This window comes from Sabethes cyaneus, chromosome 3 (assembly GCF_943734655.1).
Source record: "Sabethes cyaneus chromosome 3, idSabCyanKW18_F2, whole genome shotgun sequence".
Lineage (NCBI taxonomy): Eukaryota > Metazoa > Arthropoda > Insecta > Diptera > Culicidae > Sabethes > Sabethes cyaneus.
The window spans coordinates 239391742-239463830 of record NC_071355.1 but is presented as its reverse complement, the minus strand read 5'-3'; the positions used below and the strand labels follow the sequence as shown (position 1 = coordinate 239463830).

Here is a 72089-nt window from a genome sequence, read left to right as displayed (position 1 = left end):
CATCTGCCACGAATCCCTCTCAAACGGTTTCAATGTAATTATAAAATAATTAATTAAAAAACAGACTGAAACAATAGATTAGGCTGTATGAATAAAAGAGTTTGCTTTACTTCTTCAATAACCGTTACACAGGAATTGCAAATCAATTTGCGGGTTCTACACATTTGACCACTTTCATAGATTTTGCAAATTTCGTAAAAATTATAATTTTTTTCGTTTCAAATTTCGTAAAAATGGTAATTGTAATAGACGGATTAGATTTCATAAATAACGAAATATACGAATACGAAAAAGTCCAGGAATCATCAAATCAAATTAACAAAGAGTAGAGTACGCACGCATGACAAATGACTCCACTTTGTTGTGCTGCTCAGTCATATGTCAGCGCAGAAGCCCCCAATCTACCTCCACCCAATACGATCCAAGAGAGCAGAAGCGAGGAAGAGTGAAGCACAAAAGTCGCAATTTCGCCCGACGGCTGGACAGAAGAAAATAAATGATTGTATCGCTGGTAGCTGGTAGCTGGTAGCTAGTAGGTAGGTAACCGCTCACCTTCCGCAGGTCCCGGCCTTCGGCTAGGGATCCCCAACAAAGCACCTACCAACTCATGCACACGTACACAAACTCTGGTGGCCGGTTGAATATGGTTTCGGGATCTGACTAGGCTGGCTACCGACGAGTATTATTCGACGTCGACGACGAGAAGGATATTTTATATCATCACCATCGCACATCGCACATCGCAGCGATAAATGCCGATAATGTTATTAAAGCGTGTAGGGCTTCGTCGTCGGTTCCGTTGTCCATTTCGGAATCAGCTAGCAACCAAAGGGCAGTCAGTCAGTCAGTCGTTTGCTTGTCTCACTCACTCACTCACTCACTCACTCACTCACTAGCAAGCGAAAGCGTCAGCTGTGTTAGCTTAGCTGTGGCTGTCCGGATAGGATAACCGGGACGGGACGGAGTCTTCCGACTGCATGTATTTAGCGCACAGGACACCGTTGCGTTGTCGTCCTCGGGCGAAAGGGAATTTCCACTAAGTAGAGTACTTGGGTGAGGTTTGAATCCTCTCCGCTTGTTTACTTTACTCTTTCGACGGTTGCTATCGCTGCGGCCCGGTATCGAATTTACATCCGGGCATTCTGGCGCGGCGCGGGTGCTGGCCACGGCCAGCAGCAACTCGAACGAGGCTACTTAAATGTTATCATTATTCTCCTCCGAACACAGGATAAGGGGTTTCATTTGCGAAACCCAACTCCCAGCTCAAACTAGGGTCGCTCACGTACGTACAAGTGGATATTCTGTTACTCGATGTTCATCAAAGACGTGAGTTTATGTACTTGGTAGGAATATCGGTCGAACGGCCGACCGCCCGTTCGCAAGCTATGCTGATAATTATGCTTGCGAATTTATTTGCACACACAAATAAATCGATTTTAAGTGGCGTAAGGGAGGAGAAGATGTCCTTAGGATCATTATTTTGGCCGAATTTTTGCAATTGCTGAACTCTTCTAGCGATTATGCAACAAAGTTTCGACGATCCGTTGCGTTGGCTCTGAACAACAGTCAAGGTTCTGATGATGTCTCACACTTGTTTCGGCCGAGAGAAATTCGATATTCACCTTTCATGGGATCCATTTTTCAGAAACCAAACAAGCGAAACATGAACATATTCAAGCTTCCATTCCAGTGCACACACATCGACGACGTGGTCGGTGTTCTCCCCTTTTCTTGCTTGGAACCGTTGGGTGTGCCTGTGTATCCGGCCAGGCCGTTTCCAGTCCAGACGCTGGAGAGCGGTCAGCAGAAGGTTAGTGTCGAAATTTGAACTTTATGTCTATCGATCTCGCACGTACATAGATGTCCGTCCGACCGGCCGGACGACCGACGGCTGGAAGACTGGAACGGAACGGACAGAATAGAATAAGTCGATGTCGTGTTTCCGCATCATTTGCAACGCTACGGAGACGAAGTCGGAACCATCCATAGATCATAGAGCCCCGGTGGCCTTAATTGGACTGTCCGTCGCCGGAGGCGGAATGATTTTCTATTTGCTTGTTATTGACTTAGGCTTGCATTCTGCAGCAGCAGGAGAGGAGAGAGTTGCAACGAAAGCGGTTTTAATTGATTGTCAATTACCAGCAGAACGGGTCGGCATCTGGGATGGACCTTTTGCACGGTCCAATTAATTGATGGCGACGATGATGAGTGAGTTATTGGGAATTTATTCTCCCCACAAATTCGATTCGAATTAAATGCACTTTTCCCCTTGATAGAGAAATAACAACTAGAACACTTAAAGTCGTTTGTCACACTGTTAACGAAGTGAAAAATTTCTTGAGGGTTTCAATCTGATACTTGAATTACGGTGAAAGCTCATATGTTTATCGTCAGCTAACGTTGATTGCGAGAAAGAATGACAATAAGAGATTAGAAGCAAACGTATTTCTATCTCAGTCTGTTTCCCAGTAAGAGACGAAACCCTCTTGAGAACCCAATTAGTGCCGTTTCTCACTCTCGGCTCGACTGCACTGACAAAGGGATCATCGTTTCACTCTATCACAGATAAGCATGAAAGTAAAAACAGGCTGCTTAGATTGCTACTCATGTAAAATAGAAAACATGTAGAAATATGTTCTTCCACTTAACTGACGATGAGGACATGAGGATTTACAATGTTTTTGTACTCCTTGACTCCCATCAAACCTAAAAAGAAAATTTCGCTTCACACCCAGTCTTAATCGAGTCCATCATCGGTGGGAAAAGTGCATCCAACTTGAAGCATAAATCGATTTTCCACGTTAGCTGCGAAGCGACTTTCACTTCCGTCGACGGCGTCGTCGTCGTCTTATGTTTGAAAGATAACTCTTGCCTTAAGGCCCAGACACAATGCATACGGATTTTACTACGTTGCGGATATTTGACAGAAACCCCATGGAAAAACTGTCAAATTGCCGCAACGTAGTAAAATCCGTATGCATTGTGTCTGGGCCTTTAGTTCTTACTTTCTGCGTATGTTCTCAAGAATGAGTCCGTTTCCATTGCGAACAAACCACTATGCGCACACAAACAATCCCACCAAAACCAAACCAGCCAGCAGAAGTAAGAAAACATAATAAAAACAAAACGATAGAAGAATTAATTCCTCTGTCACTGCGAGTAAATTGCTCCCGGACTCGTTCATATTAAGCAATTCAATCAAGTAAAACAAATTGAATAACCATATCCCATCATCGTAAAAACCGAGCGCGACAGTCACAGTAATGTGGTTTCTTGAGAATAAGCATCTCCGAAGTCGAAAATCGAGCGGAGCAATTGGTTGAAGCAGAGTAGAGAGGTGCTAAGATGAAAAAGAAAGGAGAACCCATCCCATCCTATCAACCCACTCCCGGATTGCCTCCCCCCGCAACAACAGCGCGCGAGCGTTCAACAGCAGAGCACTCGATTTGGGTGCATAATATAAATACACACACATGAACCGCCACCCGTGCGACCCGTCGCCGAAACGCGGAACGCGTTGAGAACCGAGTGCGTGATGCGTTTGCTCCGTCGCGAGTTGCAGGCTACCACGAGTTGCTCTTGAAATTATTATTGTTTGATGATGATTCCATCAGAATGCGGCCCTTCCCGTCGCGTCGGTATGAAGTGGCTGGCCTGGCGCTGTATGATTTATGGCGACAGGAAATAATCGGGGCCTTTGTGACATTTACGACTGCTGCTGGTGATGCTGCACTGTCGTGGCTGGTGCTTCTGTGGGCAATCCGAGTGGAGCCTTTCTTCGGCTCTGTAGCGAGTACTTTCTGTCATGAGCTTATCGAGTGAAATTCAGCACTTTATGGCGTGATGTCTAACGAGAAACTAGCAGTCATTAACTTTTAGTCGGAAAGCCCATTTTCGGAAGCAGTTTTTCGGCCCAAAAACGGGATTCTGTTTATAAAAATGTAAATACTGCATTCTTCTTGTCAATCTGAACACAGCGAATATATTTTCATAAACAAAATTTTTGTTCCAAACAAAAAAACTGCTTTTGAAATTGGCAGAATCGATGACGACTAATTTCACCTTAAGTGATGGCAACTCCGTCTAAAATTCAGGCTGTTTTATGAACGATGAAAAATATTAGAGGAAGGACGTGTTTTCGTACACGCTGGTCTTTTAGAGCAGTATTTCTTATTGGCACCTATCGAGCTACAGCTAGCTATCGCGGATTGGTTTCTCAATTAAGAGGTGTAGGTAAGCCTTGAATACAGTAACAAATCACTATACCGCAAAATTTGTTGTAATTTTCGGGTAATTTTTCAAATAAACCTAAGTGACAATGAGAGATTCTCTTCGCGTCTCCTCTCTTCCGCGTTTCACGGCTACAGAAATGCATGGAAAAGAAAATTTTCAAAACATTTAGCTAACCAGTAACTCCGGCAACCGATTCATGCAAAGCTGATGTGTTAAAATGCATTAATATTGCCGTAAAAAACAGAAGATAGGAGACACGAAGAGAATCTCCCATTGTCCCGTAGGTCCATTTGAAAAATTACCCGAGAATTGATGCAGTAGACCAACAATGGATTTTCCTCCAAAAAAGGACAAAAAACTCCTCAACATTGGCGCGCCCAAATACAAACAGAAGCTGGGACACCTAACTGTTAATATGGACTTAAAATTAAAAGTTTTATTCTTAGGTTTAGGATTTAGGTTTTATCGGCTCATCCTATCACATCATCCTACTCACACTATCTGACTGACTGATGAGCCGATAAAACCTAAGTCTAAAAGATTATTTAATACAGTCGACAACCACGTCAATTATTGAAAATTTTATTGAATTTTAAGTTGGAAGTATATTGAATTTCAAATAGGACCTTACATACAACAATTTTACTTGAAATTAGACATGTAATTGGACTTGAAATTGAATGGGACTTAAATTCCACTTGAAATTGAATATGAAATTGGACCTGAATAAAGACTTATTTGGAATTGCTTTACTCCAAATTACACAGGAAACTTTACTTCATCTTTAAATAGTATTTAAAAATGAAGTTATAATAACAGTTGAAACAAGACTTCAAATGGGACTTGAATCGGGACATGTAATCGGACTATAAATTAGTCCTGTGCACTGCCGTCACCGACACTTTTGCACGCGCCGCCGCCGCCGATGATTTAGAACCGGCGCGCCGGCTAGGACCTTTTTCCCACGCCGCCGAAGCCATTTACCCACGCCGACGATATAGCCTAACATTGACAAAAATGCCGGTCAAAATGTTGACAGCACAGAGTGAACCTGGAATGTACCTTTAATTTAGATTCAATTAAACTGCCGTGTTGCTGTACCCTGAGTCTTACCATGCGTCCAACTGAGAGCGAATCGAAAACACCTAACGTAAACGAACTTCAGAATGACGTTTTCTGTCAAACTTCTGTTTGCTTCACGCTTTTCCTTTCCTTTTAAGGAGACATAAGCGACTAAATTTTTTAGAAAAGTCAAATTTTTTATTTCAGATTTTGATCCTGCAGTCTTTTTCCTTTATTTTGATATTAATTTTGTAATGATCCGACCACGGGAAGTGACCGAAAAACGATTGAACACATAAGCATTCTACTGCGGCGTGGAACAACCTCGCTGGAATAAAACGCCGCTCCTGTAAAAACACGACATTCAAGCTTTATGTACCTTTATCTCAGAAACTACACAACGTATTGAAACAATTTTTTTTGGTTTTATGAATGGTTTTATGGTAGAAGCTTGGCAAAGACTTTTATAACTTTTGAGTTTTGTAAACTAATCACAGCTTAAGAAAAAGAAGGAAAAAAGATGGCTGAAAAATAAAAATTTGTCTTCTTTTTCCTTAGACTAACCTACTGTTTTTGTCTTAACCTTGAAATGAGGTCAGGGATATATAATTAATATTTTTTGAAACCCAATTGACCAATTGAAGAAGGGGCGGTAGATGAAAGTAATGAAATTTTTTAGAGTAGAATTTTATAGCTTGATTCGACCCATGCACCTACCAGCATTGGACAAAAGGTAGGAGTCACAACGACTACTTGTTAAGGTGAAGGTCGTCAGAGGACAGTTGCTTTATTACTGATTTCAGTACTTGTTGCCACTATCGTTTTGTTGAGAATAGAGTTGCCAGTAGTAGGCAATAATATGTTATGAACAATTATGAAACGTAGAATCGCGTATCTATTTTTGCTGTTAAACTAAATGCGACAGTAATTCTATCACATAAAATGTTGTTTACGGTGAATTTTATTATCAGTGAATTTTATAAGTATACTAGCTGACCCGACAAACTTCGTATTGCCACAAATTAACCTGTGTTGTACATAAATCATGAATCTCGGATGATCTTTGTCACTTCTCGAGTTTTGCAAGCCCCCCAGTGGGCGGCGCTTCCGACGGCCGGTCACCGGCAACACTCGCGACCGGCTCGTCCTGAATGATCTAGTGTTACTATAGATAGTTTTTGTGGTCTTGTTATTGATTAATGTTTTATGGAAGAGTCTCGAATTTCTCGAGTTGGTTGAGTTTCGCAAAAATTTCTGTTTTATTTGTATGAGAGTCCATATCCCCCTACCACAGGGGTGAGAGGTCTCTAACTATCATAAAATAAATTCAAGACTCAAAAATCTCCTACATGCTAAATTTGGTTCCATTTGCTTGATTAGTTCTAAAGTTATGAGCAAATTTGTATTTCGTTTGAATGGGAGCCCCCCCCCCCTCCTAAAAAGGTAAGAAGTCCTAATTCATCATGGGAAAAATGGTTGCCTCCAAAAACACCCACATGCCAAATATGGTTCCATTTGCTTGATTAGTTCTCGAATTATGAGGAAATTTGTATTTCATTTGTGTAGAAGCCCCCCCTCTTGAAGTGTGGAAGGATCCTAATTCACCGTAGAAAATATTTTTGCCTCCAAAAACCTCCACATGCCGAATTTGGTTCTATTTGCTTGATTAGTTCTCGAGTTATGGGGAAATTTGTATTGCATTTGTATTGGAGCCCCCCTCCTAATGTGAGAAGAGGTCCTAATTCATCACAGAAAAAATTCTTGCCTCCAAAAACACCTACACGCCAAATTTGGTTCAATTCGCTTGATTAGTTCTCGAGTTATGAGGAAATTTGTATTTCATTTGTACAGGAGCCCCTCCTCTTAAAGTGGGGAGGGGTCCTAATTCACCATAGAAAATTTTCTTGCTCTCGAAAACCTTCACATGCCAAATTTGGTTGCATTTGCTTGATTAGTTCTCGAGTTATGAGGAAATTTGTAAGGAAGTCCCCCCTCTTAAAGGGGAGAGGAGTTATAATTCCTCTTATAAAGAGGGGAGGGATCTCAATTCACCATAGAATAAATTCTTGTCACCAAAAAAAACACCCACATGCCAAATGTTGTTCTATTTGCTTGATTAGTTCTCGAGTTAGGAGGAAATTTGTATTTCATTTGTACAGGAGCCCCCCCTCTTAGAGTGGGGAGGGGTCCTAATCCACCGTAGAAAATTTTCTTGCCCTCGAAAACCTTCACATGCCAACGTTGGTTCCATTTGCTTGATTAGTTCTCGAGTTATGAGGAAATTTGTATGGAAGCCCCCCCCTCTTAAAGGGGAGAGGAGTTACAATTCCCCTATATAGAGGGATATATAAAAAGGGAGGGGTCTTAATTTACCATAGAATAAATTCTTGTCACCGAAAACACCCACATGCCAAATTTTGTTCTATTTGCTTGATTAGTTGTCGAGTTATGCAGAAATTTGTGTTTCATTTGTATGGGAGCCCCCCCTCTTAGTGGGGGGAGGGGTTTCTAACCATCACTAAAACCTTTCCTGGCCCCAAAAAACCTCTACATGCATATTTTCATGCCGATTGGTTCAGTAGTTTTCGATTCTATAAGGAACATACGGACAGACAGACAGACAGACAGACAGAAATCCTTCTTTATAGGTATAGATTATCGACACTCTACGACCTTTAATTTAATAGTAAAATAATTGGTCAATTTCATGCACAAATGTTTACGTTGGCATCACTCCATATAAACGTCCGTTCCCTTGGCAACGTACAACAACGACGGTCGCGGTTTCGGAATTGCCATCGAAACGAAGTAAAGTTTTTCCTATCAATACACATCAATACAATATCAATACAAGTGAACAATTTGGGCAAAATGATTATAATATCTCTCTAAATAGCTGTTCGGGTGGTAAATTGAAGTTTTTTGTGCCTCAAGTTAAGTTTTGCGAGTGATTTGACGATTGAAACGGCTGAAAAACTTAATGAAAAACCGACGGCGAAAAAGTGAAAATATAGTGATGAATATTAATTGGTCACTAATCTCACTATTTAGTGCAATGCCTGACCGAAAAAGTAATAGAACTTATAGAATGCAATGTTTAGTGCTTCGAGTTGCAAGACCTTATTACGGCAAGCAGGTTAGTTGAACTAATTTTATATTTTTGTGATGGTTTCCCGAGTCTATGGGAGCATGTTGGTATACTGAAGAAGGGAAGGGAAGAGTGATATTCGGTGTCATGCTGACTCTGACGACCTTGTCCTTAAGCGAAGCTACTAACCTCTCTCTCTCTCTCTCACCGTTCCGCTCTTTCTCCTCACTCGAAAAATTTCATTACTTTCTTCTAGCGTCCCTTCATCAATTGTAAAAGAACTACCATTTCAAAATATATTCTTTTTCCTTATTCTCTGCCTGTGTTACGTTTACTGAGCTCAAAAGTTATAAAAGTCTTTGCCAAGCTTCTACCAATAAAACAAAAAAAGGTTTTTCCGACACGTTGTGTAGTTTCTGAGAAAAAGGTACATAAAGTTTGAAAATCGTGTTTTTACAGAAGCGGCGTTTTATTTCGTTGAAATTGTTCAACGCCGCACTGGATTGCTTAAGTGTTAGATCGTTTTACGACCACTTCTCGTGGTCAGATAATTGCAAAATTAGTATCAAAATAAGTGGAAAAGACTGCAGAATTGAAATTTGAAATAAAAAATCTTTGACTTTTTCAAACATTGTAGTCGTTTATGTCCCCTTAAAAGTCGCTTTTCGTTTGGGAGGCATAATTATTTTCCGCGGCAGTGTGGGTAAGACCGGTACCCTTTAATTTTACTAGATAGCATCAATTAATTGTGTTTTTAAACACTGAACATGTTAGTATTCATTATTTCAGATATCATGACCGATATGAATCGTCAAATATCGAAATATATAAAAAAATGCGAGTGCCGCCGATGCGCAACTAAATGTAATTACTCGCGAGTAGGTTTTAAGCTCTAATTGTCAGAAGGATACTTCAAAAGTATCCGAGACATGTTTAGATCTAGTCAATGTTATCCCAGCTAATATTGTAGATAGATGTCTATTCAACTAATTGTTGTATCTTGGTGTAACATGAGGTCGTATAACCCATAATGCGTCTTCAAGTCAAAGGACTGGCCACTTTGTCGGTGGATACGGAACTTACTCGGTCATTGAGGCTCAAGTACTTGATTTCACTTTCATTGTGCCTGTCTTTGAATTCTAGTGTGATTTGTAGTGTCACATAATACGTTTGGTTAATTTCAAATTGCGTCAATTTTCATATTCCGTATTTACTGAAAATTACTCTGGCCATATATTCGGAACTGATTGGCCGAATCCAACCATAATCAATAGCGACATATTGGATTGGTGCAAAAATTAGGTGCCGGTCTTACCCCCATGCTGATTTCCAGTGTTGCAAGCCCGCACTCGTGTGGTCTAATTTCCTCACTCGCACGTTCTAACGTGCTAGTTCTAACTAGTTCTAACGAACACGCCGGCATGAGTATCTCCTACGGACTCTTGCTCTTATTTTTTCATGCACTGCGACAAGTTTTTGCGAGTGTGTATTTAGCTATCTACCACAATCGCCGCTCTCGCTTGTCATTGCACTCCAAGCAGCTGACACCAATCACTCGCGAGGGTTCGCAGTCTTATCCGCGTGTGTAAGTGAGGGCGTAAGGTGATAAAAAAATGATAAAAAATGCAAAATAAGTATCCTTATATCCTAATATGCTGCTAGCCCACACGGGCTGTTGGCTTCTCACAAGTTGTTGGCTTTGTGAGCGGGCTGTGCAGAAAGACACTTCGAGGCTGTGCGCTCGCTTGTAAGTAGGTAGCAAGATGTATGCACGCAGCATCGGCGGTTGGTTATTATACGCTTGCGTAAGCGCTAGATGCTGCTTATACAGGCTCGCATGAGACTGGGTATACTTTACTTCTCGCTCGATTTACAACGATACAGATTTCACCCGCCAAGTTTTAGGTGCCGTCTATTACACGCAAGGCATGTAATATCCCTTAATTTAAAAAAAACACATAGGCAGAAAACTGAAATTTAAATTCGATCTATAGCAATCGGACGTTCATATGAATGGCATAAAATCGAAAGATGGGGTATGTATCCCAATCTTCCCTGCTTTTTACGTACCAGTGCAGTGTCTACTGGCGTATTCGCAAACAAACAAATAAAAAATAATTCAAAGATTTAAGGGTCATTAAAAATCATTCACAAAATAAGAATTATTAAGATTTGTTTTACTTGTCAACTTTAGTTCGATATTTAAAAAGATTTTGCTTAAACTTATACGAGATGCGGTAATTTCCCAGCTAGCACCAACTCGTATATCAATGTACAAAAACTATCGTAAATATCTCCTAACCAACTCGAAATCGTAACTAAAGCTGGATAAAGCGGGATTAAGTTAATTTTCTGTCGTATATAATGATAATGACTGACATACATACGATTTTCAGCACAAAATCGTAGAGTAGTACGGAGCGACTCGCGCTTAATCGGATATTATCGTATATAAATACTTATATAGTCGTAACGCTCAAAATTATTCGTAATCACGTATATCGCCTCCAAAATAGTACGGATATGCCAATTTTGCGCATGAAATACGATTTATTTAGCATGTATATCTGTACGCTATGCTGAATTTTACGAAATCTACGAATTTTGTTGTTAAACACATTTGCTTGTTGAGGTTGAGCTTTCAGACTTTCTTAAATAGTTTTTGGCAATAGACGAAGCAAACTGCAAACACAACCCGCTACCAGTAGCAAATAAACGAGCATTGGAAATTTTCCAAGAAATCAATCGATATTTTGATTTTAATTTTGAAGAAAATTCGGTATTAATTTTTAATATGATCCGTCCATGGGAAATGATTTTAAATCAATTATACACCGAAGTATTCCAGTGACTTTCAGAACAAATTCGACGCAATAAGACTCCACTTCTGTAAAATTATGCTTTTCAAACTTCATGTACCTTTTTCGTGGAAACTAAACGCTACCCAGGAAAACTAGGAAGACACATTTTTTAATGCATCTTCTACTTTTCAAGAATCATTTTTCAATTTTCTTTAACCAAAAGTATATTTTTCCAAATGAAAATTTTCGTTGTATCGACTTTTTCTTCTTTCTCTTCTTCCAGTGCATCCAATTCCATCCGACACCAAGTATGTAGGTCCGGACAAAGAACGAGCATAATCCCAACCAATCATTTTTAACTGCATTGCAACATAATTCAAACCCGACAATGATTCACTCTCGTTTTTCCCACCCACACTGCGCTGCGCTACTTCTGGCCGACCACTTCCGATAGAATCCACTTTGCCTCGAATAGCTACAGCTACAACACGGATGGAAGGAGCAATTTTTCACTCATCGCCTCTTCAGACGAGTAGTAGTACATTAGTGCCAAAACCTACCACCAGGAGTCCGGTTCCACAGCAGCACGCATGCTCGCTCCGAATGACTCTCGCAGCACTGCAGCAAGCAGTCAGCAGTCAGCTCAGGGATACGGACAGCATAAACCCATTCTCTCCTGCCCACTCCTCACTCGCAGCCGAGATCGAGAGAAAGGAAAACAACACGGACGGTGACGCCGATCGTAGCATGCTTCGACGACGACGACGACGACAGCGACGGCGAGCGCGTAGGAGCTTATGCTCACGCTAGTGCAGTCCCTAAATTTCAGTCTATTATCAAACGCCGAGCGCGGATGAATGTGCGTTTTTCCGCCGTTTGTGTGTCTCTCTCTTTCTCTGCCTAATCGGACGGGTGATCGGATCGGATCCTTGATTGTTCCCACGCGTACTGGCCGTCGTTTCAGTGTTTCGCGCGTCCTACCGCAAGGATTGTAAACCACTTTTCGCATGTAACCGTATTTTCACTCTTAATCGTGCGCCGCGCCGATCGATCGGTGGTTCAATGTGAAACTTCGTACTATCTACCACCTGTGTGTAGTGTATCCAGTGCTTACGGTTGGGTGGACACCCAAAAAGTGTATTTACGTACGACGAATTTTCACCAAACAAGCAGAACGATAAACACTCCGACAGACCAGGCACCAAACAACCAAAGTTCATCCGGTTTTGAGGACCGGGACTCTGGCCACTCTGGAAAGATATACATATAAATTCGTTTGTTTTATTTGGAAGTCATTAATCACAGCGGGAAGCATCCGTGCTGGTGTGGCCTATGCACTGACTTGCTCTATCCGTCTCGTAGGGGGAGGTGATTTACGCGGATGTTTTGTTATAGTTTAAATAGCTGTGGAAAATAGTGGTCCCACCGACGGGGCCCGAAACGGAGGCCCATTATTTGCTGCATAACCTGCTCGCTCGCTCGTATTCGGTTCAGGAATAGAGTTGGGTATAGTGGCAAACAGCAAGTGGCGAGTGTGCAGCTGTGTTTTATGGCATAACGTGCAGAGGAATTGCAACAAAGTGAAAAACGTGAAATTTTCATGAGCAAGTGCACCCGAATGTAAACGCAGAAAGAGTGTGTAATTTATGTGCGCTACCTGCATCGCTGCGTTAGGGAATCATAGCTGCTGCTAGACAGAGTGGTAGAGTTTTCCTTCCTTCCTAGTGGAGGCCAAATCTATGAAATTGAATAATCAAAATCAACATCACGGGGGAAATGTTTGGTCATACCGACATGAAAGCATGTACAATCTGACTCATCACTATTCTACGAAATGTTGATTTTAGTGCAGTCGATAAAAGTGAAGCTGTTAAACAAAGTGTGAAAATCGACGTTTATTTTTCATCTCGGGCGTGCGTCTATAAACCATCATCGATCTCTGCCATGCAACGTATGCAAACAAACAAATAATCGCACGGCCGGCCGACTTCGACAAAGACGTCGACGACGACGACGACGACGGCGGGGAAGCTCAGCAAAGGAAAATCGACCCGTGTGCCAGCCAGCCAGCCACCCAACCAGCATCCGAGAAAGCAATGCTCTGCGCTGGGGGTGATAAATGATTGCGCCATAAAATCAAACGAAACTTGATCGGTTTTTTGCTTTTTTGCAATCATCAAAACAACGGCAAAAGGAAAAAGAACAACAACAACAGCAACCAGAACCATAACAACAGATTCAATCTTCCACATCGGCCAGGCTCCAGTGAAACGTAATATGAGATGTGGTGTTTGCTAGTGCTGCTGCAGATTTTTCTCGTTAAAGGTTAGTATCTGTACATTGGTTCTGGATGAAAAATTGGTTTACGAGCCGATTTCATTGTCTGTGCCAGGGCCCTAGAACGGGGAACTTTTATTCAACAGCTTTAAGAGCCTATCGTATATATTCAATAATAGTGTTTTTGGGCATTGTACTATATAAGGAGTAATCGTTCAAAAATAATTTTAATATTTTATTGAGCACTAAAACTGAAATTCCGTTGAGAATACAAAAAAGGCATAATCGCTGTTAGTTCAGAAGATCATAAAAATATTACGCGTACGATATTTCCGATGATTTTAAATTACATAGCTCATAAATTATAAATTATATCGTACTGTACGTCCACGCTTTAACATACGAGGAAAACTTAAAAATGTTAAAATTAAATCGTCAGGAAAAATGAACAAAAGTTGGAACTCGTATAACTTAAATTTACCATTTAAGTTATAAAAGTTCAAGCATCATTTAAACACATATATCAGTATTGTTTATGTTACGCGTTCCCTGTTTCCTAAGCCTCCTAAGAACACTGAAGCTATGCTGAAACTTTCTTCAAAGAAAAATGTTCGAAAACCTGTTTATTCTATCCCCATAAATGGTTTAATAGCATGACAATTTTCGTGGGAATATTTTAAAAATGAGGATACAATGTTAAACGTCAATTTACATTGAAAAACACTAAAAAACTGCAGTTATCCTTTTTCTAACCACTGTCTTTTTAAATCCACCTAAAAGTATGATTTAAATTTTTTACACAATAATTAGTTTTAATCCATACTTCTGTAGGCAATTGCTTATATTTTCAAATTACATGTACCACAGCTAAAGCAAGTTGACTTTTTACAGCTTTACAATGCAGACAATTCATTATCCCGAAGAAAAACCCGGAAAAACCTGATATTATTCGTGGCATGACTCCTCAAAACGTGATTCACACTTCGAACACTTTAATTTATTTAAAATCTTTTAAATAATGCAAGAAATATTGTATTTTAACTATGCTTTAGTACATATATACCTTGCACTTACCTAATAATCGCGAAGTGGGAAGGTAAACGTTCTAAAATTGGTAAAATAATGCAAACGAAAAAACAGCTACTTGTGCACGAAACGCTAAGAGTATGCAAAACAAGTTAAAATCTGAGTTCTCACTTTTTTCAGCGCCTGCTGATTTCTTACAAGGCGTCCGACAGTTCAATGTCATACCTCACCACCACCACCTACTAACCTCACCTCTGAAGTGTTCGAAGTTTGAGACTGTTCTAAGTTTGAATTAGAACGGTATTTCTAATCTAATTCTCTAAAAGCGCTATCGATTGGGTTCGATCCAATAGTTGGGGGGGGGGGACGCTTACTACTTTAGAAGTAAAAAGAAATGAGATTATTTTAAGAAAAAAAGCTTATTAATAATGATATGATAATGGTGAATGTTGTCTTCCAAGTCATCAATCAAATGTGGCTTAGTGGCATAAACCAGAGACATCACATGACCAAACAAAATTTAGTCCAACAGCTTCAAAATGCATGATCTTGGAGGTCAACTTACGGGACCATCTTACAAAATTTGCCAAACGTTTCAATGAATCAATTGCTGCAAACGTTGTGTGGCATGTTATGCCGTTTTGTTGAAACAACAGCTACTCCACATTAATGACACTCAATTGTTGTTCAAAAAATCGGTGAGTATGGCACTGAGCGACCATCGTTAACTGTTACGTTATGGCTGGCATGAACATCTCTGTTGCATAACAGCTTATCAACCACGAGCTGACGCAATTCGGCGAACTCATCCCAGAAAAGTACTAAAGCTGAAACAGTCAACGGGCATAACATGTTGTAAGAATGCCGGATAAGAATTTGGCAAAAAAAAGGCGTTCGCCTTGAATCCGGTTGGTACCAGACGCAAAGGTGCGTGCTCGATGGTTTGACCAGATGGAGCATAACGTGGAAAGTGTGGAACATTCGAGAAACTAGAAAAGGACAGCCATGGATCGAATTTGTTGGTGGAACATTGTTATGTAGGTGAAATCCCAGAGAACCAGGATAATCGAACCTAGCTTTACAATTCTCTGAAGGCTAGTACAGCATGTCTTCTGTTATTTTTGAGGTTTACTACATGGCAGTGAATAAGAAAAATACACGTCAAACTGAAAATCGTTGCGATAAATAAAACGCAACTTAAAAGTCAGTCTATACAATAGTGTTGCTCCGAAAAGAATATGCCCATTGGTGACTATTGGCGACCATTTTGAGCATTATAGGTACTATCCATGAATGGAATCATGAAAAAAAAACTCCTCATACGAAATTTCAAATCACACTAAAACTCTAAACATAGATCCATGTACTACAAATTAAGTACCTCGGACCACAGTGGTGTATTCCAGAAATCGTTTTATTATAGTAAATATATTTCTGGGGGTTTCCGAAGTCCTCCAAACATGTTCAAATATGACCAATATAACCCTAGATGGCAGATTTGGCATTCATTGATCTAGTTTTTGAATACCAATGTGATTTAATGTCACTTGTTTGGAGATTCCTCGCATGAGGAGGAGGTCTCGCATGATGTATTTTGGTTTCGGTCGCATTTACCACCCAGTGCTGATTCTCTTATGCCAAGGAACATGTGTGCCAAGTTAGGTACAGATCGATCAAGGCGATCGTGACGGAGTGACGGAGTTATGGTGGAACATCCAAACACACTCACGCTCACTTTTATATATAGAGTAAGGAGGGGTAAAGGTGCGATGGAGGTAAAAGTGCGATTCAATAGTTTATCAGTGCAGATTCCGAGTAAATTGACTACAGTGGCATGGATGTATGATTACTTTGATAGCTTGAATCTATCATAAACATTTGTTGTTTACGAAGCATAGTTGCAGCGTTATGGGTAAATGTTATTTTACAACGGTTTTGATGTAATATTTCGTTATACGGCAAATACGATATCAACAGGAGGATATTACTTGTTGAAAAATTGTAGCAGAATTTTGCATCACTCAGATATCTCTCTTGAAATTGTGGTGAGAAGAATTTACAAAATATGTTTCGTTTTTCCGTAATTTGATCAAACCCCGTCAAATGCCTAGCGGGGCAAAAATGCGATTAACGGACGGGGCATAAGTGCGATTCATGGATAGAGAATCTGACTCGTTTTACTGACGGGACGACGACACTATGCAGGCCATTGCAACCTACAAGATATTGCGCGTTAAGCTGTTCGTCTGTCAGCGGCTTAGCCGAGGTACTCAACGCGGGTGTTCGCGTTGCTTCATATGACCCTCCCTTACCCCTTCATTTTCCACTCTTTCCCCTTCACGCCTGGTCTCAATCTGTTAAATTCTATCGACTCTTTGTTTCATTACTTTCTTATGTACAGTTTTAAGTACTATATTACAGTTACACTTCACGTCCATTCATGTTACGAGATTTCGTTTTACGTCACCTTTTTTCACGTCCAAAATTTGAATTAATGTCCTCTCGTTTTATGTCCAAAATTTGTCGTCATCTTTTTCGTCCAAATTTGAATTGACGTCCTCTCGTTTTACGTCCGAAATCTGAATTACCGTCCTCTCGTTTTGCGTCAAAATTTTGAATTAAGGTCGTCGTCAAAAATTATTAGATAGTTTTAGAAAATATGAAATAAAGTCTTTTCTTTTTACGTCCAAAATTTGAATTCTCTCGTTTAACGTCCAACATGTGAATTAACTTGGTAAAGTTTCGATCTGATGGAGGCTGCAGTACGCCAGCGGAAAATAGGAAAAGTGCAAATTAAGAATTTCCTTACCAAAACACATCGCAGATTGAACATACAGTCGATATTTGTATAACGCGGGTAATTGGGACCGCGTTATAAGAAGCGCGTTATACAAGTACACGTAGCATATGGAAATTGAGTTAATTGGGGCTATACCTGAATTTTACAAAATTTCGAATCAACACGACCATGGTTCCTTTGGGAAAGATGTCAAGTATATATTTTTCCATCTTACAGATGCTTGGTGAGACAGAAAAAATCGCCTCTTGGTCTTCCAGAGCTTCCGGAACATCCGGTAAATTTTCATTTCTGTGAAGTCTTCTCATAGCTTCAAAATTCTTTTTAAAGTTCCTATGGCTTATTATTTGGCGTAATATAAGTAAAGTAAACAATACGTGCTATTCCAAAGCCAACATGCGATTCTCCGACAAATACGGAACATCCGTAAAAGTGGTCAACGAGCGAAATTGTTCTTTGAGTGCGGAATTATGTTTATCCAACCTCGAATTGAACAATATGAAATGGGAATATAAATTCATCGCGTTGACGAAAGCAACAAAGTTTTCGTAGCCTGTTCGCTCTTACAAGAAGCCCCATTCTGAATTGTCCAGGAAAAGGTGAAAACAAAAGCAATAACACTTCTCTCTCACTTTTTCTCAGGCAAAATCCATCCATATTAGATACCGTCAACGCGGATTTCGGAATGGCCATGGCTAACTACGATGGTTAGATTTCTGTTAAAATTTTCCCAGAAATGCACAATACTTGGTGAAGAGTTTATACAAAAGTTGATATATTTGCTATTAGATTTGTAAGTATAGTAAATGTTACCGGAAGTTCAGTTTACTATACCACATCTATCAAATTACACTAGCAAAATTGGAAATTTCAACAAACTGGCGAAATAACCTCGTTTATTTGTCAGCGAACATTTTATAACAAACCTTTTTCAAATTGTAGCGCGGACTTCAACATGAATTTTCACTTATTGTTCACTTTGACGGCAAATCCTAATTTTCCAGTGAACGTTTTGGCGGCTATGTCGAGTCGTGTCGTGAGCGGCCTATTTAGTTGAGGATTGCTGATATTCCATTTCATTTTGATCTGTTACAAATTAAAAAAATTTGCATTTCCAGTGACCAATTTCAGGTAAGCTTTGAATTTTTTCCCGGTAAACCATCCAATAGCCAAATTGAGTCACAAATAGTCGAAATATACTTCTAGTGTAGTCAAATTACACTCGAAATATTCACGATATGTTCTGAATTTTTCGGACGACCACCTTATGGCTTTCTAAGGTCGCTTATTTATTACTTTGTTTTTAATTCGTATCAATTACCCGACTTTAGTTACTTCAAAAATATTTTACCAATTTTAACCAACTTTACCAATAAGATAATTTCAACGGATATTCCGGAATCTCCAGCAGGCCAACCCGTAACTTTGTGGTTTCCGTATATCACTTAGAGAGTCAACTGTTATATGCCCTACAACTTCTTAAAAGACACCATGGTCATATCTGTTCAAAAACGCTCAAAATTCGAGTTTAGCCCCAATTAACTCAATATCCATATGCTACGTGTATTTGTTATACGCGGAAAACCGCGTTATAGAAATATCATGGTACCCGCGCTATAGAAATCCGCGTTCTACAAATCCGCGTTATAGAAATCTCTACTGTATTATGGTTTTGTTAGCTACTGCTGTGCTAATTTCATGGATTCATACTTCGCACTTTTGCCCCGCCGTATTCGCACTTTTACCCCGTTGATGGGGCAAAAGTGCGATTTAGCACTTAAACATGAGAGAATTTATGTTGCACTACACTATTGCTCCAGCCGAGAGCCGAGGTGGGTCTTACCGTAATCAAGAATTCCATTGTTCTCGGTCCTGGGCTACTCGTTGCCAATTCGTTACGCGTCTCGACACACGCAAGTCGGCTTCAACTTGGTCAAGCCATCTAGCACGTTGGACCCCTCTATTCCTGGTGCCGGTGGGGTTCTTGAAGAGAACGGATTTCACGGCTCAGTCGTCCGGCATCCAAGCGAAGTGGACGACCCACCGTAGTCTCCCAACTTTCGCCAGGTGTACGATGGGAATCGGTAGTGCCTGTAGCTCGCGATTCATACGCCACCGCCACTCTCCGCTTTTCGTTTGTACTCCACCAAAAATAGTCCGCAACACCTTTCGTACAAATACGGCTAGTGGACGTGCTGTCTCAAGTCCTTGAGGACTACAGGTCTGACTAACGTTTTGTACATCGTCAGATTTGTGCGGCGGCGTATGCTCCTTGATCGAAGCGTCTTGTGGAGGAAAAAGTAGACTCGACTTCCAGCTTGAATGCGGCGTTGAATCTTCTTACTCGTATTATTGTCGGTGGTGTAAGAAATCCCCAATATACGAACTCACCAACCATTGATGTGAAACCCTATCCTCCTAACCTCCGTTTTTAATCTGGTGTGGATAGCCTCCACTGTCCCTAGGTTTCTAGTAATAATGACGAGGTCGTTTGCGAAGGCTAGGAGTTGGCTACTCCTGCTGTAGTTCATTCCTCTCGTTTCGATGCCCGCTCGCCGGATCGCGCCTTCAATAGCGATATTGATTAATGTACAGGAAAGTCCACCCCCTTGCCGCAACCCTGTACGCGGTTCAAAAGGACTCGAGAGTGCCCCCGAAGCGCGCACGTAGCACATCACATCACTCAGCTTTGGGATCAACATATCATTTATCTACCAAAATAAGACAAATTTGCTTCAATGTTTACTTCATGTAATCTATTAACAAAGATAGAGTGACTTGTACCTCAAGGCAGCAGCTTTGGACTGTTATCATTCTGTTTGTTTTAGGTCTTATATACTTTCCTGTGTAGATATAAATATATTTCTGCAGTTTAGCAGATATTAAAAAAAATGTACTTTTGAATCCCAATTTTCTGTAATATTACTATTACAGACAAACAGACGAGGCACTCGCGTTAATTCCATCGTCCAATCAAAAACCACTCATTTAAAAAAAAAACATGTTTTGATGGCCACACCGCGGCGCGCGGGTGTTGCTTCGAGTTTTCAGTATAAAATCATACAAATGTAAAAACCCTACAGCATAAAAGCCTGCAAATGCAAGCTACTCTGCAACATGCATAACAGAGGGTGCTAGTGTACATGCAAAATGTGTAGGACGATGGTTTTTAATGGATTTTCTTCTATGTGTCATGTAAGTTCGTCAATGTTACTATCTCTTGAGCAGTATGACGATCAAATTATATTTCTTTGTAGCTTGTAGGACCGTTTGTAGGTCAGATATTAGCGTTCAAAGTATTTATTTATAAAAGTTAATATGTCCTTGCCATGAGGTATACAGAAATCGACTAACTTATTGGAATGAAAAAATCAAAAGAACTATCTACGATTATCTCAGTACAATTTCAAATAAAATTGAGCACTTGCTCATTCAGTCGCTTATTTATTACCGAAATTATTATTTTATCCTCTCAGTTGACCTCAGTTGGCATAACACTGGTCTGCTTCTGCACTCTGCATGGTCTAACAAACCAGTCGTCACATGTTCAAACCTCGACTGAGTGAGGTTATAAGAGTCAATATGATCTTACCACTAGCCTCGCAATCGGCCGGTACTGTGACAGTTGGCTGCGAAGTCGAGCATCTAAAGCGGAATATAGTTTAATAGTTTTATTAAAAATAGATATAATACACTGTTCAATGAAGAACTCTCAACTTGTGCCGGAAAAATCAAAGTCTGCATACGGCATTGTGATGCCGCGCAGTTGTTTCTGTGCAATCTTACATAGCAGACTCCTACGCTTTTTTACAATATACCGAATGTCTGCTTCTGTTAGAGTTTTAAGTTGCGGCGGTTTAAAGGAGACTCCTGCTTTTTGATATCTTTTTTAGAAAGCCGAATTTTTTTTTCATATCGCTTCAAAAATTCAGATATGTCTAATTTTTTGTCTGAAAGATGCAATTTTTTTTTATAGATATGACAGCAAGACGTCTGAAATTTTGGTTTTACATGCAAGGGAACGCATGTTTCAGGCAAGGAAGCGGATATTTCTTCGTTAAACTTCCTTCACTGCTCTTCCTATCGCGCAATCTTTTTCTTTGGCTGCTGTTCAATTATTCGTTTTTTGCGAATCAATTTTCTTTAGAAGGAAATCCCCCCAGCACTGGTCAGCTTCCAATACCGGATATTCCTAATTGTCATGGTTCGAAGGGTGCATCTTAAAAACAAACATAATGAAAACAACAAAATTAACGAGAAATTAACAGGTGTCGCTTTACATGACGAAGAACCCATCAAAATAGAGATTTATTTGTTTTTTTATCGATCGCCGATCGAATTGTTGTGTTTTAGCCAACTTTCGGATTAGTATGACAGTATTCTTATTATTTAATTTTCGAGTTTTTCGTCAACCACCTAAAACTGATTTAATGCCGTGACTTGCAGCACAAACCAAAACACTTCTGCTTTGAAACAACACCGAAACTAGGTAGAGCGCTGTCGTGTTTGACTTTTTGTTTAATCTAGCGCACGGCACGTAATCAATATCATCAAATCACCTCGAATCAACATCATTACCAATTCTGGGTTTCACCCGCGCGCCGGTAAACCTAAAAACTTTGTGAAAATGACGACGGGCGGCGGAAAATTTCCACGACCGCTATTATGTTCGCGCATTGTTGACACACCCTTTCCTAGTCGGGTTTCGGCCTCCTGCTAGGCTATGGGAGCAGTCATGTTCACTTGAACCGGGTAACGACCCGGTGTTGGGAGGTAGGTGGCATGGGTTGGGAGTTTGAGTCCTTGAGTAAATCGATTGCCCGGGGTCTTGTTGTCGTAACTCATATTAAATTTATGAATGAAATAAGTGCTCATTTTCACGAACAAATAGCGTGCTAAATATAGGTTTTTGCCTGGCCGTGTGCCGCGGTGCACTTCGGTGTGTTTATATGCACACTCTCGTACGTCGCTCGTACATATACGTCGCTTGTAAGTGCTTTATGAACGTCATTAGCATGTGCTAAGCCGGATTATTATTACATTTTCATTCGCCGGCTTCCGATGTCGCGTTCAACCCCACCCAGTTACAAGCAACCTTCCGAAAGGAGAAGTTTTGTAGTAACAGGATTTCAGGAAAAGCATTCCTCCTAACGATAATGTTTTGTAGTTTCCGTTCGGGAGGAAGGACGTTTACTTTTCTATGCAAACTTTCTTAGTATTTCCGCCCATTCTCGGTTGAATGCATTCTAGTGTTAAGCGGGGTACGCTGCTGAAAAGTAATGGGTAAAAAGATAGGACAAGAAATGCTCAAGAAATCGATTTCTTTAATGATTTCTTAAGCAGTACGCACCACACAAGAAATAAAACATTGGTTCTCCGATTTGCGTTCAGATGGCGCACCTTTATATGTACTCGAGTTAAACGTCAGTTTTACTTTGGGAATATTACTCGGCTCAATTATTCCGCAAGAAAAAGTGACAAATGGGCAAGACAGACCGTCATCGGCAGCAGTCAGCAAAAGGCAAAACAAAAAAAAGTGGCAAGTGTGCATTAAAAATACTCCAGAATGTACCAGCGCGGTGCGGTAGCCGGTAGGATTCACTATTTATATTAAACAGTGCACACTTCTAATTCTGGATGCCGGATTGTTTTAGGCAGATACCACGTCGGATCGTGCTGAAGGCTGAACCCACATCTACCTAGTGGAGAAACCAGCTTGCAATTACCGTTGATTCAAAAGGAATTCATACCGGAAATAAATTGCACAAACCGGCAGGAGTAGGATAGTTCTTTTTTCGCACATATCTTTCGTGGGTGCGTCCGCTTTAAATTGTTTAACGATTGTTCGGAAAGTGTCCTTTTGTTGCGGAATGGAAATAATACGATTTACTATGACCAAAAAATGTGTAAACGCGATCCGTGATCCGAGCTGGTTGGACCAGTTGGACTTTCCGCCGATTAATATATTGCGGCAGCATGTGTTCGCCACTTTGAATAAAGATCTGCTAGCAAAAAGTGCGTTAGTATCTAATTATAATGCTCATGGAGGATCGGCCGATTCCGGTTTGTTTAGCCAGCCTACCCACATCAACGTGATCATACATACTATGATTAGCGGTCAACATTCAAGAAATTATGCATCGTAATGTGAATCGTGCTGGAAGCTTTGAATTTAAATAGCGCTCTTCAACCGGGAAACGAAGCAGCACCGGGAGGATCGCTACCAGTATACTGGTCGCCAAAATATGACCCTCCAGGTGGTGACAAGGACATAATGAGCGGTTTGAGTCACGCACAGACGTAAAACTTATCTAACTAACTAAATACTACTAATTCTTAGCCGAAATACATTATTAGCAAACCAAAGTCGAAAAGTAAATTTCATTGAAACGACTGCAGCAAACTTCCAGCGGGTTATTCATTCCGTAAGCAGTGCGATGAGGCAATTGCCGAAAAAAGTCAGTTTGGCGCATCACCCGTGATGGCGTGTTGAAGCGTAGTTTGCTCAATATATCCGCACAGCCGATGTTACCTGCTAGAACGTCAAAAATAATCATGCGTTGCGCCTACTGGACAACGTTGGTAGGCCGATCAATGTTCGTTGGTCTGGTGATCTCCACGTGGTTTTGTGAGTCTTTACGGGGAAAGAAAGTGCTTATGATCATCAGGCCTCTGGAAGCTGTTGTACTGCCGGTCGTTATCGCTATATATTGCTTCCCTGCCGATCTGGGCCTTCATGTCCCCGATAACGATGATATCCCGTGGCGTGCAGCTGTCGTACGTTGCTTTCAGCTGGACATAGAACGCTTTCTTCTCGTCGTCGGGTCAACGGTCTTTTAGCGCCAACATGAGACAATGACATGTTAGAACACCATTTCGAGTCACCCGGTTTGCTAAAAAGACTCGATGGGCTACTGAATGATTGATAATGGCTGACGCTGATCTGAAAGTGGCGGTAATTCCCAATCCGAATCAAACATTCTATGACGTCGACAATCAGCAGGTCTATACGTAGTCGCAAAGCGGAACCACGCTGCTGGATAAATTAATTAGACACAAACTACAATTTAAAATCTGGCTGTAATTGTACGATGCAGCAATGATCCGTTGAAAAAATTACTGGTCACATTGATAACCATTACAAAATGGAAGAAATCGTCCAGAAAGAATTGTTATAAGAGCAGCCGGCGCAAAATTAAAACGAAGGCGAAATAAGAAAAACAAAACCGAATGAAGAGAAGTTCAATCTGTAGTAATGACGCACCTTTTGACTTATAGATATTCTTAAAAAAAAAAAATTCGAGGAGCCATTATTAAGTTTATTTATTTTGTTACAGTCAACCAAAAAAGTATTCGGACAGCAGCGCATAAATTTTTCTTTTAGTAATTTTGCGCAGTATTTTTGCAAAGAATGGTAATACATATTTTTTAAAACAATGTTTAACTAAAGCATATTTAGATGCACAACAAACATTCGGGGAAAAGCTTTCCGTTTTGAAGATAGAGTACATAAAGTTTGAAGTGGCTAAAAATGTAGCCAAAAAAGTATTCGGACAGTTAACTATTAGTTGAAACAAATGTCCTTTCTCGCTCAACTACTACCTTGTAGGACCATTTACATTCTTGATGACCTTTTTTTTTACGAGTTGGGAAATCTGCTGAGCGCCTTAGAAGATACGGTACTATCAGACACCTGAGAAGATACCTCAGGGAGTGGGGTTTAGGTATCCCGACCCCCCTGGCACCACCTTATCGGTATTACTTCAGGGAGGGGCTATTGTGCTTAATGCACTCGCTTAGATAACTACTGGACTATGGTAGTTAGGCTGTTTATTCGCCGTTGATCGGCTCTCCAGTGGTTTTGTAGCTCGAGTACAATCTGGGTAGCAGCCGCATTGACCGCTCCCCAGATGTCCGAGCTGGAACACATCTTTTGGACTAAGTTATCCGGGATAGTGTCCTGTCCGCTCACTGCCATCATGCTGCTTCTCGCGCCCGCAAAACGAGGGCATATGAAGAAAGCATGTTCTGCCGTTTCCTCAACATCCACGCATTCGGGACACGCGGGAGACTCCGCATGCCCAAACTTATGCAGATACTGTCTGAAGCAACCATGCCCTAACAGAATCTGTGTCAGGTGGAAGTTGACTTCGCCGTGGCGCCTGTTGACCCACCCAGATAGTTCCGGGATAAGTCGGTGTGTCCACCGACCTTTTGTGGAATTAGACCATGCCCGCTGCCATGTGGTCATCGAGGCCGATCTTGTGGTACTCCGTATGCCTCTAGTTCCTCGTTGGTTGAAGCACTCTAAGTCTTCGCTGATGATAATGCCAATAGGCATCATACCTGCTAGGACGCAGATTGCGTCATGTGAAACTGTGCGATACGCACTCGCCACTCTCAAGCACATGAGACGATAGGTGCTTTCCAGCTTGGTTAGATAGCTTTTGGTACCTAACGCCGATGACCACACCGGTCCGCCATACCTAAGTATAGACTGGACCACGTTGGCTAATAGCCTTCGTTTGCTGCCATATACCGCAGAGCTATTAGACATCATACGAGACAATGCCGAAATAGCTGTGGAAGCCTTCTTGCAGGCATAGTCGACGTGGCTCCCGAACTTGAGCTTGTCGTCGACCATGACTCCCAGAAGTTTTAAGGACCGCGTTGACGAAATAGTGCAGTCCCCGACGCTGATCTTTGCTTGCTGTACCGACTTGCGGTTGTTCACCACGATAACCTCCGTTTTATGATGCGCTAGCTCCAGTTTCCTGGATCGCATCCAATCTTCAACAATGCTTATAGAGTGGGCAGCCGTCAACTCAACCTCTCTGATAGATTCACCATGGACTTCCAGGGTGATGTCATCCGCAAAGCCGACAATCACCACCCCTACCGGGAACTTTAGCTTCAACACCTCGTCATACATGACGTTCCACAACACCGGGCCCAGTATGGAACCTTGCGGAACCCCTGCGGTAATTGGAACGCACTTCTGACCCTCCTCCGTGTTGTAGCATAGCACACGATTCTGGAAATAATTTTCCTGGATCCTGTACAGCGACACCGGCACTTGGACGTTCCAAAGCGAGTTGGCTATGGAGTCCCAGCTAGCGCTATTAAACGCATTTCTCACGTCGAGCGTGACAACTGCGCAATAACGAATACCTGTCCTCTTGGGCTGGGTTGCCACCTCGGCTGTCTTAGTGACAGACAAGATGGCATCCACCGTAGATTTGCCTTTTCGGAAGCCGAATTGGTTCCTTGACAGACCGTTTGTACCCTCAGTGTACTGTACGAGTCTGTTAAGGATAACCCTTTCCAGCACCTTGCCGGCAGTATCGAGCAGACAGATCGGCCTATATGACGGGGGGATACTCGGAGGTTTTCCCGGCTTCGGCAATAGGACCAGATTCTGTCGTTTCCATCTGTCCGGGAAGTTGCCAGCTTCCAGGCATCTACTCATTACTGCCCCGAATAATTCGGGAGCCTCCAGAATAGCCGCTTTAAGGGCCATATTCGGGATTCCGTCTGGTCCCGGTGCCTTGCTCACCTTTAGGGATTTAGCGATCTCAATGAGTTCCTCGTTCGTAACCGTTACTTCCTCCCCGACCTCTAAACCACCGTCGCCCACGTTACTTTGGATGTTCGGCACGGAGACCGACCATCCTACGCTATGGACTGAGATACTGGAACGTCGGCCGTGGGACGACTCAGCGGCCTGAGGCCAGGGCCTTGGCTCGTGGCGCGGAAAGAGGCCCTCAATGATCCGCTCCAGCATCTCTGGCGATCTCTCTGCGGGTGCCATCACGCCCTTGGCCTTTGCAATTACGATCCTGTAGGCATCACCCCACGGGTTCGCAATGGCACTGGCACATAACCTTTCAAAGCAGGCTCGCTTGCTAGCTATTATCCCACTCTTAAGCGCTGCGCGTGCAGCAACTAGTGCTACTCGACATTCTGCTCTGCCCTCGTCCGAACGAGCTCTTTGCATAATTCTCCTTGCACGAAAGCAGGCTCCGCGGAGTTCCGCAATTTCTTCTGTCCACCAGTAAACCGGTAACCTACCATACCTAGGTCGGCTTTTCCTAAGCATGGTGGCGTCACACGCTCGCGACAGCACCTCAACCAAATGATCAGCGTTCGGATCGGGCATATCGCGATCACCGCACTCTCTTCGGATCGCTTCCACAAATACTTCAGGATCGAAGTATGATGTCTTCCACCCACGGGTGGTTGGAGTGTTGGCTCTACCCGCCGCCTGCCGCCTCGTTATCTGACCAACACCATAGCGGACCGCCTGATGGTCACTGTGAGTGTAGCCATTGTCTACCCTCCAGTCTCCTATCAGACCAGGGCTCCCGAATGTCACGTCGATAATAGACTCTGCACCATTCCTGCTGAAGGTACTTGTGGTGCCGACGTTGGCCAGGTCTACGTTGAGCTTTGCCAGAGCCTCAAGCAGAATCCGATCCCTATGGTTCGTGCGACGACTTCCCCACTCAACCGCCCAAGCGTTAAAGTCGCCCGCCACAACCACCGGCCTTAGACCAGTCAGCGCAACTGATACTTGGTCTACCATCCGCGTAAACTGCTCGATCGACCAACTCGGCGGAGCATAACAGCTGCAGTAGAACACTCCACCCACTTTGGCAACCGCAAATCCCTCGTCTGCAGTTGACACAACCTCTTGAACCGGGAACCTGCTTGTCGTCCATATAGCCGCCAACCCGGACCTATCCGAGACCCAGTTACCGTTTCCGGCAGGGATGCGGTATGGGTCCTAGATGATGGCAATGTCCGTCAACGACTCAGTAACTGCTTGGTATAACAGCTGCTGGGCCGCATGGCAGTGGTTCAAGTTTAGTTGCGTTACCTGCACTACGCCCGTGTTTTAGTCGCAGGCGCGCCTGCCGGGCACTTTGAGCCTCCTGTTGTGTGCTTAGCGTCCCGTTGGCCTGTACATATCAGGCACTTGGGCGGCGCCGAACAGTCCCTCGCTATATGGCCCGCACCGCCTCATCTTCTACACAGGTGGCCTCTGTCAGGCCCCTTACAGCTCCAGGACTTGTGCCCTCGCTCAAAGCACCGGAATTAAAGCAAAATTGTAATTGTGTGGTACATACATATAGTACCGGAATGTTGAATCTGAAAATACTGTCGATAATTGTAAGCAGTAGGCACCATACAATTGTCCTAGCGCTATCGCAACATCAGTATTCAGTCTAGATTTGAACCCTTTTGAACATCTTTTTAGATAATTTCATTTCTATAATGAAAAATTATTCGATTTCATATTAAAATGACTTAAACCGAGCTCTAGTAAAAAAATGATCAGCAATTCACAGAGGGATATTTGAAAAATTGTTAATTTTATCCCAAACAGATTAAAACAGGTCATCAAGAATGTAAATGGTCCCACAAGGTACTAGTTGAGCGAGAAAGGATATTTGTTTCAACTAATAGTTAACTGTCCGAATACTTTTTTGGCTGCATTTTTAGCCACTTCAAACTTTATGTACTCTATCTTCAAAACGGAAAGCTTTTCCCCGAATTTTTGTTGTGCATCTAAATATGCTTTAGTTAAACATTGTTTTAAAAAATATGTGGTTCCATTCTTTGCAAAAATACTGCGCAAAATTACTAAAAGAAAAATATATGCGCTGCTGTCCGAATACTTTTTTGGTTGACTGTATGTTGCAAGAATATATTACTCCTCATACGCAGCCAAGGTAAACTACCTGGACTTGCATCTAAGTTAAGGTAGTCTTTTAGTATTTCGAACAAATTTTTCATAATTAGAGGTACTTCCTCTATTCGCCGGAAACGATGAGAAAAAAATCATGACCCGTTATTATTTATCTATTGGAAACAATTATTCGTTTGATATTATGTAAATACTTTGTATTAAATCTAAAATAAATATGGCACACGATAATACTGATAACCGATAAATATAATTGATATAAAAAATACCTGTGCAACATTTTTTTTTTTTTATTATATTCAGCAGTCTGCTTACTTAGACTTACCAAAAAGCAGTGTTGGGCACCGCTAATTCGCTAATTCGCTAACCGACCAATCGAGAAACGCTAGTTGTACTTTATAATTTATACTCAGACTAGCCGAATTGTTGCTGGGCCATGATTCCAAATGAAGTGCCGCTGTTTATTTTAAAATTAATAAACTGTAAAGCATTTTATCCATTATAATAGGTTTTGATCTTAGGTAAATTAAGAAAAGCCATGTAATAAATGTAAATTACAAATAATTTGTACAGCGATAGATTACAATGCAAGTTATTGCGATATGTTTAAAAATAAACAGTAACTGTTAATTTGCAGTTTGCGATTAGTGATTAGCGAAATTTCCACGATTATCGAGCAAATTGTATCGGTTAGCGAATTAGCGAATTAGCGGTGCCCAACACTGCCAAAAAGTAAAAGTAAAAAAAAGTAACATTATTTTCCTCGTCCTGCAATGAATTTCAATAAAACTAAATATATGTTTTTGTGCTATTTGCGAAAAGTGCTTAGTTTTCACTAATGTGACAACCACTGAATCTAGCTTGATGTGTTATACGAGACAGAGAGACATCCAATATTGAATTCGCGACTAGTCTGATTACATTATTATTTAAGTCCAAATTCTAAGGGTAAAATCCCAACTACCAGTAGGCAGAGCTGTGCCGTCAGGAGATACCTACAGGATACCTTATTAGTGTGGCCATATAGCAAGCGCACACGTTGAGCTTTCAACGTGTCCCAAACATTCACGGTATAGTTATTGTAACCAGCAAACAGCAAACGTCCACTGACGGAAAAATCGACTGAATTCACACCGAAACATTGCTGAAAACTGCAACCTCCTTATCGGCACGTATATCAAACAAACGGCAAGTGCTATCATCTTTACGGGTACTGATGGCAGCACCGCTGGGATGAGGTTTAACACTATTAACATCCGACTGCTCTCACTCGAATGATTGATCTGCGTGTCCGGAACGCATATCCCAAATAAATGCCATCTTATCACAGCTGCCGGAAACGAATGTGTTCCCCTTTTCGTTCGGAGCCAAGTCTATTGAAGTTACGTCCCTGGTATGACCGTGGAATCTTTATAATAATTGTCCGGACTCGGCATCCCACAGAGCACAAGTCGAGTCTCCGCTTGCAGTCAAAATTTGATGATCTGAGTTAGGAAAAATGCAACAAGACATGTAGCTGGTGTGAGTTCCAACAGTTTTCGCGAAGAAATATCCTCCTCCATGGTAATTGGACAGACAGTAGCTTGCGCAGCCGAGGTTGCTGTTGTTTTTCGTTGGATGGCTTGCTGGAAAACGGAGACTAAAACACAAATAACGCTTCCTAGGCTGGTTTTAATGATAATAAAGCATTATTATCATTGGGCTGGTTTTACCAAGTACAGGCTGCCCGTCGGTTCCCACGGAAACCGGTTGTACGTTGTCGATTTGAGTAATTTGAGCCATTTTTCCACCGCTTTTTCGTAGCCGTTTTACTTAACTGATAGTTTTCATCTATCCGACTGACACAGCCATTCTGGAGCCCCCAGCGTAGCTATTTGTTGATTTGCCTGTTGCTCCTGTAGTTTTGCTGGTGCGAAAATTTGCGCTTATTAACAGTGGTTTATGCGGCTAGCTGATAATTTGTCACTTCATCATCAGCTACATCTCGTTCTCGCCTTCATAAATTGGGTCCTTCCCTGTTCCAGTCCTACCTGGATGGTAGCAATCGTTCCGGATTGTGCCTGGATTAATCCTTAACATGGGCCATTAACACTGACGGTGATTAGACTTTGGGTTTCGAAACGCTAATAAAGAACTTTGTAATATCACTAATTGTTTCATAATCTAATTTTTTCTACTTACCGGTATTTTCTCCATCGTGTTATCAGATAATATCCAAAATTCCAAATTATTTAATTTATTGTTCGTCACTGCGCGCTCTGGTAGAATTTCATTGCTATATAGCTTCCCACAGTTTCCGCATTGCGATGATTGCGCTGAACGCAGTTGTCAAAATTTCTTTGGGAATAAGGGATATTTTTTCTTGACCTGTTTTCTTTTCAGCAGCGTACCCCGCTTTAGAGCGAAGCGGTTTTTCACGCAATTTTACCATGACGACGACGGTTAACGGTTCAATGGAAAACGCTTCTGACCGACGTCCGAACCGTCACGTCGTCGTCGTCGTCAAGGTGATAATTACTCGCACCGTGTTGGCTTGATTCTGAGCCAATTTATGCTGTGACGTCTGCTGCATTAGTATGGAGTAGAATTTATTCTTAGGTGTGACTAAGCCAGAAAGTGACCAAAAAAGTTCGAGTCGGATTCAGTCTGTCTCACCATCATCTGCACCTATCTACACCTAAGTCGCATGAAGCAAAAGAGACAATGGTAGCATTATGCTCGCCACCGTTCGGCACGAACCTTATTACGGGGAAGTCAGAAGCCAAGCACACAAATTAAAGTAAATTCGCCCGAATCTGACCCACTTGGCACGCCGAGATGCCGCAAATTTTCCACCCAATCTGGCATTTACTCGATTATCAAGAGCCACACACTCGCCCATACAACCACACAGACTGAAGCCAAGTGCGCAGCAAAAGCCAAGTTGCCCAAGAGCTGTTTAAAGCAGATTACGAAAATTTCCCGAACCGAACCAATTGCAGCAGCAGCAGCAGCAGCCGGAGCAGCGACAGCGAGAGCCAGACTATGTGGCAGCATATGCTTGGAGCCAAAATTTAAGCCCTAAATAATCCCTACAAGTTTTCGCTGTGTAATAGTTTCAGTTTGGCGCAAAATAGTTTCCGTATGTTTGCCTGCACCGAGTTTCATTGTCGTCCGACCACCCTCACAACAGTTCCCCTTCCATTCGGTGTTCCACACGGTGAACCGCCACCCTCTGGTGCTGCTTTGTATGTCTGTTATTTGAACAATTTTACACTGACCATGTCAACTGATATTTATATCGATCGATGGCCAACGCTGCAGCTGGGTTTACCCCCCGTGCCCAAAGCGGTCCCCTTCCAGCCAACCATTTTCCCACCTCACAGGGCGACAATGCGGTGGCCGACAATAATCTGCAAATTTACGGCATTCCAGCCGCAGCATTTTTATTTTACCGTTTGGCGTTTCCTCCTTCACCGTCGTCGTGGTTGTTCGGCTAAACCTCAGGCCCTCCCACCTGGGGACCAGGTACACAATGTCCAATATTGTTTTCCTATTCGAAAACCGTTTGAGGCCTTTGGTTTACCTGTGAGCACCCGCTGAACTATCGCGCGCACTTTTCACCGTTGTCGGATGAAAATTGAATAAATTGAGATTAAATATTCGGAAAATAAAACTGACGTTAATGCCGTTGTAATGGCTTTCCGAGTGTCCAAGCCGAACCGAAGCGGTCCGCAGTAGGTCTGTCCCATGCGCCGGTACACACACACACACACAAACACAGATAGAAAAACACTCACGGTCAGCAGACGGGAAATAGGCGATGTTCTGGTTTAGCTTAGTGTTTTTTTTTTCTCGTTTTTCGCTTTTCTAGTCTTGTACCTATGTACAAAAACAGCTCACGAGAGGCTACTAGAAATGAAACAGTAGACTGTAGAATTTCTAGCCATCATAATTGCCGAGCTTTAGTATTTTGGAATTTTTATTCTCTTGCACACGCAAAAAATATACACATTTTTTGTGAGCAAAAATTGATTCGAAATTCCATGTTAGTTCCATGTGCCTCGCAGAGCACATAAAAATAATACTCGCAGAAAATATGTATCCGGCTCACAGATATCATTTAATGATCACATTGCAAACCGTTCACATGTGGGACACATAGAAATAGTCTTTAAAATTTTATTAAACTCAAAACTCATCTTAAATTCGCGAATCATACCCGCTCTTTTATCCAAGCAACCATCGACCAGCAGCGCAGCGCCCAAAACGTAACGAAACGTCACAGTTTATCACAAACCTCCGTTTTTGTACGGTCCTGTCTGGGTGTTTCCGGCGAATACGATACAAATATACAATTACGTTGATGGTCGTGATCCGCTCAGGATTCAATTCCCGCGGGAATCGATTCGGTAGTAAAATTCCTCGAAAACGGCGCAAAGTTGTAATTTTTTTTTCGTTCGTTCGCAGTGTTGCTTCCTGGCTGCGTGCAGAGGCTCGTAGTGGAAAGATAAGACGACAGATTAAAGTCAAGCGGGAAAATTCGGTCTTTCATTTTTTGTACCGTACCTAGATGATGTTGATGTGCTGGTATTTTTTGCCAGCAAATACAATTCCGGGAAAATAAAGATATTTCTATACATACTATTTGTATATTTTATCTCTTCAATTTATTTAAATGAAACTGTTTTAGGGAAGATTACGTGAGAACATTCCGTGTTACGTGTTATGACTACAAAATAAGAATAATAAAATAATGCGAAGAGTTAAGTTGAGAGTAAAACAAGCGGCTATACTTATTTAATCTCTTACAGATATTTTTTCCGGAAAAAACACAGAAGAGAAGGAGGAGACTTAATATACTCATGAGCTGAGGGATCCTGAAAATAAAATTTATATATTTTAATCCTAGAAATATTTCAAATTTTCAAATTATTTTTGTCGTAAGACTACGTCTTTGATTTGTATATTAGAGGTGCACTTTGAAAAAACAAAAAGAAAACATGTGGCGAAAAGTGGTTATAGTTTGCACGCTTATAACTCAGTCATCCCTCAATAGATTATAGAGATATTAGTATCAATCGATCGGAAATTTTTCTAAGAATCCATTACAATAAAGTAGATTACATGTTTCCCTAACGATCTTTGAAATAATTGAAAAATGTTAGGCATTGTCTTACTAAAAATCCACACTCTGTGATTGGTCGGAATAAGTATTGCTGATTTGTCGTAGCGATAATGATGTTTCCATATCACAAGCAGTACGGTTGGATACAACCGTACTTAAATATACACTCATCCCAGTTTTTACACTTGCATTTCATGGTTCTCGTTACATTTTTCCTTTGTTTTTATAAAAAAAGTTACAAAACTCATCCGTCCCATCAGGTCGAAGATTCATAACGACGTTATGGCTTATACTAATTGGATATCTGTGCTTGGGAAAAGCCCTCTCGTCCTAACAAAATTTCTTAGGACCGCTATAAACGTAGACCAATTTGATGTCAGTGCTAGGGAAAAGCACCAGAATAAGTCTCCAAGAAGTCCAAGCAAGATATCTTAGGACTGAAAGTGAACAGTTATAAAAAAGTGAGTGACCAACCGTTTGTTCGCTCGATTGTATCCGTATGCCGAAAGAATCTATATGTTGCTTTAATTGATGATATTTTAACTGTCATAATTTCAACCCTTTATTCATATGTTCGTATATTTGTCAACCTCTCGCAATGAATGGTGCTATATATAAACTATTCGCAAGAAAATAGACGAAAGTGAACTAGTAGTAAATGGTAACCCAGATTATTTATTTATTTTTTCTGTTCAACCATAAGTTATGCGTCCAATGCCAAATATTTTATGTTTTGAGCTAGATCCTTAAACCAGTTAACATTCGTTTCTAGCCAGTTACCTTAATTAAGTTGACTAGTGATACAGGTCACGCAAAAATTTTCAAAATGCGATATCGTTGCCAATAACCAGAAAAAGTGCGATTGTGACCTGATGAAACTCTTAGTGGAACTACAAACTCTAAGAAACGGACATAACTGATATTCAAAGCACGTGCATTTAGGAAATTTAAACTTGTCTTCTTGTATTAAATTTGTAGAAATATTTCAGAACATTTATTACAATACAGTAAATTAAAAATGTGCATGACAAACATTTGCAAAATGTCATCTGATGCGAAGAATGACAAATTGGATTATTGGAATATTAGATAGTCCAATATCCAATTTTGTTCTCCCGATTCTAACATTCCATATATGCACCTCACGCTTTCTACACTTTCTCCACTGCCCTTTGTTTCTACCGCCAAGCAGATTGGCATTTATCGCACACAGGTTAGAGTGCGATAGAACCAATGATAATAAAGCACAGGTTAAGCAGCTCGTATCTTACAGTAAACGCAATCAATGAGAGTGTTTTATTGCATAGCTTTCGGAAATCCAATTTTACAGGAGACGGAATTGTCGATTATTTTACAAAAGAAATTTTATTCACCCATTTTAATCCATCCAAGTGTTCTAATGTGCAGGGCATAAAGTGATTCAACATGAGAGTACATTACAATCACAACTTTTGTCAAAATATGCAACCCATTCAAGGTTCCGGTTTCCTGAAAATGTCCGCATATGACTGGAAATATTGCAAACTCCCCACAATATGAGTGGACAAATGAAAAGATTTAATAAGCAGAAGTCAAATATTGTGTTCCAACATATTTTTGAATGATCAAATCTCGGGTACTTTTTCATTTCGACGTATCTGCAAATGAGAGATTCTCTTAGTGTCTCCTCTCTTCCGCTTTTCAAGAGACGACACTCTGTGCTTTTCTTGATATGGAAGGCACTTTTGACAACACGTGCTTCGCTTCAATTAATACAGCTCTCCTTAACAACCGGTCCAGGAATCGACCAGATGACAATGAGCTGGATTCAAGCAATACTGTCAAGCAATCACAGCCTCATTGGAAGATACGTCGAACGCGGTTTTCAGTGCTCAAAGGATGCCCTCAAGGAGGAGTTCTCTCCCCTTTCCTTTGGTCACTGGTGGTCGACGCGCTTTTGTACAAGCTGTCACAACACGGCTATAAGCAGCCCAACAACGTCAATTCAAATCGTTGCTCAGCAATGAAACAATGAAACACCGCTTTGCTTCAAAACTGACTACAATCAGCGTCAATGAATCAGGTTTCACTTCATCATGACAAGCGGTTTTAAAGTTTTATTTGTACTTTTCAATCAAATATTCAGTAAAAAACTGGTAACTTGGAATCCAAATGGATTGAATTTAAGTAACATTTCCTGCAATGTAACGCATATTTCAGTCGTCGTCTCTTGAAACAGTCACCAACTTCAGCTGAAGCTTGCTTGAAACGTTCTGTTCAACAAATGAAACAAGTCGCTTCATGAATGCAACGAAGGTAAGAGAAAATCAGCTTCATTTATTTGTTTCGATGATGCCGGGCTCTGATTGTAAGATCAATGCGTACGCTGATGAAGTAGTACTCATCGTCAGAGGTAAATTTGACAGTGCTGTCAAGTCGTATGCAAGAAGCTTTAAATTCCTAAAGCTATTCCAAGGTTTTCACAAGAAGGGCTTAAGCACCCGCTAAAGCAGTCGTCATACCATTTACTAGGTGGAGGAGACATACCCTTACTCCTCCTATACAGAATGGCTTCAGACTAATCTTCAGCAACGAGGTTAAACATCTAAGTATTATCTTGATTCAAAAACTAAACTGGACTGCTCATCCGGACTATGTTTGGCTATCTGGGAACTATGGGAACAGAAGCCTTAATTAACCCTTTGATCATACAAACTGCAACCCGGGTTAAAATCCCAACCCCGCAGAAGTCACGAATAACATAAACTTTTAAAGTGACTATAATTAAACAAACAAACAAACAAACAAACAAACTATATGGAACAATGCAGGGTCCGTTCTTCCGTACGATCTGTTTCTTAACAGTCTTACAACAATCCAGCTCAACTCCTTCAATGCGTATGAGCAATTCGTAAACTGTGTACAGTAAGCGGGGCCAGATCACTCGAGACTGTTGTAGTAGCTTTTGCAACCCAGTGCCCTTCTGGAATACAATAATAAAAGAACTCGTGAGCAGTATAAATCACGCAAATCATTGACTGTGTGTGAGCAATATAAAACCTTAAGACTATGCGCGATTCGCTGTAAAAATTATGATAGAGTTAATGATTTTGAAAGGTTTTTCTAGACTCCAGTCCGACACTTAGGTCTACCTCCTAGATAACAGCCTAGATTACAACACACACACGTTCAAGATGAGACCCTTTGATCCTAAAAGTATACGATTGGAGTGTTGCTTCGACTAAAGGTGATGGTTGAGTATTTGGAAACACTGATACCGTGACCGCTCCTAATTCTGCGCAACTCCTAATTCTGCGCATTTTTCTTTATATAAGTATTTTTTAACATTGCGCATAACTATGATCATTGCGTTATTTTTTTTATAAATGTCTGTTGAATATTACGTCATTATTCACAAACGGGCCATAATATTTGAGAACGAAATAATTTAACGTCAAACAGATAGTATTTTATATGGCAGAAAACATCGTCGTTAGCACCAATGCTAAGATTATCCTTCTAGAAAATTAACAAATTTATGATCGAAAATCTTTGCAATCATCAAATTACCCAGCATGATTAGAAAGAATAATTAATTTTAGTCACGGTTTAGACAAAAAGAGTGATTGCATGCATTGCTTTCCTTAGAAAAATGCGATGCAATAATGCGCAGATTTAGGCACAGATTTTTTATTCATGTTCCAAATTCTGCGCAGTAATGTATCCTACGAAGAAATCGCGAAAGAACACGCAACCTCACCCAAATGGCTGAGGTATAGAGGCATGAAAATTCAAGTAGAATCTTTAACTTGCATTTATTGGAATCCTGTGCTGTGTCTCATGCAAATAAGAATTGGTAGTTGCTTGCAGACTTCAGCAAATCGCCCAACAAGGAACACTTTTAAATTCACTGTGCAACAGCTTGCAACCAAAATCACAAAACAAAAGTCGTTAAAAATATAAGGAATAGTAACAGTCGTAAGTAGGGTTGGGATACCGGGAGTACCGGAACCGGGAATACCGGTACTACCGCTTGATTTTCCAGTACCAAAATACCGGTACTGGCACAAGAGAAAACCGGTACTTTCGGTACTGATCAATTATGCAATTTTTCTAACATTCGGCCTTATAATCGAAGATAACAATTTTAAAATAATTTCTAAAACTACGCGCTATATTTGGATAAAGCTAGCGGATGAGTTACTACAACGATTTAACACCAGTAACGAGATTGAGGAAATTGTTGAGCGTTAGTTATTGGAATGAATATAGCTAGCTGATCATGAAGGAAAAAATAGAACGGACTTCAGACGCCTATAGCAGTTCAAGCTTTAAGTAGTGCTAATAGACCTGTATACCAAAACACTCTGCGGAATGAATTCGCTTCGATGTAACTCAAGGATTGAAGAGCAAGTATTGGACTATGCTTTTCGGTACCCTGTGTACAGCCTGTCCATCAGCGATACATTCTGAGAAAGCATTTTCAGCGTCTGGCAGATTCGCTTTCGCATGGTAAACAGTACGTTGAATATTCTGTGGATCTTAAAGTTGAATTTTGCAAGCTTCTCCTCTAGCAGCATACAACCGGGGGGTCGAGTTGTATCAAAAACGTGTCTCCACTGTACTTGGTCCTAGGCTACTTGTCACCAATTCATTGAGCTTCTCGAAGTCGGCCTCAACCTGGTCGTTGGGCCCCTCTATTCATGGTATCGGTGGGGTTTTTGAAAAGAACAGATTTCGGTGCACAGTCATCCGTCATCCTTGCAACATTGCCGACCCATCGTAGCCTCCCGGCTTTCGCCAGATGTCGTTTGGAATCACTCCAATTTTTGCATTCGCTAACTCTGTTCATTTTTACAAGCGCCCTATTCTCATAGGTTTTAGATGAGAACACAATTAGCGATTTTGAAAGTACCTGGGTGACTCCTGTTACCTAAGTGACCGTACAAATTAAATGGTAACTGCAAGGTGAGGTGAAGTGACTAAAGAATTGTACCTCAAATAAAAGTATTAGAAGATTTTTTAAAGAAGAAGGATTTTCTTTTTAAAGCTTTGGGTACTGGTACCAGTATCGGAATTACCGGTACTGATCCTTCCAGTACCGAAATACCGGTTCTCAAAAATCCTGTCGGTACTCCCAACCTTAGTCCAAAGTTACTTCCCTGTGGAACTTGCGAGCGATTGGCTAGCAACTTTACAAGGAGTTGTCGTTTTGTTAAATTACTCTCAAGGGGGCCTAGCACTTTTTCAATTCTAAAAAAAATCCAATTTTTCACTTTGGATAAGCCCCTGAGCGCCAAACCATAATACAGCATTCTATGTTTTTTCAATGATCTTCTTCAAGGAGCCCTAGGGGAGGAGGGAAGAGGTTCCCATGTAAAAAAGAAAATTGTTAAAATCAGTCTAAAGTACAATGTTTAGAGGGCCAAAAGACCGAATTGATTCGTATTTCGCATTATCGAGAAAAAAATGGTGCTAAAAGTACTAGAACCCCTTATACCAGCAGAAAAACTCCAACAGAAACACCCACGCGTTTGAGTTTGTTTTCGCAGCAGAATTTTGTGGTCAATATCGTCAAAAGCTGCGTAGTATTGAAATGAGGGGATTAGAAGGAAAGGGGTGTAAGTGACAAAATTGAAAAAATCGAGATAATGATAGGAAACGATACTTTTGAGCATGGTTTCATGCATGCTAGAAAATTCATGTCAAAATTTTACCGTTTAATGACTTTTTTAGAAACATGAAAAAAAGAGCAAAATAAAAGTTGGGTTTCGCTTGGAAGGAAAGGGGTGTAAGTGCATTATATAAGCAATTCCAACTCAACTAACAAAACGGTTTGTCTCGAATATTTTTTATTGGAATGAAATTTTGCTATATGTTGGATGCCATTCAAGGATTCATTTTCCATAAAACATAATTATTTTCGTCGAGAGTACCTTTTCAAAAGGGTGTATTTATTAAACCAGATTTTTTTTCAAAATATCGTATCTCGAAAACTACTTATATGTTAATGTTAATCACGTCAATGGAAAAGTTGTAGGAAATTAAGTGTATTTTCGGAAAATAATAAATACACTGACAAAAAACTTTGCAAAATCAAGACAAAAAATCATAAAACTGGAATTATCGCAACACATGTCAAATATTTTATTATAAAACGTGAATTTGTGCAACACATGACAAATATTTTATGAAGTTTTGCTCCTTCCGATGTGGGGTCATTGAAGGGGGGGGGGGAGAAAAATAAACAAAGAGGCTTCTTTAATCAAGCAAAACACCGTTTTCGGGGTTACATACAGTTTAAATCTATACCTATAAATAAGGATTTCTGTCTGTCTGTCTGTCTGTCTGTCTGTCCGTATGTTCCTTATAGAATCGAAAACTACTGAACCAATCGGCATGAAAATATGCATGTAGAGGTTTTTTGGGGCCAGGAAAGGTTTTAGTGATGGTTAGAAACCCCTCCCCCCATTAAGAGGGGAGGCTCCGATACAAATGAAACACAAATTTCTCCATAACTCGACAACTAATCAAGCAAATAGAACAAAATTTGGCATGTGGGTGTTTTAGGTGACAAGAATTTATTCTATGGTAAATTGAGACCCCTCCCCTCTTTATAAGGGGAATTATAACACCTCTCCTCTTTAAAAGGGGGGGCTTCCATACAAATTTCCTCAGAACTCGAGAACCAATCACGCAAATGGAACCAAATTTGGCATGTGAAGGTTTTCGAGGGCAATAATATTTTCTATAGTAAATTAGGACCCCTCCCCACTTTAAGAGGGGGGGCTCCTGTACCAAAGAAACACAATTTTCCTCATAACTCGAGAAGTAATTAAGCAAATGGAACCAAATTTGGCATGTGAGTGTTTTTGGAGACAAAAATTTTTTCTATGATGAATTGGGACCCCTACCCGTTTTAGGAGGGGGGGATCCTATACACATGAAATACAAATTTCCTCATAACTGAAGAACTAATCAAGCAAATGGAACAAAATTTAGCATGTGAAAAATTTCGAGGGCAAGAATATTTTCTATGGTGAATTAGGACCCCTCCCAACTTTAAGAGGGGGGGCTCCTATACAAACGAAATACAAATTACCTCATAACTCGAGAACTAATCAAGCAAATGGAACAAAATTTGGCATGTGGGTGTTTTTGGAGACATTATTTTTTTCTATGATGAATTGAAACCCCTCCCCACTTTAGGAAGGGGGGCTCCTATACAAAGGAAATGCAAATTTCCTCACAACTCGAGATTTAATCAAGCAAATGGAACCAAATTTGGCATGTGCCAGTTTTCTAGGACATGAATATATTCTATAGTGAATTAGAACCCCTCCCCACTTTAAGAGGGGGGGCTCCTATACAAACGAAATACAAATTTCCTGATAACTCGAGAACTAATCAAGCAAATGGAACCAAATTTGGCATGTGAAAGTTTTCGAGCGCAAGAATATTTTCTATGGTGAATTGGGACCACTCCCAACTTTAAGAGGGGGGGCTCCTATACAAACGAAATACAAATTTCCTCATAACTCGAGAACTAATCACGCAAATGGAACCAAATTTGGCACGTGGGTGTTTTTGGAGACAAAAATTTTTTCTATGATGGATCGGGACCCCTACCTACTTTAGGAGGGGGGGCTCCTATACAAATGAAATTCAAATTTCCTCATAACTCGAGAACTAATCAAGCAAATAGAACCAAATTGGGCATGTGGAGGTTTTTGGAGGCAAAAATATTTTCTATGGTGAATTAGGACCCCTCCCAACTTTAAGAGGGGGTGCTTCTACACAAATGAAATACAAATTTCCTCATAATTCGAGAACTAATCAAGCAAATGGAACCATATTTGGCATGTGGGTGTTTTTGGAGGCAACCATTTTTTCTATGATGAATTAGGACCCCTTACCTTTTTAAGAGGGGGGGCTCTCATACAAACGAAATACAAATTTCCTCATAACTCTAGAACTAATCAAGCAAATGGAACCAAATTTATCATGTGGGTGTTTTTGTAGGCAAGAATATTTTCTATGGTATATTTTCTATGGATTTCCCAACTTTAAGAGGGGGGGGGGGGCTCCTATACAAATGAAAAACAAATTTCCTCATAACTCGAGAACTAATCAAGCAAATGGAACCAAATTTGACATGTAAGTGGTTTTGGACGCAAGATTTTTTTGTATGGTGAATTGAGACCCCTCTCTACTTTAGAAAGCGAGTTATGGCCCATCTCCCCTTTAAGAGGGTGGGCTTCCATACAAATGAAATGCAAATTTCCTCTTATCTCGAGAACTAATCAATCGAATGGAACCAAATTTGGCATGTGGGAGTTTTAGATGGCAGAAGTTTTTTCTATGGTGAATTACGACCCCTTCCCCTTTTAAGAGGGGAGCTCCCATACAAATGAAATTCAAATTTCCTTATAACTTGAGAACTAATCAAGCAAATGGAACCAAATTTGGCATGTGGGAGATTTTGGAGTCTTGAATTTATTTTACGATAGTTAGAGACCTCTCACCCCTGTGGTAGGGGGATGTGGACTCTCATACAAATAAAACAGAAATTTTTGCGAAACTCAAAAACTAATCGAACTCGAGAAATTCGAGACTCTTCCATAAAACATTAGTCAATACAAGACCACAAAAACTATCTATAGTAACACTAGATCATTCAGGACGAGACGGTCGCGAGTGTTGCCGGTGACCCGCCGTCGGAAGCGCCGCCCACTGGGGGGCTTGCAAAACTTGAGATTGTGACAAAGATCATCCGAGATTCATGATTTATGTACAACACAGGTTAATTTGTGGCAATACGAAGTTTGTCGGGTCAGCTAGTTCTAGATAAATCTCGTCTAATAACGTTTCCGTTTTCGAAAAAAAACAATAAGATCATGAGCTATAACCCAGGCAACAATGTGAGTTTTATTATACTGTTATGGCGGTTTTAATGACCAATTTTGGTCTTAAATGCCATCATAAGATTGTAATAAAACCCAAATTGTTACTTGGGAAGGCAACTACAAGAAGGAGATATATAAAAATTCCGAACTATTTTCTAAATCATGTTAAAAATGCAAGTCACTTTAACAACATTTTCGAAGAGCGCAACATTCTAGAGAGTCAGTAGCGCAAGATACAGTACACACAAATATTCTACATGCTGGCGCCACGTAGCGAGGCAATTCTATACTATTTTCCATACTATCTACAAAGCTGCTATTCTGGTTACTTGTATCATAATATATAACATGTACGCTAGCGCCAACCGATGAGAAAATTCTGAACTATTTTCCATACCATCTTGAAGATGATAGTCACTTGAGTAAACTTCTCGAAAATCACTACTTTCTAAGTAATCAGTAGCGTAAGTAACAGCCCATACAGTAATTTTACCTATTCGGTAACGTCACATAGTGAGACAATTCTGCACTATTTTCTATACCATCTGCAAGGCTGCTATTACTCGAACAACTTTCCCTTAGAAAATAATATCTCATGTTGCACGGATTATAAGCTATAGCAAATAAAACGAGGCAGCATATACACTAGCGCCGCACGTTGAGAATATTCTGAACTATTTTCAGTGCCATCTTCGAGATGACAGTCATTTGAATAAGCTTTCCGAAGACTGCAACTTTCTAAATTGTCAGTAGCGTAAGATACAGCCTATACAAAAATATTACATATGCACTAGGGCCACGTAGCGAGAAAATCCTGAACTACTACCGCCTGCCCGCTAACCTACCTTTCAATAAAGCTGATGGTAATATGATTCCAAGATATGCACTTGCATCCTTTTTACTCCAAGTAGTAATTCGTTATAACCGCTTGGAATGAAAGGGGTACAAGTGCAAAACTTAGAAGGAAAGGAGTGTAAGTGCAAATAACATTTTCAAAAATGTCTTATAAATCCCGAAAATCAAAATGCTTTTCCAAGATTTCAATAGAAATTAATAAAGTGAAGTTAACAGAACCATAGTGCGTGATTAGTTTTGTATTATATAATCTGACGAATTTTCTAGATGATGTTAACTTTAGATACGATTTTCTCGAAATTTACTTTTTGTCACTTACACCCCTGTCCTTCTGAGCCACTCAAATGAGCAACGTCATCAATCTGCCGAAGGCAAAATCAACAGAACTACGTTCTTCTTCAACTTCTGTCAGAGAACTGCCCAATATTTCTCAATTGGATGGGATTGAAGGCTGTTGGGTGGATTGATGATCTTTTCTAACCAATCTAGCCGTTGTCTCGATACCACTACATAGTAGTCCAAAAGGGTGAAAAGTGGAACTTTTTCCCTAGCGTATTTTGCTTTCATTTTATCATTTATGGTCTTCAGCACTTTTGTTCGCATGAATATCTCCCTTAATCTAAAACTGTCAAAAGTTAGTCATCGCTTACTATAATGAAAATAAAACAAATAACTTTTTTGTGCTAGAAAATATAGACATAGTTTCTTCGGTAAAGTTGTAAATATTGTAAAAACAAGCAACTTTGCTGAAGTAAATAAATTTCTATCTTTATCGAGTGCTGAACTATAGGGAATATTCTTAAACACTTCTTTAAAAATTAGTTTTTCATTCTTAGCTTTTGTTAGTTGAATTTTAAAAGATTACAATGTTCTAGGTAATTATCGAAGCTCTCAAAACACACGTTTCTGCAGAGGACCACAAGTCTCTAGGACCTTTACTTGCTGAGTTATCGCATATTCAAGCTTTAAATTTTCGTAGCTTCACGAGCCTATGGGGTAAAATAGGGCAAGTGGATTTATGAAATCAATGCTTCATTTTCAAGCTTAAGTCGAGTACCATAAACTTTTATGGGTTCCGTTTATGCCCAACCACCCAAATGAGAGTACGGCAAGCATACGTTTTATGTGTTTCGCGTTCGCTAAAGGCTCGATACACGTCCATTTTTTTTTGTGTTCGTAGATAGATGCATGGTTTCTTCGGCAAAGTTATAGAAAATATAAAGACAAACAATTTTGCAAAAGAAATGACATCTCTATCTCTATCGAGTGCAGAGCTATAGAGGATTTTATATGGAAATTCTTTAAAAATAAATTTTCCATATTTAGCGTATGTCGGTTGCATTTTACAAGAGTATATGGTTCTAGGCGATTATTGAAAGACTCAAAACACATGTTTTGCAGAAGGTTGCAAATCTCTAGGACCTTTCTTTATTAAGTTATCGCTTATTTGAGCTTTATTTTTCCCTAATTTCACGAGCGAAAAAGGATAACTTTGTAAGGAATGGTCCTAGAGATTTGCAATCTTCTGGCAAAACGTGTATTTTGAGTCCTTCAATAATCGCCTAGAACCATATATTCCTGTAAAATGCAACCGACATACGCTAAATATGGAAAATTTATTTTTAAAGAATTTCCAAACAAAATGCTCTATAGCTCCGCACTCGATAGAGATAGAAATATCATTTCTATCTACGAACACAAAAAATGGACGTGTATCGAGCCTTTAGTGAACGCAAAACACAGAAAACCTATGCTTGCCGTACTCTCATTTGGGTGGTTGGGCACAAACGGAACCCATACAAGTTTATGGTACTCGACTTAAGCTTAAAAATGAAGCATTGATTTCATAAATCCACTTGCCCCATTTTACCCCATAGGCTACGCAAAATTAAAGCTTGAATATGCGATAACTCACCAAGTAAAGGACCAAGAGATTTGTGGTCCTCTGCAAAAACGTGTGTTTTGAGAGCTTCGATAATTACCTAGAACATTGTACATTTTACATTGTATTCTTGTAAAATGCAACTAACAAAAGCTAAGAATGAAAAAGTAATTTTTAAAGAAATTTCAAAGAATATTCCCTGTAGTTTAGCACTCGATAAAGAGAGAAAATTTTTTCTTCGGCAAAGTTGCTTGTTTTTACAATATTTACAACTTTGCCGAAGAAACTATGTCTATATTTCCTATCACTAAAAAGTTATTTTCTTTATTTTCATTATAGTAAGCAATGACTAACTTTTGACAGTTTTAGATTGACATACGAACAAAAGTGCTGAAGACCACAAATGATAAAAGGAAAGCAAAAAACACTAGGAAAAAAGTTCCTCTTTTCGCCCTTTTGGACCACTGTGCACTAAAGTACTTCTCCGCTGTAGTTGCACCTAGCTAAATGAAAGTACATTTTAGAACCCATTGTCTTGTTTGTCACGAAAAGCTGGCTTTTTCTGTCCGCTGAAGAAAAATTTACCATGTCAGATCATAAGCTTTCTTTCGAATTAACCGGCAAAAACGAATTTATACTTGCTAGAGTCATCACCCCGACCTTTATTCCGGAAAGCTGCCCATAATCCTTCTCTACGTGCGTTTCGTCGTCCATGAGGATGCATGCTTCGTACTTCGTAGGTATCTCATTGTACAACTTCTGGGCACGTCTTTTGGAAAGGAATGGATTGAAATACTCGCAGGCGAGGCCTTCTGTCGGCGCTTACGCTGGCATTGAATTTCATGGCGATATCGTAATGAAACAGCCCTGTGTTTACCTCAATCGAAAATGGGATTCATTAGTACATATTACACATACATATTATAATTATATTATAAATTTCTTGCGGCTTTAGTAATTCGAGTCACCTTTGTAAATATTTTTTGAGAGGAATATAAAACTCAAACTGTTACTTAAGCTTCGAAACAAAACGAGTCAATAGCCCATCGACATTGCAAAACTTTATAGGCTTGTCTGATTTTTTCCAAAATCTGGATCCGCTTGCATACCAATTCAAACAAAAAAGTAGACAAGAAAAATAACTCTCAGAACAATGCATATCATTTTCCTTCCACTAAACAGTTTTCAAAGAGATTTTCTTGTCTTTGCGAAAACGTAAACCAACTAAGAAGCAAAAAACGCCACTCCCGCCTAGAACATCAGCATACCTCGCCTACTTTGGCCGGCAGGGAAAAAAGGTCGGCAAGGAGTGTGTACCGTAAGCCCGCGCGCCCTCGCTGCACAAACGGGCTCATTGTGGTTCGCTCGATGTTTACGGTGTGAAATCCTAAGATTTAGCTACACCACAGCGCATACTTTGAATTTTGTTTGTTTACCGAAAGATTGCAGTTTGCGGTGGATTTATGCGATGCTTCACACACGTGACATCCCTTCGGTTTGCCTTCCGTCCGTCGCACCGCGCCGCGCCGGAATGCTCGTCGCTACCTACCACATGTGTTCGAGTCGAGCGGCACGCGAACGTTTTGGTCCCGAGATTCCGATGCATTTCTTTTTTGTCTCTCCATTTTCCAAGCTGCCGCTACCGCGGCGTGGCAACCTGGCCCACAGTACTGGGCGGGAGTTTCACTCCCGCGAGCTGTTGTAATCTGTCTGCTTTCGCACATTGTTTATGGCTTTAGCTTTGTTTATTTGACGCCAAGAGCGTGACTCTGAATTCATTGAAACAATAAATTAGCCCTGATTACTCAATATTTTGTCTGACCGCGAGATCACAGTAACATTACGACTCAATTTCGATGGAAGCTACACCTAATGCATTTAGAGATGAGTTCGCATTAATCTTGCCGGTTGTTACAACAAAGCGTCACGTGTCAAAAATAAAGTCTCTTTTTTGTTTGTGGGAAACCAATAAAAATCATCATCAGAGCCGCGTTAAGTTGTCCTTTCCATTAATCAAATTGAAACTGGTTTGTGCGGTTTCGGAAGTGTTGCAAACCGCAGCACAGAATAAAAAAGTTAAACTCACTTCAACGTACTCAGTCAGTATCGCACCACACACTCAATGACTCACTCCTGCTGCTGTTGTGGAGAAAAATTTTTAATTACACCCATTTCTATTAACTTTTATCGCCAATCAGCCGACGATGTGTGTCATAATACAACACACAAACACACGCATCATAACTGATAATGACAAGTCAGCTGCCGCACCGTCACGTCAGGCCAGGCGCAGGCAGCAGGACTCAGTTGGCCACGGAAAACGCGTGCACGGGCATGGGCGAAAACTTGCCCGACCCGACCAAAGTGCACTGTGTGACAGAGGCATCTAACAGCTGTCGACTCGTTATCATAATAGGATGCATGTGCGAGTCATGTTCGTCGAGGCCCGAAGGCTCGGACCCGTGCCGTGTGTGTGCTCCGTGCTCCTATCCAAATATCATTCATTTTGACATTCCATTCCTTCCCTCGATTGCAGTCGCCCAGTCGATGGCGATGGCTTGATGCGAGGGTGCGAGAGAAGCACCACCGTAAAATGAGGCTGAGGGAGGAACGCAGCGCCAGCGCAGCGCCTAAATGCACATACATATAGGTTAGGGTAGTTAGGTAGGTTGGTAGAAAATAAAGCCGAAGGATAATAGGGGTCACTTTAAATTAGATTCGCCCTGGGAGTCGTTTGACCAGCACAGACAAGGCAAAGCACGTGGGGGTCAATTTCACGGCCTGCTATACATTATGACGCATTATAATGAGGTTCAAAACTCTCCGCTTTGCGTTGGAGGGTTCGCCGATCCGACGCTAATTCTATCCTAATTTTTTATTACACTTTTATCTCTTCCTGTCGTCGAAAGTTTATTATTATGCGATAACCAAATGGATCAGCGGGTGCGGGTGCACGTTTTGTCCGAACGCACGATTTGTCAGACGGACGGAAGAGTGGGCCGGATTTTAACATCTATTTTAATCGTATTGAAAATCGTACGAAACACAACGCACAGTATTTGTTTGAGCACGATAAAATCGTGCACATTTATCTAATCTATAACGCACAAACGATGCTGAATTATTCATCTTACCAAATCGGTTTTCCGCTTTCCCATTGTAGAAACGGCCTTCGGAATCAAACTGACGGAGGTTCGAGTGCCGAAGCACACCATCAAGGATCATCCGGTGCGGCTCGAGTGCCATTACGAAATGGAAGGCGAAGCGCTCTATGCGGTCAAGTGGTACAAGGACGGCAACGAATTCTATCGCTACGTGCCAAGAGATAATCCACCGGCCCAGGTTTTTCCACTCAGTGGAATCAACGTCGATGTAAGTTATCCATTCAACCCAATCTTTTCTCAGCCAGCCATCCAACATCCAACATCCAAACATCGACCAGATGAAATTGATGACTGTGATAATGAGGGAAAATCTTTCTCTTTTCTTCTCTCATTTCCAATTTCCGCCCGCTGGCGCTGGCAAACTGGCAACACGCTGCTACTGCTCTGCTCTGCTGTAGGTGCAAAACTCTACCAACGACCAAGTGGTGCTGGATCCAATCGAGCTGTCCTCCAGCGGGAAGTACCGGTGTGAAGTGTCTGCTGAAGCTCCGTCCTTCCAGACCGTGTCCGACCACGGCGATATGACTGTCGTAGGTGAGTGCCTATTTGAAGAGGAAATGCAAACAACTTTTCCGACAGTAACGAACTTCCGTTCTCCTCCCTTCGAACACATGCAGTGCTTCCGGACGAGGATCCGCATATAACCGGCGGCAAACCGCGCTACCAGATCGGTGACTATGTGCGAGTTAACTGCACTTCCGGCCGGTCCAAGCCGGCGGTGCATTTGACCTGGTATATCAACAGCGAACCGGTTGATCCGGCCCTGATCCGACAGTACGAGCCCGTCGTGTCCGGTCCGGACCGGCTGGAAACGTCCATCCTGGGGCTGGAATTTCGCGTCAAACCAAAACATTTCAAACGAGGCGATATGAAGCTTAAGGTGAGAAGATGACCCATTTTTCTCCTCTGTTCTCGTATGCAAATCCTGGCCGCCGCCACCGCCGCCATGCCGTGTAAAAGGTAGAACAAGAAATTAATTTTCCCTCTTTTGCTTTGTTTCATTATTATCCACCCGCAATCCGGCGGTTAGTGCCTCGCTACGATCTCAACCGTGTACTGGAAAAGTAACGAGGAAAGCGTCGAAGGGGACAAACCGCAGAAGGCACCGATGCTCGAGTCGCGGAAGGCCGTCTCCTCCAACACTCGGGCGGACCGAGTTCAAGGTTGGTACCCCCCCTTTGCTAGAAGTATTCTCGCATGTAGTAGAGACTGAACACAGATATGTACTTACCTAGATGAAGCTGAAAAGGTTAGCCGGAGGGAACCGGGCGGGGATCAGGGCAGGATTATGCTATAATGAAATTCTGTCGATTGCTTGATATTTTTAGGATAATGAATTTCCTTCCGGCTCTAAGTCGAAAACGGAAACTCGAGCAGTTTTCGCAATTCGGTGTCCTTTAAAAGATGTCGGCAGAATGGATACCTTTCGGGGTTTGGCTTGTAAATAAACTGCCGTGTAAAAGGAACCTGACTTGAAATATTCGAAATGTTGTGTGTCATTATTTTTTGCCTTCAAGAATTTGATTAATTTTATTGCTCAGCTCTGTGAAAATTCAGCAATAATTTTATTATTGAGTATAGAATAGTTAAATGACACAAAACTGGATGGACTAATTGTTACTATTTACATATAGTGAAGTGAAGAAGAAGTAGAAGTTTTACAGAAAACAAATAGATGTAAACAGGGTATGCTCGACAGACTTACCAGTTGGTACCGACTAACACGTCTTGTGATCAGTATAGCGAAGTGCAGTGTGATTTATTGTCGGCATTTGAAGAATCCTGTTCGATTCTACTATTCCGTCGACGGGGCTGTTCGGATCTAGGCGTTCTGTTAAATTAGCGACTGACTTATAAAATGCACTACTCATCTATTGTAGTGAAGCCCACCACCAACTTGGTTTTATTTCGAAAGTTTCTGCTGACTTCACCGATCCACTGTGTCTTCGCGCATTGTGTATAGACACCGATTGGCAGGCACTAGAAGATCGACGGAACACCAACCAAGCTATTTTCGGTGCAAAAAACTTACGATCTGAGATTGACAGTTCCGCATAGCTTAGTCAACAACACATTTATGCACCACAACATATTCTAAGCCGGGGACAATGGCTACGGTAACCTCCTAGAAACACTGTGTACGGCAACAATAACTCTATGATTAGAGTGAACAGACGATTCCAAGAGGCGTATCACTTTCTTGATTTCAACGTGTCCACAAAAGCCTTTCGTCGACGTATTCGTAGACACTTATGATATTTTATATTTGTTACTTTAGATCATTCAAACCACAGGTAGTCAGATGATTTTTAATACAATAAACAAGATAAACAAGTTAAACATGATCTCACGTTTGGTCATGTTACCCTTGCTTCCGATGGGGGGAAGCTTGCCTAAGAAATCGGCGAAATCGGACAGTGGGAATGTCTATAAAATACCACAATACCCGGCAGCAGTTCAGTTAAAGCGAGTAGTGCCGCTTTATGCAAAGTTAACATTCTTCCTTCACACTGAATTTTGTATGTATCAACAGTGGAGTGGAGCAAGAGGCCTCTTGCCAGCACAAGTTTCTGAGGATGAAGCCTCTTGTCCATAAGTAAATTATAGCTAGTCTCCACACTTCCTGGTTCTAGAGAGCGAAAGCAGTAAAAAGAACAGTGGAGGAGAAAAATCCACAATCAATCCACAGCGATACTGCAAAAAGAATGAAGAGCGAAATATATAAAAATCTACCTAGACGATATCACAATAAATCAAAATAGGGGGATTAGGGGCATAATGAGCACACGGTGCGAAATGGGCACCCCTCTTCTCTTCTCTACTCGAACTGTTTTCAAGTTCGAAAACAGACACTGAGGAAGCCTGCAAGTGATAGGTGAAATACGTATCTGTCGTGAATAAAATACACATAGTAGAATTAAATTGGATAAGTTTTCTTCTTTTTTATTTTTAGGTTTCGTATTCTACTAAGACGCTCCAAAAACTTCAGTCAACTAAAGTATCTATTTTTCAAAACAAAAGAGATCTTTCCTTTTAAAACACGGAGATATAATAAAAAACTTAATGTGGTTCTTAAACGATAAAAAACATAATTTTGGAGCACTGCCAAATAAGCTTTTACAATCATTTAAACATTTTAATCAATTATGTGCACACTGCAACATGATGTATACATTGTACCTCAAGTTTCACCTTAGCTGAAGTTTCGATTTTTTACTATGATTAATGTTAGAACCCGTTTTTAGTTTAACTAATTGACTAGGGGCGAGATGAGCACTTCTATGTGGGGTGAAACAAGCACATTATGTCGAATAAACTAATCTCAAATTTATCTCAGTAGGCTTGTTAATTTTCTTGTTCATCTCGTCAGTGCTTGTTTGTAGTGATGGTGCGTACATATAAAAGGAAGTCCGGAAGACAGACTTGGCCAAAAATGGCCCTCCAAGCGGTCTTGACCACTGTAAGGCGAGACGGGACATCCACGAAACAAGCCGCCAAGCACCACGGGATTCCACGACAGACGCTATCCCCGTATGTGAAGAGATATGAAGCTGCAAAATCGGGGCCGGAGGTGTTCCAAATCGGTTCTTTTAAGACCGTTTTCACTCCTGCTGAAGAACAAGTGCTAGTGAACCATATTTTAGAAATGGAGGTTCGATGGTACGGTATTAGGGTATGTTGCTGCTTCGTCGTAATTGCATCTTCCCGTCCTTATCAAACACAAATTATTAAAAATATCAGCATATTTATGACATACAATGCAAAACTAGTTATTCCATAATATTTTAGTTATCATTAAAGAAGTCCTACCAGCCAAATTTCCTACTTTTTGTCGTGCGACGAAGAAGAAAATATCGACTAATCGTTTTAATTTCCGTCATTCATAAATGTAAATATTACACTCAAGGTATTGTCGTTATTCTACAGCCAGGGAAACTTGCCTGACCTACAGAAATTTTACAGAATAACATTTGTCATGCCGTCCTACACAAATACATGCGCGTTAGCTTCGTAAACATTGTTGTGATTTTTAGTTCGGACGATGAAAACTTTTGATGGACGGATTTTAAAACGGTACGACGAATTTTAGAAATAAAGTCAGTTGCGTAATTTCAATAATATGCTTTATTAATCGCTTTTCAGTGATTTCAAAGTTCACGGATCGGAAGTCAAGTGTGTTTTAGTCAAATCAGCACAAGAACTTTTGCAGTATTCATTAAATTCATCCAACAAATGATTAAAATTAGAATGGCTTTACTTACTACGATGGGAATTAGAAATAAACCTTACTACCCGTGAAATCAGAAGCCTTGCATGTTAGCTGGGGAAGAAAAATGGAAAAGTCCATGTCTTCAACACCAAAATACAGCTAGCTGGTTGGGATGGGCTGCGTGGCTTCCGAAAGCGTCATCCGGAACTTTCCTTGCGTGCTCCAGAGGCAACCTCTGCGACTCGATTGCAAGGCTTCAACCGGGTAGCGGTCAATAATGTGTAATATGTGTTTATGTGCTTGTTGTACTTGTATACACCTCCCAGGCAAGTGTTTATAAGGGTGCTCATTTTACCCCACACACTGACTGATTGATAGAATTTGAAGCTTGACTTTAACTTACAATTTTCAAGATTATACAGTTATTTTGGAACTTGCAAACAGTATGCCTTAATAATCGATACCAAATTTATGTTTTGCATTGATGACACTTTTAAGTTTTACAAATATATCATTGAGCTTCGCAAAACTACAGTCAAATTTTTCATTCTTTAATTTAAAACTAATTTTTTTTCATATGAGTCTTATTTTTTCTTTATTTCTGAGCTTTTATTTACAGTCATATTGCTTCTTTAATATATGACTATTTTCATAATTTACGTTTCACTTTTTTTAAATTTTTGTTTAATTTTTTCTTTAACTCGAGTGTTATTTTTTTCAGTTTGAGTTTTATTTTGCCTTTTATTTCAATCTTTTTTTTTGTTTTTTTTTCATTAATTTGAGAGGCATTTTTTCTTTTATGCGACTCCCATTTTCTTCGATTTAATCTCATTTTTCTTTAATTTTTCATTTAAAACTTATTTTTCTTTAATTTAAGTCTTATTTTTGCTTTAATTTTATTTCCTTTTTTTTACAGAGTGATTCTATCTTCAATTTGATACTCATTTTCCTCTCATCTGACTGAAATCTTTTTGACGTAGGACTACATCTTTGTTTACTATACTGGGACTGGGCAGCACTTTGTGAAAACGAAAATGGAAGCGTAACGTTTGAATGAAAGATTTCAAATGCTAATAACTACTAAACTACTTAACGAAACTGAACAATTTATATGTCGTTGGATAGATAACATGATCAGCAATTTTATGAAGGTGGTAAAAGAGCAATTTACTGGAGAGCGTAAGAGGGGGGGCTCCTATATAAATGAAACACAAATTTACACAAAACTCGAGAACTAATTAAGCAAATGGAACTAAATTTGGCATGTGGGGGTTTTAGAAGGCAGGAATTTTTTCTATGGTGTACTGAGACCCATCCGTCTTTTAACAGCGGGGGCTCCTATACAAATGAAACACAAATTTCCTCATAACTCTAGAACTAATCAAGCAAATGGAACCAAATTTGGCATGGTGAGTTTTAGGAGGCATGAATTTATTTTATGATGGTTTGAAACCCCTCACCCCTGTGGTAGAAAGATAAGGACTCTCATACAAATAAAACTGAAATGTTTGCGTATATGCCATATGTTCTGCTATGTAACAAGCTGTAAGCTGTGAAAGCACTAGTAAAACCTTGTCGGAACAAAGAGAGTGAATCGACGCCGCTAACTTACGTGCCTGTTGCCATTCATGTCAAAAGAGAAGGACATTTGAATGGCACGTCATATTTGCGATGAACGTGCATTGGCTTTAATGTTATTTGTAAGTAATGGCCCTTTTAAAGGCCGCAAGCGAGTTAAAGTAAGATTATTTGTTACTGGCGGGACCAAAGGGGTTCCACCTACTATACCCTTGGTCCCTGGTCGAACCACTGGGGACCGTCTGGGGTGGGTACTCACGACCTCTTTTCACACCCGAACACGAGCGTGAGGCTCTAACAGCTCAAGGTCGGTTCTGGCCTAGTTCGTTAATCAGGACTGTGATATGAGTGTGTATGCGCAAGGAAAAAGCTAGTGGATATAATTTAAACTTTTAATGATCCCTAACATATACATTATTCTGTGTGTGAGTGTTAATGTAAGTGTGGTCAATGTGGGTGGTTCGGTGGACGCCATTACCTGGTAGGCTGATCATTAACAATGACAGGATGATGAGACGATTTCCTTCAGCAGGACTTTCCAAGGGTGCTTCTGACCTACCACTGGCTTCACGGAACTATCCCCGTAGCGTCGCGGCTACAGATTTCCTCGGCTGGCAGTTCTAGATCGAAGCAAGATGACACGTGGTTGTCGCCGGGTGGAGGCTACTCCTATATACCCATGCGATCCTATGCTGACGGAGCTTTGCCTCGCCGTGGGCTCACGGGAAGGTCGCAGTGTTTTATTGGAGACCGCTTTCAGCGGCTCAGTGATGACACGTGGTGAATTGCTAATCGGAGATCGGCTTGGCTCGCCGCTTTGTTGGTTACCAGTCTTGGGACGTAATTCGCCTTTTACTAGGCTAACGGCTGCTCGTTATCTGCCGGAAGTATTCCTACGGGGCCAATCTGGGTGGCTCTCGCAGGCTCCAGCTTCCTATTACGTTTCCTGATTCGACTCTCTTCTACTTTTACTATTAATCTTTCACTATAAACTAACTCACAGCTTTTTCAAACCTTTCTTCTATTTTCACGCCTTCGTCCACTCACAAGCTTTTCGCTCGACAGTTAGTTAGAAAATTACGGCGGAGATCAGGAAGCTTATCGCCATCAGTACCTTTTATCGCCATCTCTTCATTTTCTGCTATCTCCTTTTACTTCCTTTTCAACCACCCACTGAACTGACATCGAACCGGTTATTTAATCGTTTTTCGTGTAGTGTCATGTGTGCTTAATTCTAGCCCTATTTGTTGAGTGTATATCTGAATTGGCCGTATTTACTTAAGTGCTCCGGAGGCTTTATATAAATAATAAATCTGACAAACTTTACCCTTAACTAATTAAATAACATATAATATAAATGTTACGAACGGTAACATATTGAAACATATCATGCTACCCATAATCATATTTAATACAATTATCTGCCAGTAATGCAGTTTGCATTAGTCTTTGATCTAATGATCTGATATAGTCCTACGTCACCCTTACGTACAACCCTTAGGGCTGTATACCTTGTAGTTTTTCTCAAGATTGAATCCTATTTTATCTCTAATTTGAGGCTATTTTTCGTGTAAATTTGGATTACATTTTCTCCTTTAGTCTACCCATGTAACAATTTGGGTTTTATTACACTCCTATGATGGCATTTAAAATCAAAAATTCAAAATAAATTTGAGGTCGTCAGCGGATAATAATTTTGGCGACTTTAATTTCCAACATAGATCGTTGATAAATAAAACGAATAGTAATGGTCCCAGGACGCTGCCCTGAGGTACACCGGACTGAATTTGGAATGAGGTAGAGCAGACACCACAAACCTTCACAGTTGAGCTGCGACCCGTAAGATAAGACAGGATCCATTAAGTTATCCATTCTAGGAACCCTATTCTTTTGAACTTCTCGACCGCTAGAACGTGTGGGACCTTGTCAAAAGCTTTGGCGAAATCGACATACACAGCGTCGATTTGTTGTTGTTTTTCCATTTTGTCCACAAGAGAGTAGAGTAGAGTTCATCGTGCACTATACTTTCAAATACTTTAAGTAGACAGCCCACGTCCCAAGATAGTTCTCCACCTCGTTGAGAAAATCAGTTTTGTGAATCGGTGTGATTGAGGCAGATTTCCAAATGGTTGGAAAGTACCTCTCTGTGATCGAACGGTTGAACAGGATACTGACAGGGTACGCGAGAGCACTGGCACAATTTTTCACGAAGAACGGTGGCAGCTCATCGGGACCAGGTCCTTTTGATTCATCGATGGATTGCAGCTTAGGCAAGACATCGCGAGGCGAAAAAATTACCTAGAAAGTTGTGATCTTCGAGAAGTTTATACAACTGACAGTCACTTTCAAGATGGTGTAGAAAATAGTTCAGAATTTTCTCATCGGTCGGCGCTACCGTATATGCATATACGTCATATATGATGATATGAGTAACCAAAAATATTGCTTGCTTCGGGAAATTTTTTTAGGTAATAGCAGCCTTGCAGATAGTATGGACAATAGTACAGAATTGTCTCACTTCGTGGCGCCAGCGTACATGTAATATACTTGTGTCGGCTGCATCTTGCGCTGCTGACTCTCTAGGAGGTTGCGGTTTTTAGAAATGTTATTCAAGTGACTTTCATTTTTAAAATGATTTAGAAAATAGTTCAAATTTTTTTCAACGAGCAGCGCTAATTTAGTTTATTATTATTAATCTTCGGCATATAGATATCGCACAGACATATTGCTTATTACCTAACTAACTCTTAGTCTAAATACACACTTTGTCATACCAAAGTCAAACACATGAGCAACTTCGTTAAAACGGTTATAGCACATTGCTAGGGGATTGTTCATTCCGTAGGAAGTTCGGTGAGTCGAACTTCGGAAGAACTCATATTGACGCATCACTCGGTTCCGGATGTTGAATCTCAGTTTTCCCAGTATTTCAGGGCAGTCGATGTTGTCAGTCAGGGTATCAAAAACTAACATGCGATGAAGGAATATACGCCTGCTTACGAATGTCGGCAGGCCGATCAGAATGCACCGGCTTTCATGCGATGGCAGGTTTGTTCCATCCCTCCAGTTAAGATTTCGGAGAGCGTATCGGACGAAATACTTTTGCACACGTTCAGTCCGGTTTATGTGAACAGCGTGATACGGTACCCAAACTTGTACTCCGTATTCAAGAACAGTGCGTACAAGCGAGCAGTAAAGTGACTTCAGGCTATACACGTCATTCAGTTTCACACATATATCGTTGATGAACAGAATAAAAAGCAAAGGCCCCAAGACACTGCCTTGGGGTACACCAGATAGAATACGGAACGGAATAGAATAAGCTCCGCCAACTTTCACTGATGCACTGCGTCCCATGAGATACGACTGAATCCATGGAGTCAGCCAGTCCGGAAGCCCTATTCGTTTGAACTTTTCAATCGCTAGAATGTGTGGTACTTTGTCGGAAGATTTAGCGAAGTCAACATATACTGAGTCGATTTGTTGTCGTTTTTCCATCTTATCACCTTTCTGTAGTTGCCTTAAGTCATGGGCTTAGTAATCCTCCTTCAGCGGCCCCACGTTTGAAGGACTAAAATATCATAAAATATTTGTAATGGCCTAACTTCAGAACGGTTGGGCCTAAAAAAAAAGTTTGTATGACATAATTTGTTCAACATTACGCGTAGAATTTGATTTAGTTTTAGTTTTACAAAAAAAAGTTAAATCTGAATATATTTGAAAAAATTGTTAGATTAAACGAAATGCAGAAAGAGTGTATATCAATAGCTCTTCGCTAGATTTTAGTACATGTTTTAAAAATGAGACGAGAGAAAATCGGAGGGGACATATTTTGAGATAATTCATTTTTATGATTTTTAATCGAAATTTTGCAGTTTTTTCTTTAAGTGTATTTTTTCGAAAAAAAAGTTAATTTCCTTCAACTAATCCGTTGACGTCATTTTTAACAAATAAGTAGTTTTTGAGATATATTTTGAAAAAAAAAAACATACGCCCTTTTGCAAAGTTACTCTTGATGAAAATAATTATGTTCCATGGAAAATCAATCCTGGCGGAATTTTATTTCAGCAAAATTATATTTCGGCAAAAAATATTCGAGACAAACCGTTTTGTTGGGTTCATTCTGGGTTTATTCTCAGGCCCCTTATCACCTTTCCTTCATGCTGAATTCTATATTATCCCGATATGGCCTATTGACAGTGCAAAAATAAGACCCTTATAATAAAATGCACGGGTTTTGCCACGCCATGGATGGCTATAATTGGGGACTGCGCGCTGTCATGTGAAACGAGGTGGGTAAAGTAGAGAAAAGCATTGAGGGAAAGGTACCCAATTACACACAAGCACGCATAAAAAATTCAATAAGCATATCGCTCAATTAATAGCGATTATAGCAAAAATAAATGTAGTGCGGATTATACAGCAAACACCCGGGCGATATCACAATAGATCAAACGTTACTGGTCGCAGTGATGAGTCCATACTAAGCATTCAATTTATCGTATCAAATGCACGATTTTCAATTAATTTTGCCTACTATGACTAATAACCTAGCCAAAGAGAAACGAGAATGCTTTATACCTATGTATTGTCGCTCGTGAGCGTAGACTACCCATATTTTCCTTTATCCCTAGAAACACGCGATCATGATTTGTTTATTTTTAATTTTACGAAACACGAGTTTATCCTCTCTTTGTTGTGAGAGGACAAAGCGGTATCAGCCGTCTTTCAGAGACGAAAATACACAGGTTGCTATTGAATTTACCAAACAACCAGCCAACAAGAGAGAGAGACATATAAAACAATCGAACTTATGTATTTGGGTATCACCAAGGTTTCAATATATACCTAGTATTGCATTAGAGTTTCGCGCCAATTTTACCTGCGATTTATATTTATCATGGTTCACAGAGAGAGGATAAATGTTTTTCAGGAAAAATGAATTGAGATATTATCAACTCTCATTCTTTAGCGGAAAAATATTTTTCTTCCGCTTTTTTTTTTATGTATTCGTTTATTTGATTAGGCTCGAATGCGGAAGCTTAGAGGAGCCGTGATTCACTTTTTACAGTACAGTACATATTGGACACTGTATAGCCTATTTTGTTAGCAGGTGTGATCGTTACGCCCGATTTACTGGGGTTAGTAGGTTTGACAAGATCAAAATTGGATGGACAAGGAGTGATAGGTTTAGGACACTTCATTTATTCGTTTTTTTTCTGTTATCGATGATCCTGGTGCAACGGTATCGTGTGTAGTCATTGTTGTACTCCGTGCTTTCGGATCCTGTCTCCAGTACATGACCTCAACAAAAGGTGGAGCGGGTAGTCTGAGAATTAGAGGAGCGTTTAAATATTTGCGTCGATATGTTTCAAGAATGTATATATCAGAGTCATGTACACGGAATCTCGGCTCGCCAGAACGTCTCGCACAGGGACGTTAGGCTGTCTTCCTCGGGCCCGAAGGGAATTAGTTAGCTTAGACCTAGCATCACAGAATTCGGCACACGACCAAACAACATGTTCGATGTCGTGGAAGCCATCGCCACAAACACAGTGGTTACTCTCTGCAAGCCCAATACGAAAGAGATGCGTGTTTAACGTGTAGTGATTGGACATAAGTCTAGACATCACGCGAATGAAATCTCTACTTACATTCAATCCCTTGAACCATGCTTTCGTCGATACCTTAGGAATGATGGAATGTAGCAATCGTCCCAACTCGTCTATGTTCCAAGATGTTTGCCAACTAATGAGCGACTTCTGACGCAAGGTACTATAAAATTCGTTATAAGCAATTGGTCTATCATAAGTAATGCCATCAATCGCACCAACCTTAGCTAAAGAATCAGCCTTCTCGTTGCCCGGTATGGAGCAATGAGAAGGGACCCAGGCTAAGGTAACCTTAAATTTTTTATCAGTTAAAGCACTCAAAAGCTCCCGTATTTTCCCCAAGAAATACGGAGAGTGCTTTGCCATTTTCATCGATCGCAGAGCCTCAATGGCACTGAGGCTATCTGTGAAGATGAAGTAGTGGTCTGTGAGCATAGTTTCGATGATCCCAAGGGAGTATTGAATTGCAGCAAGTTCTGCGACATACACGGAAGCAGGAGCATCGAGTTTGTAAGAGGCAGTAAAATTTTCGTTGAAGACACCGAAGCCAGTGGACTAGTCGAGGTAGGATCCGTCAGTGTAAAACATCTTATCGAAACTAACACTTTTAAATTTATTGAAAAAAATTTTGGGGATCTCTTGCGATCGCAGTTGATCCGGGATACCGGAAGTTTCTTCTTTCATGGTGGTGTCGAAGAATATAGCAGACTTAGATGTATCTAGTGATGCGACACTTATGGGAGCATACTGGGAGGGGTTGATATCTTGAGCCATGTAGTCAAAATATAAAATCATAAATCTAGACTGAAATTGAAGTTCGACCAGCCTTTCTAAATTACCAATTACTAGTGGGTTCATAATCTCACATCGAATGAGTAAGCGATAGGACAACTCCCAAAAGCGATTCTTCAACGGTAAAATTCCCGCCAGCACTTCGAGACTCATCGTATGGGTCGATTGCATGCAGCCCAAAGCTATACGCAAACAACGGTACTGTATTCTTTCTAGCTTGATAATATGCGTATTAGCGGCGGACCGGAAGCAAAAGCATCCATATTCAAGAACGGACAATATCGTTGTTTGGTACAGCCTTGTAAGGTCTCCTGGGTGCGCTCCCCACCAAGTTCCGGTAATTGTACGAAGAAAGTTTATCCTCTGTTGGCATTTTTGAATCAGATACCTAAAGTGGCATGCCCAAGTGCCTTTGGAATCGAACCAGATACCGAGATATTTGTAAACTAGTACCTGAGCGATCGTTTTACCCATAAGTAGGAGCTGAAGTTGTGCTGGATCATGCTTCCTAGAAAAAACGACCAACTCTGATTTTTCCGGGGAGAACTCGATACCCAGCTTTAACGCCCAATTGGACAAATTGTCCAAAGTATCTTGCAAGGGTCCTTGCAAATCGTTAGCCGTGGATCCTATAATTGAAACAACGCTATCATCTGCAAGTTGCTTTAACGTGCATGACTCTTCGAGACAACTATCTATGTCGTTAACATAAAAGTGAGTGACATGAGCTCTGGGGAAGACCCATGTAGCTAATTCGAGATGTTGTCAAATCATCATGTGTAAAACTCATGCGTTTTTCCGACAACAGATTGAGCAAAAAATTATTCATAACCGGTGAGAGACCCTGCAAGTGAAGTTTCTCGGTCAAAACTTCTACGGAGACAGAGTCAAAGGCCCCTTTAATGTCCAAAAAGACGGATGCCATTTGCTCCTTCTGAGCGTAGGCGAGTTGAATCTCAGTAGACAGCAACGCTAAGCAATCGTTTGTTCCTCTGCCCCTGCGGAAGCCAAATTGGGTATTTGAAAGTAAGCTATTCAGCCTTCGATAAATGTATCTAGGCGAAGGAGGATCATTTTCTCCATTAACTTTCGGATACAGGAAAACATCGCAATCGGCCTATAAGAATTATGATCGGAGCCTGGTTTCCCGGGTTTCTGAATGGCGATTACTTTCACCTGCCTCCAGTCTTGCGGAACAATATTCAGCTCGAGAAACTTATTGAACAGGTTCAACAAGCGTCTTTTGGCAGGGTCAGGCAGATTCTTCAACAAGTTGAATTTGATTCTGTCTAACCCTGGAGCAGTATTGTTGCAAGAAAGGAGAGCTATAGAAAATTCTACCATTGTAAACGGAGGTTCATTTGCAATCGAAGGGGACGCGTCGCGAAAAGATCTCTGAGCCGGGACAGAGTCCGGACAGACCTTCTTGGCAAAGTCGAGAATCCATCGGTTAGAGTACTCCGCACTTTTTTTTGTAACGTTACGGTTCCGCATGCGTCGAGCGGTGCTCCAAAGAGTGCTCATCGCTGTTTCTCTCGACAAACCGCTCACGAACCGGCGCCAATATCCGCGTTTTTTCGCTTTCAACAAACTCTTCATCTGTCTCTCAAGTACCTCGTACTTCCTAAGCAGATCTATCGAACCGTGTTTTCGAAAGTCCTTATACGCCAAGGACTTTTGCGCGTACAGTTCCGAGCACTCTTTGTCCCACCAAATGGTGGAAGACCGTCGGTTGAACGTTTTCCCGGGTATGGGTTTCGTCTGAGCTTGAGTCGCGGCGTCGAGGATCAAGCCAGTAATAAAGTCGTATTCTTCCTCCGGAGGAAGTTCATCGCGCGATTCGATGTTTTCTGAGATTACGGCCGCGTAGCGTTTCCAATCGATATTGCGTGTGAGGTCATATGTAACATTGATTGAATGCACGGGCGGGTGGCCATTAGTAATTGATATAAGGATTGGCAGGTGATCACTACCGTGGGGATCATTGATTACCTTCCACTTGCAATCTAACGCTAGTGATGTTGAACAGAGAGATAGATCCAGTACGCTGGCGCGGGCTGGAGGATTAGGTATACGTGTCGCTTCCCCAGTGTTTAGAAATGCCATATCGAAGTCGTCAATCAGGTTATTAATTAGGGAGGATCGGTTGTCGTCGTATAACGACCCCCATTGAGTGCAATGGGAATTGAAATCTCCCAGAATTAGCAAGGGTGCGGGAAGCATTTCTGCAATATCAGAAAGTTGCTTCTGCTCAATCCGTACCGATGAAAGGATATATATCGAAGCGATACAAAGGTCTTTTCCTTTTAATCTAGCATGAATGGCAACGACTTCAATATTCGAGAACGAGGGGAGGTCTATTCGGAAGAACGAATAGCACTTCTTGATCCCTAAAAGTACTCCTCCACCATGTGATCCTCGGTCTCGTCGGATGACGTTAAAATCGTGGAAGTTAAGATCATTACTTGAATTGAGAAAAGTTTCACAGAGCGCGAATACGTCACAGTTAGAAATATTTAATAATTGTTTGAAAAGGTCGAATTTGGGGATGATACTTCTGCAATTCCACTGTAACACAGCGATAGAGTTCTCAGCATTGTTCGACGTATTAGTCATCGAATGATACGATAGCTGAGAGGAGGGGCCATTGTGCTGTTAGTTGCTTCAAAAATGTTTTAACTGTGGGAAGAAAGGCAAGTAGAAAGCTTTTGAGTGGATCCGAGATGTTGAAGGTTTCAAATATCCAGTCCACAATGTCAGAGAACTTCAAAAATCCCTTTCCCGATTTGATCTCTGAATGTAAGTTGGATGTGCCAGGGGTTTTTGGTGCACCAGAAAGCGGCGGGTACTCTTGGTTTGATCTCAAATTTTGCAACCCTAGAGGTACCTGCTTCGGATTTTTTTCACCGCTTTTCTTCGAGTTTGATGTATTTTCCATTCCGCTCGGGGATATCTTAAGTCCTTTGCGAGTAAGTCGAGGAGAGTTAATTGTTTTCCTCTTCCTAGAGCTTTCTCGCAAGGCATAAGAACATCCTTCGAGGGGTTCGTCAGAAGTACCCTCATCGGTTGGCAAAAAGGAATAGATATTTTCGTTGGTCAATGGCTCGGCTTTCTTGAGCATTTCTGCAAAAGAGCGCTTGGACGTTCCCTAAGGGAGCGTTTAATTTTTTCCTCGCGCTGTTTGTACTTGGGACATGCCGCGAGATCATGTGGAGTTCCCTCGCAGTAAGGACACAGTGTCCTCATTACAAGTGTTCTCCACATGATTGCCGCCACATTTGCTACAGCGTGCCTTATTGCAACAGTAGGAGGCTGTATGACCCAACTGCTTGCAGTTCTGGCAGTTCATGACCCGCGGTACGAACAGGCGTACAGGCAGACGAACCCTATCCAGGAGGATGTAGTTTGGCAATGCAGATCTGGCGAAAGTTACCCGAAAGGATTCCGAAGAGTAGAATATTTTCTTCCCGTTTTCGATCGATGCTGAATGCAATTGCTTGCAGTCCAGTACCTTTACCTTTTGCAGCATGGGGTTCTTGAAACAGCCAACGCCATGCTCCAAAATGTATTCGACGGTGAGGTTCCCATCGGTAACTACACCGTCAATCTCTACATCCTTGGCAGGGATGTACACGCGATACTCTCTCGTAAAAAGCTCGCAGCTAGCAATTGCGTTTGCTTGCTTCATGCTTTTCACGGCAACTCGCAGTTTATTCGGTCTCACCTTTGTTATCTCGGTTACGTCCGAAAACTGTTTTGCCAGGTCTTTGCCAATTTGTAAAATGTTCAAAGGTTTCGTTTTGGGCCGGAAGAAAACAATAAACGGCCCCTTCGAGTCATCCGGATAAGCCTTAATCCGTTGAGCAATCTGTAGGTCCGAGGCTGGAAGGCCGGACGGGGCTGGGGGACCAGACGAGATTGGAGGAGGAGCACTGAGCGGTAAGTTCAAAAGAGGTGAACTAGGCGGTGAGATATCTAGCTCATCTATGACCTCATCATCCGTTCCAACGTCGATGAACATCGCGACGTTGAGGTTTTCCATTTTAGCGGGAGCAATAAGCTCTACCGCTCATGTACTTTAAAAAACCGGGATGAGGGGGGGGGTTAATTTAACGGAAAAGCAATTTATCAAATAAACCAAAAAAATAAAAATAAAAAAAAATAAAATTATAAATATATAAGGAATCCAATACTTCACCAAACGCAATCCAAGCCGGCTGGTAGGTGAGTTGATCTCTTCCTGACTAAGTGACGCTGAGCGCAAACAATACAGCAGGACCGACTGATGTCGATCGATGCTTCTGCTGCGTCCTGGTTAGCACGTGTTCGGGGCAGCACACAATGAAAATTACAATGCCGCTTGTCGGGCTGTGCTATATCGATAGCATACGATACACGGCACTGTAGCACAAAGATTCGGGAGGCAGAAAACTGCAACTTCACTTGTGTTGTGTCGAAGCAAACAGCACAGCACACTAAGCACACAATTCATTGACCTTGAACGCGGATTAAATAGCAAAATTTTTATACTTTTCGGAGCGATCGCACAACAAGTGTTAACTTGACAACGGTTGTCACTCGAATGCTCTTCCGCTTTATCCAAACAGATAACTATAGAATCTAGTTGTCGTATGAGAACAATGGGTGAGCGAAAAACGTTTATTCTACATGTGAGTGAAAATTTTATTCACTGTTCCATACAGGAAAAAAACCGTTTTGTAAGTTGACCTGGAATTGTTCAAATAGTGCACTTACACTCACCATTATCTCGACTTTTTCAATCTTGTAACTTACACCCCTTTACGTCTAACCCCCTCATTTAATTTTCACTATATCGTCTTTTCTTTCACGCGAATCAATTCGTAAGAGATTTTTTTGATCGATTAATGCGAAAATCTTGTTAATCCGTCAAAAAAAGAGTTATAAGTTATAAAATGTACGAAAAGAAAAAAATACACAAGGTTTAAACAATATTGGATCGGTTTAAAAGTTTGATAAAAACTTTTGGCGAGAATCCAAAAATGCAATCGTCACGAAAGGATGTTAGGCTTTGAACGCTAATAACTCATCGGTTTTGGATAGATCGATTTTTGGATCGTTTGTCAATATTTTTGCATGAACCTATTGAAAAATCTTCCACACATCGATTCATATAAAGAGAACCTTTGTTTTCTTAGTAGACGGTATAGAAAAACTACCAAATATCTTGTTATGTCCTAAAAAGATGTTTGAGAATTTGCATATCATTCGACTCCATCACGAGTAAAATTTCAAAATGAAATCTATCTATCAAAACAGATAGCTTGAAGAACAAGTAATTAAACTCGATTATCCTAGGGAAAAAACTTCATCCTAATCTAAGCTTATACGTTCCAATTTTAGCCGGTATACCAGGAACAACCCTTTAATTCTCTTTGTTATCAGATAATCCAATTACAAATTATATTTATTCGAACTCTCTTCTCTGTGCTTACAGCCAACAATGCACCGAACACAGTCCACAGCCGGAGCACTGCACTGCTGCCGGTTCTCACCATGCTGCTGATCACCTTCTGGATGGCGTCCACGTCCACCATCATCCCTCCGTTCGGCAGGGCCTGCCAGCACCAGCAGCTATTCCGGTTTAACAGCCAACAGCAGCGGACTCCAAGGTAACTAGAAGCCACCGTCCAGGGCTTCACATCGTCGCTGCCGATAAACTAGGTCGGCCACTAGGTCGGTCGAGTGGTGAAAAAAAACCAAAATTTTAACTTAAAACAAAACGCTATTTCAAAGAAAAGAACGCTGAGTCAATATGTCAGGATGCGGATGCCGTTGAGTGAGTATGTCTCGGGATGTGTGCGAGTCAACCTGTTGTTTTAGATATCTAAGTTATAATAAATTTAAACAATTCAAATGAAGATAGAAGTGTAGAAATGAGTCGAGAACGTGTAGCGAATGAGATGCTGAAGAGAATATTTAGTATTATGAAGCGGGCTCGTGCGTGAGCAAGCTCAAAGAGTATAATTTAAATATTTATGACGCCAGGAGAAACCATTTCCATTTACCACAGCTCTCTAGTAAATGGAATTAAAATTATTCCGTTCAGCGAATCAAACAAGTGAGTAGATAGACAACCTGCGGAAAACCCGAAATTCAACTATTTCATTTGGGTAAATATCTTCATTTCGTTCGCGAGTTCCACTAACAGACAGTACGAGAAATAGTGTGATAGGTTCTCGTTTGGTTTAGTCAAATAACGTTATTATTTCAAACGTAGTCTGTAAATAAAGCCGATTAGTTCCCTACTTGGGGAACGGTTCATCCGTTCCACCTACCCGTCAGGAAAGGATTGTATAACATTTTCATTTGGAAGCCCATTCCTCGGCACTCGCGAGGCACAGCCAGCGTACACGAAATCAGGAAATATATTATCGCCGCTTTCCTCCTCAGCGCTTGTTGCATGTCGGTTTCTAAACAGTTCCACCTCCTCTTCCACCTCCTCCTCTTCATCCGGGTAAACATACTCACCCTAATTCTAGCCTTAAACGAACTCGTCGAAGTGGCACACCAACCAACCAACCACCCCACACCTCCCGAACACGAAAAAAAACCCCAGCGGAAGTCAAACTGGTAATCTAAAAATTAAATTCGACATCGTGCTGTCAATAGCTGTTAACGTTGAAATGTATGGAAAATAATGCCGCCGGTTGCGGGCGAAGCCATCAGAGGGAAACCACGATGTTACCCGCGGCGTACCCCTTAATAATCGAACACAAAACACATCATCAACCACCGCACGCTCGATCCTGTCTCGTTTGAGGCGGGCCGAACCAAACAGCCAAAAACCAGCCCATTTGGCTACTGCTCCTCCTTTGGCGGGAGGAGGAATGGGGGTCGTCGAGATACTATCTATAAAACCTTTTATTTCCGAGCCCGCTTTCGTTAAGGTCGATCGGAACGAATCGATTGTTGGGGGTGTTTGGCAGCCGGTATGTGGTGTGAATGTTAAGCAAAATTCATGCTTTGTTCTCAAGCACCATCCCTACTAGTATACACTGTAGGTACTGTGCACTACATTGACATGGCACGCAGTATCGCGACGGATGCGATCAGTAACGCCGATATTTTTCCTCCCCCCACCAATCAGGATCGGCGTGCGGGAAAACAAACAAGAGAGCAACAACAACAATGACGACGACGTCGAAAAAGGAAAACAAAATCCACCGCGCAAAACGTCAATTTGTTTTTCCGCATATCATCAAGCGACGCGGTGACGTTGTCGTGGGCTGTTGGCACACGCAAACCGAAAATAAGTCAGCTACCACCGAGCCCGCCCGATGGATGGACGGATAGTGATGGAAGTTGGACCCATCAATCCGTAGGATGAAATTATGGGGAATCAACCCACAGCCCCACAGGCCAATATCGAAGGTTCCCTTCGCTTGCCTTGTGGAGAACGGACGGATCGGTTCCGTATGGCGTTTAAATATGGATCACCAATGTTTTTCCCCGGAAAACTGCCTGCCTGCCTGCCTATGCTCTATGACCAGGTGCTCCTGTCTGCTTGCCTTAGCTCGGTATTGCCGCCCACGCACGGTGAGGTAAACAAAGCAATTGTTCTCCCTGTTGGCATTGTTGAATGGAAACACACTACTGACTGCTGGGAAACTGTTCGATGGATTGTGTTCTTTGATGTTTTTCTTCCTTATGAAAGGTCATACCAGCCTGTCGGAATGAAAAATAAAATGCAAGTGCAGTATGGTGAAAGAATTTTAATTGGAAAATTCTTGACCTGAATTATCGTTGAAATGAATTTTTCAAAGCTTTTCCTGCCAAGCAGTGATTTCAAAGCTATTGCGAAGGAAACAATAGGTCTGGATATTTTTATTGTATGCCAGGAGGTGATCTGATCTGACAAAGGCCTCAGCGACAGTCTTAATGATTGACTCTTTATAGCTAGCTCTAAAGTTGTGACCGAATTCGGTACTACATGGAGAAACTTCGTTGAAAACCCTTCAAATAAAGTAAAAACTTTGTGTAAAAGTTAAAATTTTCCTAATTAAGTCTCTCTATCTACTGATTTTATTTGGATGCTCATCGAAGAAACATTAATCAAAAAAAAATTTTCCTGCAAAAAATCTACGAGTAAATTCCATTGGAATGGAATTTTCGCATAAATTTCATGCCACTGTACGTTCGCGCAATATCTACCGGGACAAAAACTGGGTTCAGTCTATAAGAAATGTGGACGCACAGGGTAGGGGCGCTACATCCCCCTCCCCTTACAGAGTTGCAATAGGAGATTGCGAGCAGCTGCAAATTATCAAGCGGCTTTTCCATTAAACTTCATTATAGAGTTCGCCATCTCTGGTAACCTGTCATCGTCCAATCTAGGTCACCGATTCCATAGATTCCAGACGAGTTCTTGACCATAACTCATAGGGCTTTTTGGGGAATGGTGGAAGTTTCGAATGTGTCGGACCAGCGCACAGTGGGACGGATTAAAAAAAAGCCGGACATCAGGTTTTGCGTAGAATCTACTAAGTTTTCTTCATTGATATCTTTACAAAACTTTCTTGCTTTTCGAAGTACATTTTTGTTACACCACAAAAATCTGCATTAAGGGCGTGGGTTAAAAATTAATCAATTTAACTTTTTTATTTAAAGCCAAAAATAAACAATGCCTAAGAAAAAGTTGTACATATTGTTATTTAAGGAGTTTTTGTCCAAGAAAGCAAACTTCTATCTCTTAAGGGAAAGAAGTTATAGTGCTACAAACTTCTGTATCCCCTTAATACCTCTTTTTCTAATGTTTTATGATTATTTTCATTTCTACACAGTTTTTATATTTCACAAAATTTAACATACTATGAAAATACATCTTTTGACTGAAAGAAGTGTAGCTCTACCCTTTTGGGTTTTCGAGCTATTCCAGCTTTTGTCTAATTTTCAAACAAATCTTAAGGAACTTCGTTTAAGGGCGTAGGTATGCGCAGCCAATCTCTGCTACTTCACGTATTGCAATATATTATATTTCATTTCATACGTATGCCACGGTGGTTCACGGTATAACATTTAAGAAAACGGGAATTGAAATTCCCAATTTTGTACCATTTTTTGGTTTAAAATCGAAATACGCTAGGTGCATATGTCAAAAAATATTAAAAGCAAAAACGCTCAGATGTGAGTGTCTCAAATAAGCACCGCCAGCCATGCCACGTACCTGTTCATTGTTTTTGGAAATACCCGGTGTACACTTCTTCTACTTTTGCAGTTTAGCCCGGTGTACACTTCTACGAACTGCCCCAGATATCTCGACAAAAAGTATACGGTACAACATTTAAAAAGCGAATATGTTGCGGCTTCGACTGTTTAAGATATCCAAAAACTATTCGCAAGCACAAGGTAGTGGAAGATCAACCAAAATTATGGACGCAGAAGGACATCGTTCTCTCTCTCTCTCTCGTGCCTTCAACAACAAGCCCTCTGGTTTGACTATCAATTAGGATGTGCACCAGACGAACGTTTGAAGAAAATTTTGATCCCGTTTCTACAAAAACATCATGCAGAAGGACAATACGTGTTTTGTCTGTCTGGATCTGTCTCAGTGCGCCCAATCGAAGATTTCTTCGGAATTTTGAGTTCCTTGGTGTACAAAAATAACTGGAGAGCCACGAATTGCAAACAGTTGATTGGTAGAATCAAGAGATGCATTCGCAAAGTTGACATGACGGCAGTAGAACGATCCTGTTCTGGCATCAAACGGAAGCTTTGCCGAACAGCCGATTACGGACCGTTTTCAAATGTACACTAATTTTTTTTCAACAATGGATAATGTAGCTTTAATTTCGGTAAATCAGATCTTCTTCATGTGTCTTTGTTTTTTTTTTGGACAGCTTGAGAAAAAAAATCCAATATTTTAGTTGCCACCCGTTAGTATTACTGTCTAGTGCATGACAGAGGGAGTATCATGATATACCGAGAGTTCAACTCATCTTCTCCGGAGCTCTAAACGAATCTAAATTTGATTTCCAGCAATAATAACATAAAAAATAGACACGGATAAAGCATGCAATATTGAGCTGAAACTTGAATGTTTCTGAAGAATGGATACACGATACTAAGTTCCTTTCTTTAAGGATAACAATAAAAGTGGTGGTGATAACGTATGCATTAAAAAATGAACGAATTATGGATGACTATGAAAAAACCTTAGTCATGGCCAATAAAACGATGGATGTCGGCATGTTGTTCCGTTCTTTCGTGGCGTTGGTGATCAGCTGCTTCTCCGATTAAGTCACGAAATTATTCCGTTTGAGGTTCGCCCAAAAATGCTCTATTGTTTGCAGCTGGGACCAGTCTTTAGCCGGTCCATCTCCTCCAGTGATCTTTTGACGTGATGGGCCGAGTCCAGGCCGGCCAAAAGACCACATCCTCCAGGCTACAATTTCCAGCAAGCCCCGAGGGAATGAACAGACGTTTGGACATTCCCTTCTCGCTGATCGTCCTCAGTTACAGAAGTATCTTCTTTGGGAACTTGACATAGCATACTTGACGCCATATCTTACCTGCTTGGTGGAGCGTAATGTACCCACTATCAAGTATGTCTCGTCATCCTTCGCCGGAAAAATGTTTTTCATCAGCACCTTCAGCTGGTCAGATATGGCCGACCCCGGCTAACGCATCGACATAAGTGTCCATTTTGGTGAGGCACTTCTTCACCGTTCTGCTCCGAACTTCCCAAGGCGCGGAAGGCTCTCGGTGTCCCTCTTCTGCTTCTACTTAACCTTTCTCTAGAAGAGAGAGGGAGTTGTGCCTCACGATGTCCAACTTCTTCGCTCCGGGCTGCAGCTGACAGTACGAACCAAGCATCGAGTGTAGTTGCTTGACTGTGTTCGTCATAGTTGCTGCAATACGGCGGTACATAAGTGGATTCATCACCAGTTGGCTGGGTAACCGCATGAAAAATCGTTAAAATCAGTTTATGTTTTATGCACATATTGTGTCCAAAAATTAATTAATTTAGAT

General features: G+C 41.0%; 1 protein-coding gene and 1 pseudogene across 1 annotated transcript; one reads left to right on the top strand and one right to left on the bottom strand.

Moving 5' to 3' along the window:
• Nucleotides 1-29923: 29923 nt before the first annotated feature.
• LOC128740955 (guanine nucleotide-binding protein subunit beta-5-like) lies at nt 29924-31190 on the bottom strand (annotated as a pseudogene).
• Nucleotides 31191-36432: 5242 nt separating this feature from the next.
• On the top strand, nt 36433-50184 carry LOC128740954 (uncharacterized). The gene is made up of 6 exons (XM_053836531.1): nt 36433-36493; nt 48887-49095; nt 49286-49421; nt 49505-49767; nt 49918-50050; nt 50123-50184. Exons 1-6 carry the CDS (start codon nt 36433-36435, stop codon nt 50182-50184), a joined length of 864 nt encoding a protein of 287 aa, XP_053692506.1.
• Nucleotides 50185-72089: the final 21905 nt, after the last annotated feature.

Bases quoted from the DNA above. Each gene is read 5' to 3' on its own strand.
- LOC128740954 (XM_053836531.1), top strand. From the start codon at position 36,433: ATGCCGGGCTCTGATTGTAAGATCAATGCGTACGCTGATGAAGTAGTA. The intron at 49,422-49,504 runs GTGAGTGCCTAT...GAACACATGCAG, and splicing joins CGGCGATATGACTGTCGTAG to TGCTTCCGGACGAGGATCCG. The intron at 50,051-50,122 runs GTTGGTACCCCC...GTACTTACCTAG, and splicing joins TCGGGCGGACCGAGTTCAAG to ATGAAGCTGAAAAGGTTAGC.